The sequence below is a fragment of the Nicotiana tabacum genome, chromosome 22 (assembly GCF_000715075.1).
Source record: "Nicotiana tabacum cultivar K326 chromosome 22, ASM71507v2, whole genome shotgun sequence".
Taxonomy (NCBI): domain Eukaryota; kingdom Viridiplantae; phylum Streptophyta; class Magnoliopsida; order Solanales; family Solanaceae; genus Nicotiana; species Nicotiana tabacum.
In genome coordinates this window covers 136,217,319-136,289,407 of record NC_134101.1, presented here as the reverse complement: position 1 = coordinate 136,289,407, position 72,089 = coordinate 136,217,319, and the positions used below count along the sequence as shown (strand labels likewise).

At 40.3% G+C, this 72,089-nt stretch overlaps 2 protein-coding genes across 2 annotated transcripts; one reads left to right on the top strand and one right to left on the bottom strand.

Annotated features, from left to right (window-relative positions):
- Positions 1-45,782: 45,782 nt before the first annotated feature.
- Positions 45,783-47,066, bottom strand: LOC142176074 (uncharacterized). The gene has a single exon (XM_075243135.1). It carries the CDS (start codon positions 47,064-47,066, stop codon positions 45,783-45,785), a length of 1,284 nt encoding a protein of 427 aa, XP_075099236.1.
- Positions 47,067-58,153: 11,087 nt separating this feature from the next.
- LOC107819937 (uncharacterized) lies at positions 58,154-59,257 on the top strand. Its single transcript, XM_016646128.2, has one exon. The coding sequence runs from the start codon at positions 58,379-58,381 to the stop codon at positions 58,979-58,981; it is 603 nt and encodes a 200-aa protein (XP_016501614.1). The 5' UTR covers positions 58,154-58,378; the 3' UTR covers positions 58,982-59,257.
- The last annotated feature ends 12,832 nt before the right edge of the window (positions 59,258-72,089 follow it).

The window sequence follows — 72,089 nt, the reverse complement described above, 5'->3', positions numbered from 1 at the left end:
TTTTGTGTGGATCAGATATGTCACGACCCCGGTTCGCCCTCTATAAACCATCGTGACGGCATCTAGTCCTCTACGACTAGGTAAGCCTAAATTGTGGAAGATAACCAAAGTGCGGAATAAAAACAAATTAAAAACAGAATGAAGAGTGATAAAAATAGTGTTTAAAAGTGCCGCTCGGCATATACAACACAACGTTCTCAGAATCAAGTACACTATCCCAAAACCCGAAAACTCATGGAACCACAAGCCTTTGGATATCTACAATGTCTAACTCCAGAATATCTAACAAGGGAAAGAAATACAGAAGGGCAATGTTTAAAAGCTAGAATAGAAACGGACTCCTCGGCCTGAGGACGCGGCAGATGTACCTCGAAGTCTCTAGAGCAGTCGCCTCGCCTCACGGGTGATAGGACTGAGTCGTAGTACCTGGATCTGTATATGAAAAACATGCACGGAAGGGGCATGAGTACACCACAACGGTACTCAGTAAGTGCCAAGCCTAACATCAGTCGGGTAGTGACGAGGAAGGTCAGGGCCCTACTGAGGTAAAATAAAATATAAAGATCAACAGTATAGAATAGAACAGTATAAATAAGTACAGTAGTAAAATAACACAGGATGTACTGGACAACAACAACTATACAGAAGCAAGGTAAACACGGAAAGGAAATACAACTCAGCACCAATAATAACAATCGGGGATCTCCCAGGATACCGTCCTGTATTCCCATATGTACATATCCAATGGATCTCCCGGGATCCCGTCCCGTAGTCCAACTCATAGTGCACGGGGATCTATCAGAATCCCGTTCCGTAGTCCCAAATATAAATACCCAGTATTGGGGGAATCTACCGGCTGCATTTCCGTAGTTCCATATAACTATGCAGAGGAATCTACCGGAATCCCACATCCGTAGTCCCAAAATAAATAGACAAGGGGGGAGGAGCTACCGGAATCCCACATCCATAGCCCCAAAATAAATACACAGCAACAACGAAAAAATATACAGAAATGGCAAAATTTCATATTAAGGCAATAAGGGATTCTAGCCTAGCATGTTGCACAGAAGTCAGGTAAGGCAGGTTGATCAAATAAAGCAATTAAGTCACTTAGACATGCTTTCCTGAGCTAACAATAGGCTTAATAGTGCAAGTAATAGAAACAAGAAAGGAAACATACTAGTAATTAATTAAAGAAAATCGGATTTCCAACAATTAGCACAAGTACGCACTCGTCACCTTACGTACAAGGTATTTCAATTACCAAATATACCAATCATAAGGGGAAGGTCCCCCACACAAGGTTAGACAAACCACTTACCTCGAACCGGCTCAAAATCAATCAGAGACCACGTTCTTGCCACGAGTACTCGACTCCAAATGACCCAAATCTATTCAATTCAATTGCATAATGTAAATAACACTTCAAGTAACTGATTCTACAATTAAATTCTAAACTAATACGCGAAATTATGTAAAACAACCAAAATGCCCCTCCGGCCCACGTCTCAGAATCGGGTAAAATTTATATTTCCAGAACCCTTGCACTCTCACGAGTTCAATCATATCAAAAGTACCAAAATCGGACCTCAATTTGTCCCTCAAATCATCACTCAAAGGTCTCTAATTAGACAAGCCCTAACCCCCCAATTACCACTGATTTTACTTTATTTTTCATGCTTAAATTGATAAAAATTATTCCAATAACGAGTTTTGGTACCAAAGACCTTACCCCAATGAACTCCTCTGAAAATCTCTCTTGAAAAGTGCTCCCCAAGCTTCTTCCCGTTTTGAAAAAGATGAAAAATGGCTAAATTTCGCGAAGGCAAGAATTTATATGTTCTATCCAGCGATTTCCACATCTGTGGCCCTGGGACCGCATCTGCGGAGCTAAGGTCACACCTGCGACTTTTCACTTAAAGGTTGACTTCCGCACTTGTGGTCTCCAACTCGCAGATGCGGTACCGCTTTTGCGAAAATTCTCCCGCATCTGCGGAACTGCTGACCTCCCTCAATTCCGCTTCTGCGGTCTCTCCGCCGCTTCTACGGCTCCGCACCTGCAGAACCCAAACCGCAGGTGCGCTTATGACAGAAAACCAGCTGCTGCAGTAAACTTCAAACTCCAAATCCTTCCGTCAACCATTCGAATTCATTCCGAGGCCACCGATACCTCAACCAAACATGCAAACCAATCCTAAAACATCATTAAAACTTGTTCTAACCTTCGGAACGCTCAAAACAATATTAAAACACCTATTTTTCATCGGATTCATGCCTAAGAATTCTAAAAACTTTAAAAATACACTTTCGATCAAAAAGTCTATCAAACCTCGTTCGAATGACCTGGAATTTTGCACACACGTCACATTCAATAATACAAAGCTATTCCAACTTCCGAAATTCCATTCCGACCCTCGGATCAAAATCTCACTATCGAACCGAAAACTTCAAAATTCGACTTTTGTTTCAAGCCTAAATTAGCTACGGACCTCCAAAACACAATTCGAACACGCTCCTAAGCTCGAAATCACCCAGCAGAGTTAACAGAACCATCAGATTTCCATTCCGAGGTCGTCTTCCCACTGTTCTGACTACAGTCAACTCTCCAACACTTAAGCTCTCATTTAGGGACTAAGTGTCCCAAAACTCTCTGAAACTCAAAACCGAACATCCCGGCAAATCAAATTAGCAGAAATAAACTTGGGGAAAGCAGTTAATAGGAGATCGGGGCATTAATTCTTAGGACGACCGGTCGGGTCGTCACATCCTCCTACACTTAAACTTTCGTTCGTCCTCGAACGGGTATAGAGACATACCTGAAGTAGTAAAAAAATGAGGGTAACAGATGCGCATATCTTGCTCGGTCTCCCAGGTCACCTCCTCGACCGGCTGACCCCGCCATTGAACCTTTACCGATGCAATGTTCTTTGACCTTAGCTTTCTAACCTGCCTGGGAGGTAAGGCAAGCTCATAAGCAACCTCCCCAACACGTCTCAATATCTCAAAAGGACCAATAAACCTCGAACTCAACTTCCCTTTCTTCCCAAATCTCATAACGCCCTTCATAAGCGAAACCCAAAGCAAGACCCGCTCACCAACCATATAGGAAACATCACAAACCTTCCAGTTCGCGTAACTCTTCTATCTGGACTGGGTTGTACAGAGTCTATCCTGAATCACCTTAACCTTCTCCATGGCATCCTAAACCAAGTCTGTGCCCAATAATCTAGCCTTACCTGGCTCAAACCAACCCAACGGGGATCTACACCGCCTAGCATACAAGGCCTCATTCGGTGCCATCTGAATGATGGACTGATAACTGTTGTTGTAGGCAAACTCCGCCAGTGGCAAGAACTAATACCAAGAACCTCCAAAATCCATCACACACGCACGGAGCATATCCTCAAAAATCTGAATAGTGCGCTCGGACTGTCCGTCCGTTTGAGAGTGAAATGATGTACTCAACTCTACTCGAGTACCCAACTCATGCTGAATGACCCTCCAGAATCGTGATGTGAACTCAGTACCTCTATCTGAGATGATGGACATTGGAATACGATGCAGACGAACAATCTCCCGGATATAAATCTCCGCCAACCGCTCCAAAGAATAAGTAGTACACACAGGAATGAAATGATCGGACTTGGTCAGCCAATCCACAATCACCCAAATAGCATCGAACTTTCTCAAAGTACGTGGGAGCCCAACTACAAAGTCCATGGTGATCCGCTCCCACTTCCACTCCGAAATCTCTATCTGCTGAAGCAACCCACCCGGTCTCTAGTGCTCATACTTCACTTGCTTACAGTTGAGGCACCGAGCTACAAATCCAACTATATCCTTCTTCATCCGCCTCAACCAGTTGTGCTACCTCAAATCTTGATACATCTTCGCGGCACCCGGATGAATGGAATACCACAAGCTATGTGCCTCCTCTAGAATCAACTCTCAAAACCCATCAACATTGGGTACACAAATCCGACCCTGCATCCTCAATACCCCATCATTACCAATAGTCAAATTTTTGGCATCACCGTGCTGAACCTTGTCCTTGAGGACAAGAAAATAAGGGTTATCATATTGTAGCTCCCTGATACGATCAAATAATGAAGACCGAGAAACCACGCAAGCTAGAACCCGACTGGGCTCTGAAAGATCCAATCTCACAAACTGGCTAGCTAAGACCTGAATATCTATCGCCATAGGCCTCTCCAATGCTGGTAAATAAGCCAAAATCCCCAAACTCTCTGCCCGGCGACTCAAAGCATCGGCCACTGATTGAGGCCAACACTGCACTACTATTGAGTAGCGAGAGAGGGTTGAAGCAACTTTTACCCAATTAAGGTCGGGATCGATTTTCACAAGGAGCTAGAAGTTGGAGTCAGGTGTCTATCTAAAGTGGAGTTGTGCATGTGTTCCAAATTGCACTTTAAACATTTTTGGGTTTTGATTTACTTCTAATTATATAAACTACAATGCTCAATTAAACTAAAGTAAGCTAAGGTTAAATTATTGCAAGTTGTACAAATGGGTAAAAGGCACTAGGGTATTGACTTTCACCTTGGTGGTCAATTGACGGATACTCTTGAGTCTAAGGCATTATTGACACATTTGGGGAGTATGATATAACCGTTGCACGATTCTACCCACTCTATACCTCTCGGTAGTTCGAGTGATTTTTCCCGAATTGACTTTCTCAAAACCAATTGGGTATGCAAATTTGCACAAGCAATCAAGGTTCAAGTCGGGTATTACTATCTCAAGATTTAACCCTTTAATTGGGGCTATCAATCTCTTGAGTACACCCCAATTCCTTGTTGGACCAATTTCAGAGACTTAGGCTCTCATTCTCAAGAAGAGCCAAAGTCAACTAAACACAAACTAGTGTTTGCAACCACTACTTCAGCAATTAAACATGAAATTAGTCCAAATATCAAACATCCATAGACAATCAAGCATCAAAACACAAGACCCATCAATTACCCACACTAGGGTTGAGACACAAGCCTAGTTTATGGGTCTAGCTACTCATAATTAGAGAAGAAAACAAAGAAATAGATGAAGAAAAACTCATATTAATTAATTGCTAAGTTAAACTTGAAGATTTAATGTTGAAATAAAGCTAAAATTAATCAAAATAGCTAAAATATTCGAAGTCACGAGCGTAGCCAGTGTACAAAACTATCTGATAACCTAAAAAATGGGAAAAGAAGTTATTTATACTAAGCTGAAAAATTTGGACAAAAATACCCCTACGGGGCTAGTACGAACCGCACAAAATCACGTACGGCAGCACTAAGGCTCTTAACTTGAATATCTATCTCTCTGAACTGGGGCAATGCGGACCGCACGAAATCGAGTGCGTTCGCGGTTGCTTCTAGTGCGGTCTGCATGAAATAGAGCACAGACCGCATTGAGCTTCAATCTCCAAACTGGCACTTCTCTAATCCTTGGCTCTGTGGACCACAATAAATCGAGTGCAGCTGCAGTGACTCCAATGCTGGCCGCAGTAAATCCCATGCAGCCGCATTGCCTATTTTGTCTGAGTTGCATACTCTCTAAACCTCACTTGTGCGGACCGCACAGAATGGTATGCGGCCGCACTGGCCTTATTTTGCCTAAGCTTTGTCTTGTCTTGATACTTGTGCAAGTTTCACTCCTTTTTGAGCTGATCTTTAACATCTTGTCACCTTGTTGATCAAACCTGCAATCAAGCACAACTTGTGAGCCTTTGGGACTATTTTGTACGCATTTTTAATCAAAACTTAAGCAAGAAGGAGTATAAAATGTATCAAAATCCCTAGTTATCAACTCCTCCAAACTTAAGCTTTTGCTTGTCCTCAAGCAAACAAAATAAGACCCACCCTTTAAGAGAAAATCCAAGAAAATTCAGCTTTCCTAAAGTGACATCATCTAGCATCAATTGGGACTAACAATTGCCCTCAATACAAATAAATCATTACCAACATTTACCCTTTTAACACCATGGATTAAGTGCGACACAAGAGCATCAAGATATCATTGGTAGGCTATGGAAGTGTTCAAGCTATCATTTAGATCAAGGAAAACCTATAATCATGTCTCAAGTCAAAGTTCACTTAGGATTTCGCCTCGACAAACATTCAGGGCAAGTTCTAGACCAATGGCTCGGGACTTGGACTTGCAATGCAATTACTTACCACACAAGCTATGGGATCGCTAAAGACACAGAGTCGGGGGCCCACAATGACCTTAGATAAGATTTGAGCATACAACGGTCCCAAAAAACCACTTGATGATTATCGGTCAACACAAGAGTCTCAAGGTCACAACTTTCACCATCCTAAACACAACAATTTGTTTTTGACCATGAGATCAAAGGCAAATGTGCTAGGCCCAAGTGAAGCTTTGCTTGAGGCACCCTTACCACTAACTACTAAAAGCAAAAAGAGAAATGGACTCAAACCCTTAAGAAGGTTATCATTCCATCTATCATTGGGAAGAGCCACCCGGTTCACACAAACTCCACCTTTGGAAAGAACCGTGGCATTAAGAATACCAAAGGCTTATTGCAAACATTCAAAACAAGAAACTACAAACATAAATAAGAAGTTGCAGAAAAGAAAAATGCGGAAAGTGAAATGAATATTTACAAAAGGGGATTTAATCGAATATACAATAGAGGGGATGAATATATACAATGTAACATAAACTTTATATATAGACCCAAAATGAAAAGTACGAAAAATGTAATGAAGTACTAGAATTATATACATGCAAAAGATGAAAAAAATTAAGAAAGCATAAAAACAGTAAAATATATACAATCATCCAACAAATCAATGTAGGGTCTACCCCCTCAAATGAAAGCTGGCATTGTCATCAATGCCAACTAAACCAAATAAGCACCAAAAATAAAAGGGAAAAGGATATAGAAACTCCCTATGGCCCGCCTGTCTGCATGGGCTCCTGAGTGGTCCCAGGGTCCTCAATATGCTCGGAAACTCCAGACTGGTTCCCTATGGCCTGCTGCTCTACTGCTGGGATCTGGGCCTGGACAGGCTCCTGAGGTGCATCTTGTGGCTGACTAGAGGAGGTCACTGGCGGGTCTGCCAACTGGATCACTGCATCGTCCGCTCGGGGAATCATTCTCTTCCTCTTAGGAGGCCTCTAGGACTGCTCTGGCTGGGGATGGGCTGCAGGCACATGGTCCTGTAGGAATAAATCCAAAGGCAGCTAATCTACCTTCAACCTGTCAACCTCAACCCTCAACTCCTTCATGGACTCCTTGGAAGCCCGCGTCTTCCTCAACTTCTTGTGCTCCTTAGCAAGCTCCTTGAGAGCCTTGCTGTGTGAATCAACAGCATCCATGAGCACTTTCTGGGTGTCAAGGATTTTCTTCTAGTTGGCCAAAATCTCCTTGAGGGCGTCCTCAATAGACTGCGGGACCTGCAGAGGCGGAGATGCCGACTGAGCTTCCACTGTAGTAGTAAGGACAGGCAACTTGGATAAAGCTGACTGCATCCAGTTGTTGATGCTGAGAAGAGCCTGGCTCAGTCGGTGTGTAGTCACTGGGTAGGCTCTGGTAGAGGGTATATCTAGATCTGGTGAAATGGATGGACCAGGGGGAATGTCCGCTGAGGTGGATGAAGGCTGAGTAGGAGCTACTACCACTACTGGATCTTCAGACTGGCCAGTTGCAGCAATGGCTGTTCCCTTGTAGTTCTTTATTTTAGGGTTGTCATCACCCTGCATATTGTACCATGAGAACAGGGCCTTTGCTTTCACTTTTATATCAAATGGATGCTTTTCTACCTTTAGGTTCGTGAAGTATATGGTTAAGAAGCTGGGAAAAAGGGTAGTTTCTGTCACCTTCACTGCCTACTTGTGTAATCACCCGAGACATCACCTTCCCGACATTAATCGGGTACCCTGCCATGATTGATGCTACTAATGCTGCCCGGTGAAGAGGGAGTGAGTTGTCATGAGTAGTGGGATCCAATCTGTTGCACACGAATGTTTCCCACCCCTTGGCCTCAAAATTCAAACTTCTTCTCAAAATTTTCACTCCCACATTCAACCAATCGGGGGTGGTATCTGGGATTGCCAGATACTGTGCCAACCAAGGACAGACCTCCTCACCTAATTCCATCTTCACCAAATATAGTGACTTATCCTCCTCATCAAAGCCCAAGTAGTCATTTATGGTTTTCCCATCGAACAACACTTTCAAATTATGCACCTTGGTCACTTTGGTGCCCTTCTTGATGTGGGCAACATTGGTGTAGAATTCCTTGACCAGGTGCTCGTTTGCATCCTCACAGTTGTTCAAGAAGTACTCCCAGCCCACTCTCTCTCTAAACTGCCTTCTCATATTGGAGTTGTGAGGTAAAAGGTCTCTATCTACAAAACTTCTCTCCGGAATTAATTTCCTCACAGGCCACCATTATCTAAATTTATGGTAGGCCAACTCACTTACAAAGCGGTCTTGCCACATCTCCGGGTTTCTAGTTCGTTCTACCCTACCAACCTAGGGCTCACCCCCTTCTCCTACTACCTCTTCTTCTCCTACTGCACCCTCTCCGGATAATGAAGTTGTGGGAGGGGTGGAGTATTCATCCCCACTACCTTCAGTTGAGCCCTCAAATGACCTAGAAGATACATTTATTGATGCTTGGGCAACGGGGGAAGGTGGAGGAGTGTCTCAGTCTGTTTCTCTCCAGCCAGTCAGGGATGTACTCTGGGATTGAGTTTGAAGATATATCCCGGGAGGGCTCGTATTCACTTCCAGACTGGTCAATGGCCCTATCAGCAGCTTTAATGATCTTCCTCATGTTTTTAATGTTTTGCCGGGCTTGAGGAGTCAGTCTTATCATTTTCTGCTTCCCTCCCTGGGAGGATTCACCTCGACCAGCTTGTTTAGAACCCTTGCCTCTTTGTTTTACCATTGTTTGCAAACAACAGCCAGTAGACTTGTTAATATACGTAGAAGCAATTAAGTTCACAGTTGCAGAAAAGAAAAGGTTGCAGACAGCAGCAGAGGTTGCACAGTGCGGATCACACAAAATGTAGTGCGGCCGCACAGAGGTCAGTGCGGACCGCACAAAATGCCAATGCGGTCCGCGTAGAGGTGGGGTTCAGACTACCCACTCTCTGAACAATTGCTCCGCGGACCGCACAAAATTGTAATGCGGTCCGCATTGAGGCACCGCGGATCGCACAAAATGCAATGCGGTCGCGGTCCTCGAAGATTAGGTTTCAGGAAGTCCTCAATGTAGTCCGCACAGAATGCCATTGCGGACCGCACAAGGGCACCGTGGACCGCACAATTTCCACCGCGGTCCGCACAGGGCACCAAGAGGCAACACCAGCCTAGGGTTCGAAGGAATTTGACTTTAAGTCCAATTTTATACCTAATAAGGATCCCTAAGTGGTTGCGCAACGTTTTTAACTACCTAATCCTATCTTAAACAAGAAATTACCTACCCTAACCTAACAAATTGAAAGAAATACGATAAGAACAGAATAATAGACAAGAAAAACAAAAAGTAAAGGAAAAATAACAAAATTAAAACAATTAAAAAGAAGTTAATGTTACCAGATGTGAGAAGAACTCAATATTAACAATTCCAAGCAGTTAATTACGAGCAAGAGGAAAGATGAATAGTGATTTTATGAGTTCTGAGAGTCAAGAGATCGAAAAGTGTAAAAGGAGGGCCTCAAGTCCTATTTATAGAAAAGGACCTGGGGCCCAACTTACCAACCCAATGCGGACCACACAAAATGGCAATGTGGTCCGCATCAAAGTCATGAGGTACAGACCAAGGCAGCCACTGCGGTCCGTACTAAATGCACTATGGCTGCATTGGACCACCGCGGACCGCATAAAATGCAATGCGGCCGCGGTGGTAAACTTCAGAGAGTTGTTCATTTTATCCATCATCAGTGCGGTCACACTGATTTTTTGTGCCCCCCGCGTTGAGTTCTTTGCGGCCGCACACAATGTAGTGCGGTCCGCATTGAAAACTTCAGAGACTTGACAATTTTTTCACTGTGTCCTGCACTACATCAACACAAACCTATAACATCTCACAACCAGTCAGTCCAAAAATAAATCCTATCCTACAATGAAAAACAAATAAAAACACATGGGTTGCCTCCCAAGAAACGCGTGATTTAATGTCGCGGCACGATGCAGGCTACCATCACATCATTTGAGGTGAAGAAGTGCCACCACGTGGCTATCATAAAACTTTCCAAGATAATGCTTGACCCGGTACCCATTAACTCTGAAGACCTCTCCATTTCTGTTTTTCAAATCAAGAGCACCAAAAGGGGTTACCAACACCACTTCAAACGGTCCACTTCATTTTGACTTAAGCTTTCCCGGAAACAGATGTAACCGAGAGTTGAAGAAGAGAACCAAATCACCTACTTTGAACTCCTTGCTACGGGCATATTTATCATGAAGGTACTTCATCTTGTCCTTGTACAAGGACGAACTGGAGTAGGCATGGAATCGGAACTCATCAAGTTTATTAAGCTGCTCCACACGAAGATTTGCTGCAACATCCCATTCAAGATTTAGCTTCCTCAAAGCCCACATGGCCTTGTGCTCTAATTCAACCGTTAGATGGAAAGCTTTCCCAAACACCAACCGATTTTGAGACATACCAATCAGAGTCTTGTAAGCAGTCCTATAAGCCCATAGAGCATCATCCAACTTCTTTGACCAATCGGTCCTATTTGCATTGACCTTCTTTGACAATATGCTTTTGATTTCCCTGTTGGAGACTTCAACTTGACCACTTGCTTCAGGATGATAGGGAGTAGAAACCTTGTGATTGACACCATACTTTGCAAGCAAAGTGTCAAAAGCTCTATTGCAAACAAAAGACCCCCCCATCACTTATGATTGCACGAGGAGTAGCAAACCTTGTAAAAATGCTCTTCTTGAGAAAAGAAACAACACTCCTGGCCTCATTGTTGGGCAAAGCCACAACTTCAACCCATTTTGAGACATAGTCAACCGCCACAAAAATGTAAGTGTTCCCACAAGAGCTAACAAATGGACCCATGAAATCAACGCCCCATACATCAAAGATATCCACTACAAGAATGGTATTGAGAGGCTATCTCATCTCTCTTTGAAATTCCACCCGCTCTTTGGCATTTGTCGCATCTCTTCACAAAATCACCCGCATCTTTGAACAAAGTTGGCCAATAAAACCCACAACTAAAAACTTTGGAAGCCGTCCTCGCCCCGCCATGATGGCCACCATATGGAGAGAAATGACAGGCCTCCAAGATACTCAATTGCTCTTCCTCCGGGACACACCTTCGGATCACCCCATCCGTGCAAATCTTGAACAAGTACAGCTCATCCCAATAGAAATCCAAACTATCCCGCTTGAGCTTCTTCCTTTGGTTAGAAGAGAGCTCACACAGGATTATACCAGTCACAAAGAAATTAGCAACATCAGCAAACCATGGCATATCATTCATTAACGCCGAGAGGAGTTGTTCGTCAGAAAATGAATCATTGATCTCTAGTCCGTCACGAGGCCTCCCCTCCTCCTCCAAGCGGGATAAGTGGTCCGCCACTTGATTCTCACTACCCTTCCGATCCACAATCTCCAAATCAAACTCTTGAAGTAACATACCCATCACATCAGTCTAGCTTTGGACTCCTTCTTCGTCATCAAGTACCAGAGTGCGACATGGTCGGTATGAATAATAATCTTAGCACCCATGAGATACGTCCGATATTTTCCATTGCAAACACAATAGACAAAAGTTCTTTCTCGGTCACCGTGTAGTTTACTTGAGCATGTTGTCTTGCTCGCATAGTACACCGGATGAAACATTTTGTTCACTCTTTGACCCAAGACCGCCCCAACCACAACATCGCTCGCATCATGCATGAGCTTAAAGGGTAAGCTCCAATTAGGTGTGGTAATGATAGGAGTGGTGGTCAACTTATGCTTGAGAAGTATAAAGGCTTGCATACATTTTTCATCAAACATGAACTTGGCATCTTTTTCTAAAAACTTGCACAAGGGATTTACCACCTTCGAAAAGTCTTTGATAAATCTCCGGTAAAACCCCGCATGCCCAAGAAAACTTCGAACTCCCTTGACAGATGTAGGGGAGGGAGCCTTGAAATCACATCAACTTTTGCTTTGTCTACCTCAATACCATGCTTTGAAATTTTATGCCCAAGAACTATGCCCTCTTCCACCATAAAGTGGCATTTCTCCCAATTGAGAACAAGATTGGTTTCTTCACAACGGGCCAAAATTATATCAAAATTCTTCAAGCATTCATGAAATGAGTCTCCCACAACACTAAAGTTGTCCATGAACACCTCCAAAATATCTTCCACCATATCGGTGAAAATGGCCATCATACACCGCTGAAATGTAGCTAGTGCATTACACAACCCAAAAGGCATCCTAGAGAAAGAAAAGGTGCCATATGGACAAGTGAATGTGGTTTTCTCCTAATCTTCCAGAGCAATCAAGATTTGGTTGTACCCAGAATACTCATCCAAGAAATAGTAGAAGGCACGCCTAGCAAGTCGGTCTAACGTCTGATCAAGGAAAGGTAAAGGAAAGTGATCCTTGCAGGTCACTTTATTTAACTTGCGGTAGTCCATGCATACCCTCCAATCGGTGACAGTTCTGGTAGGAATCAACTCATTTTGTGAATTTGCAACCACGGCCATGCCACCTTTCTTCGATACACATTTCACCGGTGAAGTCCAAGAGCTATCATAGATGGGGTACACAACTCCGACATCCAACCACTTGATCACCTCCTTTTTTACAACTTCTTGAATTGCCTTGTTCAACCTCCTTTGATGCTCCAAGGAGGGCTTTGCATCATCTTCCAGAATAATCTTATGAAAACAGAATGCGGGGCTTATCCCTCGAATGTCATCTAAAGTCCATCCAATTGCCTTTTTCCGCTTTTGAAGTACCGCCAATGTGGCATCAACCTGCATGTTAGTAAGACAAGAGGAAAGAATAACTGGCAAAGTAGAATTTGAGCCTAAGAACTCATACCTGAGGTGTGGAGGCAGTGGTTTCAACTCCAACACCGGAGGTTCCTCAATTGAAGGTTTTGTTGGTGGAGTCTTCCTATTTTCAAGGTCCAAAGATAATTTCCTAGTCTCATAAGAGTAAGAGCCCATTCTATGTAAAACATTCACGCACTCCACTCGGCCCTCAATCATCATTGACATCAAGATTCAATAATACGGCCTCCAAAGGGTCCTTCACATTGATCATTGCACTAGTGTCATCAACTATCACTGTCGTGACAAGGTCCACAAAAGAGCACACCTCCGTACTGTTGGGCTGCTTCATTGATTTGCACACATGAAAGACCACTTTCTCGTCACCCACCCGGAAGGTGAGTTCCCCTGTTTCCACATCAACTAAGGCCTTCCCCGTAGCAAGGTAAGGTCTCCCCAAAATGATAGTAACTTCATAATCCACCTCACAATCCAAGATCACAAAGTTAGTTGGCAAGATAAATTTGTCCACCCGGACAAGCACATCATCAATAATACCCAATGGTCTTTTCATCGTTCTATCTGTCATTTGTAATCTCATGGAAGTCGGCCTCGGCTGCCCAATATCCAAAGTCTTGAAAAAGGAATAGGGCATCAAATTGATACTAGCCCCCAAATCACATAGAGCTTTAGCAAAATCCGCACTCCCAATAGTGCAAGGAATGGTGAAAACACCGGGATATTCAAGCTTCGGGGTCATTAAATGCACTATTGCACTAACTTGGTGAGTCATTTTTATAGTTTCACAATCCATAAACCTCTTCTTTGTTGCCAAGTCTTTCATGAATTTAGCATAGCCCGACATTTGTTCAAGAGCCTCCACAAAGGCACATTGATGGATAAGATCTTCATCATGTCAATGAACTTTTTAAACTGATTCTCATTTTTCTGCTTCACGAGCCTTTGAGGATAAGGTGAAGGTGGCCTTGGCAAAGGATCCTTGGCTTTAGGCACAACCGGCTCTGGCATGTCTATTATGTGTTCCCTAGATGGGTTCACATCATTTTGAGTTTCCACCTCGACATCTTAAATATCAATCCTCACTTCTTCATTCACATTTTCATCAATCACATTTTCAACCACCAAAGGAACTTCATCTTCTTGCAACTCAACATCATCATCCACAATTTGCTTTTATTTGGAGGCATGCACATCATCGCCTCTCCCACTTCTTGTTGTTACCACCATAACATGATTGTTCTCACCCTTCCAGTTCACTATCGTATCACTTGGTAGAGCACCATTAGGGCGAGTATTTAAAAACTGTGAGATTTGGCCTAACTGCACCTCCAACTTTCTGATAGAGGTATTGTGGGAAGCCAACTGAACATCGGAGTCCGCATTCTTCTTCATCATCTGTTCGAACATCATTTCAATTCTACCCATCTCATTGCTAGAAGAACTAGGACCTTGAGATGGAAATGGGGGTGGATTGTTCGGTTGTTGGTACATTGGGGGCCTTTGAAAGCCTGCCCCCGATTTCTTTGGTTTCGATTGTTCATCCAGCTTGATTATTATTGCTACCCCAATTGTTGTTATTACCATTTCAATTTCCTTGGTTGTTTTGATTATTGTTCTGATTGCCCCAGTTGTCATTTTGGTTGTTGTTCCCCCAATTACCATTGCCTTATTGTTGATTGCCCCAGTTGCCTTGGGGTCTCCATTGTTGTTGGTTGGAAGAATTGCCCCTTTGGCCTTGATAATTATTCACATATTGCACCTCCTCATTTCGTTCATCATAACCATCATTTTGGAATCCACTACAATCATTGTCAAATTGCTCTGAATTCCCTTGGTTTTGTTGTCCTCTTTGTCTTCTTTTGTTGACAAGCATATTGACACCCTCCATAGCATTCACTTGGCACAGATTTTGAACCTGTTGCAACTGTGCCTTCGCTAGTTGGTTCATCATAGTTGTCAACTCAGCTATAGTCTACCCATGATCATGTAATTCCTTGTGATAATGAATAACCGTGGGGTCACCTTGGGGAACGTTGGCTCTACTTTGCCAAGCGGAAGAAGTGTTAGCCATCTCGTCAAAAATGTCACAAGCCTCATCATAAGACAACTTCATGAAATTGCCCCCAACAAGTTGGTTCACTATGCATTGGTTTGTGGTGTTAATACCCCGGTAGAAAGTCTGTTGGATCATCGCCTCGGTCATATCATTGTTGGGGCATTCCTTCACCATTGTTCTATTTTGCTCCTAAATCTCGTGCAAAGGTTCCGTGGGCTCTTGCTTGAACGCCAAGATCTCATCTCGCAATGTAGCCATATGCCCCGGTGAGAAAAATTTTGCAATGAACATATCCGCCAACTCATCCCAAGTAGTGATGGAATGGTTGGGAAGTTGCTCAAGCCAATCAAGTGCTTTCCCTCTAAGTGAAAACGGGAAGAGTCTCAACCGAAGTGCATCCTCGGACATATTTGTTTGCTTGCTCCCCTAACATGTATCCATGAACCCCTTCAGATATTTGTAAGCATTCTGATTTGCAGCACATGTGAAATACTCATGCTGCTCTAGCAAAGTCAGCATCACATTGGTTATTTGAAAATTGCCCGCCCGGATTCGGGGTGGCACAATAGCACTTGCATAGCCCTGGTTCGGAAGCACTCTAGGATCCACTCTTGGAGGTGGCGAAGAAGGGTCTGGAATATTGTCATTTGCATTAGCATTGGCTTGGCGGCCTCTATGTTGTCCTTGAGGTACAAGAGGCACCTCATCATCTCCGACATCATCTACCTCCTCCCCCACAATCATATTTCCAAGAGGGTTAGTGGCGTTGTTTGCTGCCATTTAGTACCTGAAGTTGTGACTCACACAAATTAGTAACAAATAAGGAAAGAAGAACAATGCACAAAACTATTTAGATAGATAGCCAAAACTGTTAGCTCCCCGACAACGGTGCCAAAAAGTTGATCGAGGCCAACCCTGCACTACTATTGAGTAGCGAGAGAGGGTCGAAGCATCTTTTACCCAATTAAGGTCAGGATCAATTTCCACAGGGAGCTAGAAGTTGGAGTCGGGTGTCTATCTAAAGTGGAGTTGTGTATGTGTTCCAAATTGCAGTTCTAAACATTTTTGGGTTTTGATTTACTTCTAATTATATAAACTACAATGCTCAATTAAACTAAAGTAAGCTAAGGTTAAACTACTGAATGTTGTACAAATGGGTAAAAGGCACTAGGGTAGTGACTTTCGCTTAGGTGGTCAATTGACGGATACTTGAGTTTAAGACATGATTGACACATTTGGGGAGTATGATATAACTGTTGCACGATTTTATCCACTCTACACCTCTTGGTAGTTCGAGTGATTTTGCCCGAATTGACTTTCTCAAAACCAATTGGGTATGCAAATTTGCACAAGCAATCAAAGTTCAAGTCGGGCATTACTATCTCTAGATTTAACCCTTTAATTGGGGCTATCAATCTCTTGAGTATGCCCCAACTCCTTGTTGGACCAATTTCAGAGACTTAGGCTCTCATTCTTAAGAAGATCCAAAGTCAACTAAACACAAACTAGTATTTGCAACCACTAATTCAGCAATTAAACATGAAATTAGTCCAAATATCAAACAGCCATAGACAATCAAGCATCAAAACACAAGACCCATCAATTACCCACACTAGGGTTGAGCCACAACCCTAGTTTATGGGTCTAGCTAATCATAATTAGAGAAGAAAACAAATAAATAGATGAAGAAAAACTCATATTAATTAATTGCTAAATTAAATTTGAAGATTCAATGTTGAAATGAAGCTAAAATTAGACAAAATAGCTAAAATATTCGAAGTCACGAGCGCAACCAGTGTACAAAACTATCTGATAACCTAAAAAATAGGAAAAGAAGCTATTTATACTAAGCTGAAAAATCTGGACAAAAATACCCTTGCGGGGCTAGTGCGTACCGCACATAATCACGTGCGGCCGCACTAAGGCTCTTAACTTGAATATCTATCTCTCTGAACTGGGGCAATGCGGACCGCACGAAATCGAGTGCGGCCACAATGGCTTCTAGTGCGGTCCAAATGAAATGGAGCGCGGACCGCATTAAGCTTCAATCTCCAAACTGGCACTTCTCTGATCCTTGGCTCTGCAGACCGCACTAAATCAAGTGCGGAAGTAATGACTCCAATGTGGACCGCAGTAAATCCCATGCGGCTGCATTGACTGTTTTGCCTAAGTTGCATACCCTCTAAACCTTACTTGTGCGGACTGCACAGAATAGTGTGCGGCCGCACTGGCCCTGTTTTGCCTGAGCTTTGTCTTGTCTTGATACTTGTGCAAATTTCACTCCTTTTTGAGCTGATCTTTGACATCTTGTCACCTTGTTGATCAAACTTGCAATCAAGCACAACTTGTGAGCCTTTGGGACTATTTTGTATACATTTATAATCAAAACTTAAGCAAGAAGGAGTATAAAATGTATCAAAATCCCTAGTTATCAGCCACCACATTGGCCTTGCCCGGGTGATACAAAATATTGATGTCATAGTCCTTCAGCAACTCTAACCACCTCCTCTGGCACAAATTTAGATCCTTTTGCTTGAAAAGGGGCTGCAAGCTTCGATTGTCAGTATAAATCTCACAAGGCACACTGTATAAGTAATGGCGCCAAATCTTCAGGGCGTGAACAATGGAAGCTAACTCAAGGTCATGAACAGGGTAGTTCTTCTCATGTATATTTAACTGTTTGGACGTGTAGGCAATCACCCTACCGTCCTGCATAAACACCGCTCCGAGGCCAACCCTTGAGACTTCACAATACACCGTATAAGACCTCGAACCTATAGGCAATATCAAAACTGGGGCTGTAGTCAAGGCTGTCTTGAGCTTCTGAAAGCTCGCCTCACACTCCTCCATCCACTGAAATGGAGCACCCTTTTGGGTCAACCTGGTCATAGGGGCTGCAATCGATGAAAATCCCTCCACAAAATGACGGTAGTAACCCGCCAGGCTAAGGAAACTGTGGTTCTCGGTAGCTGAGGATGGTCTGGTCCAACTTTGCACGACTTCTATCTTCTTCGGATCCATTTGAATACCCTCACTCGATACCACGTGGCCTAAGAATACCACTGAATCCAACCAAAACTCACATTTCGAGAACTTAGCATATAACTTCTTCTCTCTCAGAGTCTGAAACACAGTCCTTAGGTGTTGCTCATGATCTTCCCAACTCCGGGAATACACCAGAATATCATCAATAAAGACAATGACGAACGAGTTAAGATACGGGTGGAACACACTGTGCATCAAATGCATAAACGTTGTTGGGGCATTGGTCAGCCCAAATGACATAACAAGGAACTCGTAATGACCATACCGAGTCCTGAAAGTAGTCTTCGGGATATCTGGCTCCTGAATCTTCAACTGATGGTAACCTGAGCGTAAATCAATCTTAGAAAACACCCGTGCACCCTGAAGCTGGTCAAACATATCATCAATACGAGGCAAAGGATAACGGTTCTTCACTGTACAAATACGCATAGAACCATTTTTTTCTTCAAAAAAAAGACAGGAGCACCCCAAGGTGATACACTGGGCCGAATAAAACCCTTGTCAAGCAATTCCTATAACTGATCCTTCAACTCCTTCAACTCAGGAGGAGCCATACGATACGAAGGAATAGAAATGGGCTGAGTGCCTGGCAACAGATCAATGCAAAAATCAATATCTCTATCAGGCGGCATGCCCGGAAGGTCAGCTAGAAACACATCGGGAAAATCCCGTACTACTGGAACTGAATCAACTTAAGGGGTATCAATACTAACATCTCTCACATAAGCTAAATACGCATCACACCCCTTCTCAACCATACGCTGAGCTTTAAGAAAAGAAATAACTCTACTGGGATTGTGATCTAAAGTACCCCTCCACTCAACAAGCGGTATACCTGGCATAGCCAGCGTCATGGTTTTGGCATGATAATCAAGAATGGCATAATGAGGCGACAACTAGTCCATGCCCAAGATAATGTCAAAATCTACTATGCTGAGCAACAATAGATAGGCTCTGGTCTCAAAACCACTAAGAGAAACCAAACACGACCGATAAACGCGATCCACAACAAGAGAATCTCCTACAGGAGTAGAAACATAAGTAGGGGAACTCAAAGAATTCCGAGATATACCCAAATGCGGAGCAAAATATGAAGACATATAAGAATAAGTAGATCCTGGATCGAATAGAACCGATGCATCTCTATGACAAACCAGTATAATACCTGTGATGATAGAATCGGAGGCAACAACCTTGGTACGGGCAGGAAGGGCATAGTATCTATCCTGGCCTCCCCCTCTAGGGTGACTTATACCTCCCCGACCTCCACCTCTAGCTGGCTGAGCAGGTGGGGTAGCAACTGGATGTGTAACCATAGCCTGAGAACTCTGCGGGGCACGCTGTGGCTGAGAATTCTATGAAGGTGCACCCCTCCCAAGCCTGGGGCAATCCCTCACCATATGACGTATGTCACCACACTCAAAACAAGCTCTAGGAGGACGTGGTGATTGTGACTGGCTCGGGCCAGGTCTGCTGGACTGACCTTTGAAAGCACCCCGCGCAGGTGGCACGCTAGATACCTGTGGTGCATAATAAGGCTCCTGAGGTATAGGAGGAGTTGGAATACCACTGGCTACTGGAAGAGCTGAATGAATAGGACGACTCATATAACCCCTACCATGACGACCTACTGTTGGGGCACAGGCACTAGAGAAATGGCCCGACTCTCGAGACCTCTTGGCCTCCCTCTCCTCTCTCTCCCTAGCATGCATACCCTCAATCCTTCTAGCAATGCTCACCACCTGCTGATAAGAAATATCCATCTCCAACTCACGAGCCATGCTAGACTTGATGTTGGGAATAAGGCCCTCAATAAATCGGCGAACCCTCTCACGAACAGTAGAAACCAAGGCTGGTGAATGCCTAGCCAAACTGGTGTAACAGACAACATACTCTGAGACAGTCATAACACCCAAGAGAAATGCTCAAACTCTGCGCACCATGCATCCCTGAGGCTCTGTGGAACATACTCTCTCAAGAACAAATCTGAAAACTAAGTCAAAGTCAGCGAAGCAGCCTCATCCGGACTGTCTAACTCATAGGTGTGCCACCACTCATAGGCGGCTCCTCGAAGCTGGAAGGTAGTAAAGGAAACCCCGCTCGATCCTGATATACCCATGGTACGGAGAATGCGGTAACTCTCATCTAAAAATCCTAAAGCATCCTCCGATGCTAGACCGCTGAATAAAGGAGGCTTGTACCTCTTGAACCTCTCAAGCCTTAGCTGCTCCTCCTCGGAAGCCGCTACCTTATCCTCGGGCTGAATTAGCACTGCAGGTAGTACAAGAATAATCTCAGGGACCTGCTCAACATGCACTCGCTGCTTAAGAGTGCGGGCGGTGGGAGTCTGTACTCCTCCCCCGGCCCGAGATGTAGCTGCAGTAAGGGAAAGCAACCCTGCCTGAGCCAGAGTGGTGTACATGCTCATGAACTGTGCCAAAGTTTCTTGAAGAGCTGGAGTAGTGGTAGTAGTAGGCGTGTCAGGTGCCTGGACTCCGGTTGGAACTGCTCCACATGCGCGTCCTCGGCCTTTACCCCGGCCTCTGATGGCTGTAGTAGGCACCGCAAGTTCTTGATCAGCTTGGATAACACATGTCCTCACCATCTGTGAGAGAATAGAAAACAGAAGTTTAGAATTGTGATGTCAAAATATCGTACGACAAGGAAATTAAATAAAGTGGAATTTCCTAATAGTTACATAGCCTCTAGTAGATAAGTACAAACGTCTTCATACCGATCAGCGAGACTCTAATAAACCCGCTTGTGATCCATGACTCTTATGAACCTAGAGCTCTGATACCAACTTGTCATGACCCCAGTTCGCCATCCATGAACAATCGTGATGGCACCTAGTCCTTTACAACTGGGTAAGCCTAAATTGCGGAAGATAACCAAAATACGGAATAAAAAAAATTATAAACAGAATGAAGAGTGATAAAAACAGTGTTTAAAATTGTCGCTCAGCATATACAACACAACGTTCTTAGAATCAAGTACACTATCCCAAAACCCGAAAACTTATGGAACCACAAGCCTTTGGATATCTACAATGTCTAACTCCAGAATATCTAACAAGGGAAAGAAATACAGAAGGACAATGTCTAAAAGCTAGAATAGAAAGGGACTCCTCGGTCTGTGGACGCGTCAGATGTACCTCGAAGTGTCTAGAGTAGTCGCCTCGCCTCACGGGTGATAGGACTGAGTCGTAGCACCTGGATCTGCACATGAAAAATATGCGCAGAAGGGGCATGAGTACACCACAACGGTACTTAGTAAGTGCCAAGCCTAACCTCGGTCGGGTACTGACGAGGAAGGTCAGGGCCCTACTGAGGTTAAATTAAATATAAAGATCAACAATATAGAACAAGACAGTATAAATATGTACAACAGTAAAATAACACAGGATGTACAGGACAACAACAACTATACAAAAGCAAGGTAAACACGGAAAGGAAATACAGCTCAGCACCAATAATAACAATCGTGGATCTCCCAGGATACCGTCCTGTAGTCCCATATATACATATCCAATGGATCTCCCGAGATCCCATCCCGTAGTCCAACTCATAGTGCGGGGGGATCTACCGGAATCCCGTTTCGTAGTCCCAAATATAAATACCCGGTACTGGGGGAATCTATCGGGTGCATTCCCGTAGTTCCATATAACTGTGCAGGGGAGTCTACCGGAATCCCACATCCGTAGTCCCAAAATAAGCAGACAAGGGGGGGGGAAAGCTACTGGAATCCCACATCCGTAGTCCCAAAATAAATCCACAGCAGCAATGGGAAAATATACAGAAATGGCAAAATTTCATATTAAGGCAACAAGGGATTCTAGCCTAGCATGCTGCACAAAAGTCAGGTAAGGTAGGTTGAGCAAATAAATCAATTAAGTCACTCAGACATGCTTTCCTAAGCTAACAGCAGGTTTAATAGTGCAAGTAATAGAAATAAGAAAGGAAAAATACTAGTAATTACTTAAAGAAAATCGGATTTCAACAATTAGCACAAGTACGCACTCGTCACCTCATGTACAAGGCATTTAAATTACCAAAGATACCAATCCTAAGGGGAAGGTCCCCCACACAAGATTAGACAATCCACTTACCTCGAACCGGCTCAAAATCAACCGAGACCACGTTCTTGCCATGAGTACTCAACTCCAAATGGCCCAAATCTATTCAATTCAATTGCATAATATAAATAATACTTCAAGTAACCAATTATACAATTAAATTCTAAACTAATAAGCGAAATTATGTAAAATGACCAAAATGCCCTCGGGCCCACGTCTCGAAATCGGGTAAAATATATATTTCCATAACCCCTGCACTCTTACAAGTTCAGTCATATCAAAAGTACCAAAATCGGACCTCAATTTGTCCCTCAAATCATCACTCAAAGGTCTCCAATTAGACAAGCCCTAACCCCCCAATTACCACTAATTTTCTTTAATTGTTCATGCTTAAATTGATAAAAATCATTCCAATAACGAGTTTTGGGATCAAAGACCTTACCCTGATGAACTCCTCTGAAAATCTCTCTTAAAAAGTGCTCCCCAACCTTCTTCCCATTTTGAAAAAGATGAAAAATGGCTAAATTTCGCGAAGGCAAGAATTTATATGTTCTGCCCAGCAATTTCCGCATCTGCGGCCCTGGGACAGCATTTGCGGTCCCGCTTCTGCGGAGCCAAGGTCGCACCTGCGACTTTTCACTTAAAGGTCGACTTTCGCACCTGCGGTCTCCAACTCGTAGATGCGGTACCGTTTCTGCGAAAATTCTCCCGCATCTGCGAAATTGCTGACCTCCCTCAATTTTGCTTCTACATTCTCTCCGCCTCTTCTGCGGCTCCACACCTGCGGAAGCCAAACCGCAGGTGCGGTTATGACAGAAAACCAGCTGCTGCAGCAAACGTCAAACTCCAAATCCTTCCGTCAACCATCCAAATTCATCCTGAGGCCCCCGATACCTCAACCAAATATTCCAACCAATCCTAAAACATCATTCAAACTTGTTTCAACCTTCGGAACGCTCAAAACAATATCAAAACACCTAGTTTTCATCGGATTCAAGCCTAAGAATTCCAAAAACTCTACAAATACTCTTTCGATCAAAAAGTCTATCAAACCTCGTCCGAATGACTTGAAATTCACATCATATTCAACACTCGGATCAAAATCTCACTATCGAACCGGAAACTTCAAAATTCGACTTTTCAGCATTTCAAGCCTAAATTAGCTACAGACCTCCAAAACACAATCTGAACACGCCCCTAAGCCCGAAATCACCCAACGGAGCTAACAGAACCATTGGATTTCCATTCCAAGGCCGTCTTCCTACTATTTTGACTACGGTCAACTCTCTAACACTTAAGCTCTCATTTAGGGACTAAGTGTCCCAAAACTCTTCGAAATTCAAAACCGAACATCCCGGCAAATCAAATTAGCAGAAATAACTGTTACTACTTTATTTCTATTTTAAATTGTTTTACTTCTGCAAATTTTGGTTTTTCTTCTGCAAATTAGGCTTACCTAGTCATAGAGACTAGGTGTCGTCACGATGGTTCACGGAGGGCAAACTAGGGTCGTGACACCTCGGTCGGGTAGTGACGAGGAAGGTCAGGGCCCTACTAAGGTTAAATAAAATATAAAGTTTGACAGTGTAGAACAGAACAATATAAGTAAATACAACGGTAAAAGTAACACATGATATAAAAAGGGCAGCAACAACTATTACAGAGACAAGGCAAAACAAGGAAAGAAATGCGACTTAGCACCAAAGTAACAACTGGGGATCTCCCAAGATACCGTCATGTATTCCCATAAGTACATATCCAATGGATCTCCCAAGATCTCGTCCCGTAGTCCAACTCATAGTGCGCGGGGATCTACCGGAATCCCGTTCCGTAGTCATAAATGTAAATACCCAGTACTGGGGGAATCTACCGGGTGCATTCCCGTAGTTCCATATAACTGTGTAGGGGGATCTACCGGAATCCCACATCCGTAGTCCCAAAATAAACAGGCACGGGGGGAGCTACCGGAATCCTACATCCGTAGTCCCAATGTAAATACGTAGCAGCAATAGGAAAATATTCAGAAATGACAATTTCATATTAAGGCGAACAAGTAATTCTAGCCTAGCATGCCGCACAGAATTCAGGTAAAGCAGTTTGAGCAAATAAGACAGTTAAGTCACTTAGACATGCTTTCCTAAACTAACAACGGGCTTAATAGTGCAAGTAATAAAAATAGGAAAGGAAACATACTAGTAATTACTTAAAGAAAACCAGATTTCCAATAATTAGCACAAGTACGCACTCGTCACCTCACGTACAAGGAATTTCAATTACCAAATATACCAAATCCTAAGGGGAAGGTCCCCCGCACAAGGTTAGACAAGCCACTTACCTCGAACTGGCTCAATAATCAACCCGAGATCATGTTCTTGCCACGAGTACTCGACTCCAAATGGCCCAAATCTATTCAATTCAATTGCATAATGTAAATAACACTTCAAGTAATTGATTCTACAAGGAAATTCTAAGCTAATGCACGAAATTAGGTAAAATAACCAAAATGCGCCTCGGACTCACGTCTCGGAATCGGGTAAAATTTATATTTTCAGAATCTTCATACTCTCATGAGTTCATGCATAAGTAAATAATAGGGGATCAGGGCATTAATTCTTAGGATGACTGATAAGGTCATCACAAGATAAATATCATGCATCTGAATAACTAATTAATGCTAACTTGGACTCATTTGAATAAAATAAACCCATATTAATGGTCCTTCAGAGGTATCTGAATAGATGCTTAATACCTTTCCAATGTCTTTGGGGAGGAACTAAATCTTGCTAATAAGCTTACTGAGAAAGCTATATCTGGTCGAGAGTTATGACAAGATACATTAATGCCCCAATTTCACTAAGATGTGATATTTTGACACCAAGAAAAAAGCTCTTCATTATTTTCATGAGGTAGGAGTGTATCTTTACTTATATCAAGTGATCTCACAACTATCGAGGTATTCAATGGATGTGTTTTATCCATATAGAATCACTTTAAAATCTTTTCAGTGTATGCTGATTGATGGACAAAAATTCTATCTTTCATATGCTCAATTTGTAGAACAAGACAAAATTTTATCTTTCCAAGATCTTTCATTTCAAATTCTTTTTTTAAATAGTCTACTGCTTTAGGAAACTCCCCAGGAGTTCCAATGATATTTAAATCATCAACATACACTTCGATTATAACAAATTTAGATCTAGATCTTTCTATAAAGACACAAGGACAAATTGAATCATTCTTGTACCATTCTTTCAATAGGTACTCCCTCGGGCGATTATACCATATGTGCCCTGATTGTTTCAATCCATATAAGGATTTTTGAAGCTTTATTTAATAAATTTTTTGGAAACCTTAACATGCTTCAGAACAATTTACATCCTTCAATAATTTTCATTATATGCATATCAAGTCTTTCATGTATTGCCAGATTAAAACCTGAAATGATTGCATCCACCACAGGAGAACATGTCTCTATATAATCAATGCCAGAATATTTACAAATCTTCTTGTGCCACAAGTCATCTTTATGTCTATTGACTTGATCTTTTTCACACAAGGACACATTTATACCTCCACTAGCTTTATACTTTCAGGTGTTGGGACTATCGGTCCAACTTCACATTTTTCAGGTGAAGTCATTTTTCATTGCGTATTTTTCATTTGGCCAATCATTTATCTGTCCAAATTTCATGACAGATTTGAGCTCAAGATCCTCGTCAATATTAATAATATTGAGCGCTACATTATATTAACAATATCGTCGACAATCATTTTATATCGGTTATATTATTACCCAATAAAGACATAACTTATTGAGATCTCTTTATCTCATTATTTTCAGGTATCTGAGCCTCTCCGATGAGGTCTTATGAAGTGTAATGTCGTAGTGATCTTCTAGAGCACTTGCCTCCTTATTATGACCATCTTGAATATTTGCTCATTTCCTTTTTCAAGGAGTTTTACTTTGGAACCGATTTGTCTATTATGCTTCATGCATGTCATAGACTCTTTTCATTATGAACTTTATTTTATTTGGAGCATTAGCAGCTGAAATATGACATTTAGATTTGGGTCAGCAAATGCACCTGGCAATATAAATGCATTATCACTTGAATTTTAAGTATACATTTTCTTGTACGAGGATCCAGGTATACTCATAATAATTCATTCCATGTATTACTTTTTCAACTACTCATTTTCTCCCTTAATGTTGGGATCACCAACACATATTCCTAACCTTCTTTGGAGACCCATCTTTGTGCATTGCGGTGGAACAAGTAATCTACATAGCACATTCATATTTCTAGATGAAAATTATTTGGTTCCTGACCTTGAACCAAACCAATTGTGATGGGGAGAACTTATTATAATTTGGATAGATGCGTACACGTGCTGTTGTATATTAAATAATACATCACATACCAAATTTTATTTTGGCAATTTTGTTCTCATAACCAATGGTTTAGCTATAATTGGAGGCATACAATTTCTGCTAAACCAACTTGGATTTAAACCAGTATTATCAAGATAAATCATCATAATTTATATTTTGGAACTGTTCTCTAATAATTTGAGCAAACAATCTTGCAAAAGTCAAACTGCAAGTTGATAACAAATGTACATGTGACCATAAAATAGATGCATCTATTAAAATCATATAATAGTAAATGGTCCACATGGTAGGTGACTGGGCCCATATATTTATCACCTTTTATTCGTTCCATAAATCAAGGGATTCAATCCTAGCCTTAACTGGTATATCATGAGAATAAGCAGCATATGATAATTCTTGAAGAATCTTCTATTACTTCAATATATGCTAATATAATTCTCAATTGATTTTTCGCATCATAATTGAACTAGGATGGTGTGACGACTCAACCAGTCGTCTTATGAGTTACCGCTCCGTTTTCCCCTATTTTAGCTTCTTTACGCTTCGTTATCCGTATTTATGTGATCGGGCTGATTAGTTCGGGTTCAGAGAGGATTTGGTAAGAAATGAGACACTTATTCTCTTTTAAGAAGGCTTAAGTTGGAAAAGTCAACCGTATGTTGACTTATGTGTTAGAAGGCTCGGAAGTGAGTTCCGATGGTTCGGTTAGCTTTGGGAGGTGATTTGTGACTTAGGAGCGCGATCGGAATGAGTTTTGGAGTTGTAGAGAAGATTTAGGCTTAAATTGGCGAAGTTGATATTTTGGCGGTTCCGGTTGATAGGAGAGATTTTGATATAGGGGTCGGAATGGAATTTCGAGAGTGTTAGTAGCTTCGTTGTGTCATTTGGGATGTGTGTGCAAGATTTTAGGTCATTCGGACGAGATTTGAGAGACTTTTTGATCGAAAGCATAATTTAAGAGTTCTTGGAGTTCTTAGGCCTGAATCCTATATTAAATTGGTGATTGATGTTGTTCTGAGCGTTCCGAAGTTTTGAACAAGTTTAAATGATGTCATGGGATGTGTTGGTACAATTGGTTTGAAGTTCTAGGAGTTCCGGGTAGGTTTCGAGATGTTTTAGGCCGAAAATCATAGCTGTAGCAGGTCCAGAAGGGTTGCAGGCCTCGGAACTCACCTGCGCAGTCCGCACAAAAAGAAGTGCGGCCACGGTATGTGCTGTGCGGACCGCACAAAATGAAGTGCAGCCTCATTAGGTGTCGAGCGGACCACACAATATGGTGTGCGGCCGCGGTGAAGAATATTCTGTTGGTCCTACTTCGGAAGCTCATATCGTTTGATCTACAAGAAATTTTGAGATGACTCAAAAACAAAATTTATAGCTCTTCGTGTCTAGTTTCTAGAAAGGTAAAGATATTGTAATTTGGACATTTGTAGCGAAGGTTATGGACAAAATACTAAAGACTATCACTGCAAAGGAAAACTTGTGCGGCCGCGGTCGTTTTTGTATGGACCGCGGTCGATTTTGTTCGGCCCGCGGAGGTGGAAATCTGTAGGGTACTCTATAAATATGAGGTTTTGGGTTTTATTTGATATTTCGAACTAGAGAGCTCGGATTTTGGCGATTGTTTGAAGGTTTTTCAAGAAATTCATCGGGGTAAGTGATTCTAACTCAGATTTGGCTAGAGTACATGAATCTATCATTTAATTCGTGATTTGGGATGGAATTTGGGAATAAAATTATGAAATCTTTCAAAAATGTAAAATGATGATTTGAAGGACCAAATGGTATCGGAATTGGATAATTTTTGTATGGATAGACTCGTGAGAGTATAAGGATTCTAGTTTGTGAATTTTGTCAAATTCCGAGATGTGGGCCCGAGGGTCGGGTTTGATCAACTTCTGAAATTTTGTGGTAATTCGATTGTTTTCTCTTGGGCTTTGTTCCCTTAGCATATTGTGACATATACATTTTGATTTTGGATAGATTCGACGCGCGTGGAGGCCAATTCGAGGGGCAAAGGCATTGCGAGCTAGAGAATTAGCCGGTTCGAGGTGAGTAATGGTTGTAAATGATGTCCTGAGGGTTTGAAACCCCGGATTGCACATCGTAGTGCTGTATTGAGGTGCGACACGTGCTGGGTGATGAGCGTGGGGTCTTTTACTACTAGGGATTGTGACTTGGTTCGTCCCGATTGATGATTTTACCGCGTATTTGACTGAAACTTATTTGTTATCGTGATGATTTGGGCTGATTGCCATATTTGGGCTTCGTGCCAACTATTTGAACCCTCCGGGGATTTTTATTACTAATTCCTCACTGTTTGACTTATTACTTGAACTCAGTCCTGTTGATATTTACTGTTTTACAAACTCAGCCACTTTTATTCGTATTTGAACTTAAATGATATTTCTAAATGATGTTTTGGGCTGAGAACTACTGTTTTACTAATGCCCGAGGGGCTTGTGATGATTTTCGGACTAAGTGAGGCTGAGGGCCATATGTGAGGATATGCTGAGTGATATGAGGCCGAGGGCTTGAGATACTTTTTATTGCCACGAGATGGCTTGATATTGCGCTTGGGCCGTAAGGGGCCCCTACAGTGAGCGCGTGTACCCATCATGATTTGAGAGTGAGCCCGAGGGGCTGATATTGTACTGAGAGTGAGCCCGAGGGGCTGATATCGTACCGAGAGTGAGCCCGAGGGGCTGATACTGTTCTGAGTGATTGTTACTGTGCCCAAGGGGCGGATTTCTACTTGTTATTCACTTCCTAAATTACTTGTTTTACTTGGTTTAAAGGAACTTCATTTGATTTCTTCATGGATTTACTGCCTTAAGTGATTTTACTGCTTGATATAGAATTGCTTTGTGACTTTACGTATTTTCTTGCTTTTAACCATTATTTATAATTATTACTCACTAAGTCGGAGTACTCACATTACTCCATGCACCGTGTGTGCAGATTCAGGCGTCGCAGAGTCCGTTCCTGAGTGTTGATCCTCCCAGTCCAGGCAGTGTTTTCGGAGACTACAAGGTAGCTGTTGGCATCTGCAAACCCCATGCCTCCCTTATCTTACTATTTTCATGTTCTTGAACTTCTGTAACGGATTTCGTATCTAGTAGACTGGTATCCGGAACTATTAGTTGCTCATGACTTGTGACACCCCGGTTTGGGCTGTGTCGGGATGGTTTCTACTGTTGTTATCATTAATTTCGTAGATTATGGTTATTATATCACATTTTAGAACTAGCAAATGATTTATTAAGAATGAAAATGGGTTGTGGTTTGATAGTTGGTCTGTCTTGCCTAGTAATGTGATAGGCACCATCACGACTGGTATTTGGGGTCATGACAAGTTGGTATCATAGCCTAGGTTACATAAGTCTCGCGAGTCATGAGCCGGTTTAGTAGAGTCTCGCGGATCAGTACGGAGACGTCTGTATTTATCCTCGAGAGGTTGCAGAACCTTTAGGAAAAACTTCATATTCTTGAAACTCTTGTCATGCGAACTTGTTGTTCCAAGTACTAAACTTCTGTTATTCCATCTCTCACAGATGGTGAGGACACGAGCTATCGGATGAGGTAGACGACCACTAATGCCACCAACTGAGACCATCAGAGGTCGTGGACACGGTCGTAGTCGCGACAGAGGCAGAGCAGCGAGGGCAGCACTTGTAGATCCACCAGCTGCCCTAGATCGGATCAGGCTCCAGCTATAGATACTCCAACAGCACCAGTTCAGGCACCAGCTGTGCCCATCGTGATTCTGGGTCTTCAGGTGGCCTTGGCACAGATCTTATCAGTTTGCACTGGCCTGGCTTAGGTAGTTTCAGCCACTACAACAGCATCTACTTCAAAGGCCAGGGAAGGCAATCAGACCCCCACTGCTCGCACACCTGAGCAGGTAGTGCAGGGACTTCAGACGCTAGGGACACCTCCTGCCCAGCCGGTTGTACCAGCTCAGGAGTTTGTTGTGCCAGTTATGCCGGATGATGAGCAGCGTCGTCTTGAGAGGTTTGGTAGACTCCAGCCTCTAACATTTAGTGGAGCAGAGGGCGAGAATGCCCAGGGTTTCTTGGATAAGTGCCAACGGATGCTCCGTACAACATGGATTCTTGAGTCTAGTGGTGTGGCATTTACTAACTTTCAATTTTCTGGGGCTGCCTTCACTTGGTGGGAGGTGTATGAGAGACGTAGGCCGGTTGGAGCAGCACCCCTTACTTGGCATGAGTTCTCCGTTCTCTTCTTAGAGAAGTATGTGCCGCAGTCTCGTAGAGAGGAGTTGCGTACACAGTTTGAGTAATTGAGACAGAGGGATATGACTGTGTCACAGTATAAGTCGAGGTTTCTAAGTTGGCTCGTCATGCCATTTGGATGGTTCCGACAGATCGTGAGAGGATCAGGAGATTTGTTGATGGCCTTAACTACTATCTCTGTATTCTAATGACTAGAGAGAGAGTTTTGGGTGCTACGTTCGAGGAGGTGGTTGATATCGCTCGCGAGATTGAGACGGTTTGCTGTAAGGATCAGGAGGAGAGGGAGGCCAAGAGGCCTCGAGGATCTGGCAGTTACAGTGGTGCTCCTTCGAGGGGCCAGTTCCAGCATGGTAAAGGTCGTTCTTTCAGGCCTGCTCAGTCAGCCCACCCAGGTTATCGTGGGGCATCTTCGGTTCATGGTTATTATGGTACTCAATAGGGCCAATCATCACTTAGTGCCCTCCCAGCTCAGAGTTCATCTTGTGCCCCATTATCTCAGGGTTCTTCTATACCGAGTGCGTCAGCTAGTAACTCCGGTGCGAGGGGTTCCCTTCAGTCCCCTTCTCCAGCACCTGGGAGTTGTTTTGAGTGTGGAGAGTTTGGGCATGTGTGGAGGTAGTGTCCTCGTTGTGTTGCTAGTTTATCGCAGCAAAGGGGTCAGCCCTCAGCTTCTTCTCCAGTTACTTTACCACTTGCCCACCCAGCTAGGGGTGGAGGTCAGGAAGCCAAGGGTCGCCCCAGAGGGGGAGGTCGATCAAGGGCGGTCAGGCCCGTTTCTATGCACTTCCAGGCAGGCGAGACGTCATTGCTTCAGACGCTGTCATTACAGGTATTGTTTTAGTCTGCCACAGAGATGCCTACGTATTATTTGATCTCGGTTCCACCTTTTCTTATGTGTCATCATATTTTGTTTGTTATTTGGGTATGCCCCGTGAGTTTCTTGCTTTACCTGTTCATGTATCTACCTCGGTGGGCGATACTGTTGTTGTAGACCGTGTGTACCAATCATGTGTGGTGACTATTGGGGGTCTGGAGACCTGAGTGGATCTATTACTATTGAGCATAGTGGATTTTGATGTCATTTTGGGCATGGATTGGCTATCTCTGTGTTGTGCTATTCTAGACTGTCATGCTAAGACCGTCACTTTGGCTATGCTGGGTGTACCGCAAATCGAGTGGCATGGTGTGACTGATTATGTTCCTAGTAGAGTGATCTCTTTCTTGAAGGCCCAGCGTATGGTTGGGAGAGGTCTTTCATATCTAGAGTTTGTGAGGGATGTTGGAGCTGAGACTCCTAGTATTGATTTTGTCCCAGTTGTGAGGGATTTTCCCGATGTTTTTCCTGCAGACCTGCTGGGCATGCCACCGGACAGGGATATTGATTTTGGTATTGACCTGGTGCTGGGTACTCAGCCCATTTCTATTCCTCCGTATCGTATGGCACCAGCGGAGTTGAAAGAATTATAGGAACAACTTTAGGAACTCCTAGATAAGGGGTTTATTCGTCCTAGTGTGTCACCTTGGGGTGCGCCGGTTTTGTTTGTGAAGAAGAAGGATGGCACAATGAGAATGTGCATCGATTATAGGCAATTGAACAAGGTAACAATTAAGAACAAGTATCTCTTGCCTCGCATTGATGATTTATTTGACCAGCTTCAGGGAGCGAGAGTGTTCTCCAAGATTGATCTCCGTTCGGGCTATCACCAGTTGAAGATCAGGGAGTCAGATATTCTTAAGACTGCTTTCAGGACCAGATATGGTCATTATGATTTCCTTGTGATGTCTTTCGGGCTACCCAATGCCCCAGTAGCGTTCATGCATTTGATGAACATCATGTTCTGGCCTTATCTTGATTCGTTCGTTATAGTATTCATTGATGATGTCCTGGTGTATTCGCGTAGTCAGGAGGAGCACGAGGAGCATTTGCGAGTTGTATTGCAGATATTGAGGGAGGATAAGCTTTATGCAAAATTCTCCAAGTGTGAGTTTTGGCTCAGTTCAGTGGCTTTCTTGGGGCACGTGGTGTCCAGCGAGGGTATTCAGGTTGATCCAAAGAAGATTGAGGCGGTTCAGAGTTGGCCTAGACCGTCCTCAGCCACAAAGATTCATAACTTTCTTGGGTTGGCAGGCTATTATCACCGATTTGTTCAGGGCTTCTCATCTATCGCATCGCCCTTGACCAAATTAACTCAGAAGGGTGTTTCATTTGTGTGGTCGGACGAGTGTGAGAATAGCTTTCAGAAGCTCAAGAGGGCTTTGGCCACAACTCCAGTATTGGTCTTGCTATCAGCTTTAGGTTCATATACCGTATATTGTGATGCTTCGAGAGTTGGGATTGGTTGTGTGTTGATTCTGTATGGTAGAGTTATTGCTTATGCTTCTCGGCATTTGAAGCCCCATGAGAGGAACTACCCCGTTCATGATTTGGAGTTGGCTGCCATAGTTCACGTATTGAAGATTTGGAGGCATTACTTGTATGGCGTATCTTGTGAGGTGTTCACTGATCATCGCAGTCTTCAGCATTTGTTGAAGCAAAAGGATCTTAATTTGAGGTAGCGGAGGTGGTTGGAGTTGCTTAAGGATTATGATATCACTATATTGTACCATCTGGGAAAGGTCAATGTGGTGGCTGATGCTTTGAGCCGAAAGGCAGTGAGTATGGGGAGTTTGGCATATATTCCAGTTGTAATTGATGTTCAGGCCTTGGCCAGTAGGTTCGTAAGGTTGGATATTTCGAAGCTCAAAGAGCGCCAGTATGATGACCCGCATTTGTTTGTCCTTAAGGACAGAGTTCAGCATGATGATGCTAAAGATGTGAACATCGGTGATGATGGGGTGTTGAGGATGCAGGGCCGGATTTGTGTGCCCAATGTGGATGGGCTGAGAGAGTTGATTCTGGAGGAGGCCTATAGCTCGCGGTATTCTATTCATTTGGGTGCCGCGAAGATGTACTAGGATTTGAGGCAGCACTATTGGTGGAGAAGAATGAATAAAGATATTTTGGGATTTGTAGTTCGGTGTCTCAATTGTCAGCAGGTGAAATATGAGCATCAGAGACCGGGTGGCTTACTTCAGCAGATGGTTATTCCTGAGTGGAAGTGGGAGAGGATCACTATGGACTTTGTTGTTGGACTTCCATGGACTTTGAAGAAGTTCGATGCTATTTGGGTGATTGTGGATTGGCTGACCAAGTCTGCGCACTTCATTCCTATCCATACTACCTATTCTTCAGAGCGGTTAGCAGAGTTATATATCCGAGAGATTGTTCGGCTGCATGGTGTTCCAGTTTCTATCATTTCAGATCAGGGTACTCAGTTTACTTTCTAGTTATGGAAGTCTGTTCAGCGAGAGTTGGGTACTCAGGTGGAGTTGAGCACAACTTTTCACCCTCAGATGATGGGTTGCCCGAGCGTACTATTCAGATATTGGAGGACATGTTGCGTGCTTGTGTTATTGATTTCGGAGGTTCATGGGATAAGTTTCTACTACTTGCAGAGTTTGCTTACTACAACAACTACCAACCGAGTATTCAGATGGCTCCATATGAGGCTTTGTACGGGAAGCGGTGTAGATCTCTAGTTGGTTGGTTCGAGCCCGGCGAGGCTAGGCTATTGGGCACAGATTTGGTTCAAGATGCCTTAGATAAGGTAAAGGTGATTCAGGAGAGGCTTCGTACAGCGCAGTCACGACAGAAGAGTTATGCAGACCGGAAGGATCGAAATGTGTCCTACATGGTTGGTGAGAAGGTCATGCTGAAGGTTTCGCCCATGAAGGGTGTTATGAGATTTGGGAAGAAAGGAAAGTTGAGTCCGCGGTTCATTGGGCCTTTTGAGGTGCTTCGGAGGATTGGGGAGGTGGCTTATGAGCTTGCTTTGCCACCCAGCCTGTCGAGTATGCATCCAGTATTTCATGTTTCTATGCTCCGGAAGTATATTGGGGATCCTTCTCATGTTTTGGACTTCAGCACGGTTCAGTTGGATGATGATTTGACCTATGATGTGGAGCCAGTAGCAATTTTGGGTCATCAGGTTCGAAAGTTGATGTCAAAGGATATAGCTTCAGTGAAAGTGCAGTGGAGAGGTCGGCTCGTGGAGGAGGCTACCTGGGAGACCGAGCGGGAGATGCGTAGCAGATATCCTCACCTGTTTGAGGCTTCAGGTATGTTTCTTGACTTGTTCGAGGACGAACGTTTGTTTAAGTTGGGGAGGATGTGACGACCCGACCAGTCGTCTCATGAGTTACCGCTCCGTTTTCCCAATTTCTACTTTTTATTGCTTTTTCTATTGGTTCTATATGCGATCGGGTTGGTTGGTTCGAGTTCAGAAAGGATTTGGTAAGGTTTGAGATATTTAATCTCTTTTAAGAAGGCTTAAGTTGGAAAAGTCAACTGGATGTTGACTTATGTGTTAGAAGGCTCGGAAGTGAGTTCTGATGGTTCAGTTAGCTTCGGGAGGTAATTTGTGACTTAGGAGCGCGATCAGAATGAGTTTTGGAGTTGTAGAGAAGATTTAGGCTTAAATTGGCGAAGTTGATATTTTGGCGATTCCAGTTGATAGGCGAGATTTTGACATAGGGGTCAGAATGGAATTCCGAGAGTGTTAGTAGCTTCATTGTGTAATTTGGGATGTGTGTGCAAAATCTTAGGCCATTCAGATGAGATTAGGTAGACTTTTTGATCGAAAGCATAACTTAAGAGTTCTTGGAGTTCTTAGGCTTGAATCCTATGTTAAATTGGTGATTGATGTTGTTGTGAGCGTTCCGAAGTTTTGAACAAGTTTGAACGATGTCATGGGATGTGTTGGTACAATTGGTTTGAAGTTCTGGGAGTTCCGGGTAGGTTCCGGGATGTTTTAGGCCGAAAATCATAGCTGTAGCAGGTCCAGAAGAGTTGCAGACCTCGGAACTCACCGGCACGGTTCGCACAAAAAGAAGTGCAGCCGCGGTATGTTCTGTGCGGACCGCACAAAATGAAGTGCGGCCGCGGTAGGTGTCGTGCGGACCGCACAAAATGGTGTGCGGCCGCGGTGAAGAACATTCCGCTGGCCCTACTTTGGAAGCTCATATCTTTCGATCTACAAGGAATTTTGAGATGATTCAAAAACTAAAATTGTATCTCTTCGTGGTTAGTTTTGAGAAAGGTAAAAATATTGCAATTTGGATAACTATAGAGAAATGTATGGCCAAAATACTAAAGCCTGTCACTGCAGAAGAAAGCTTGTGCGGCCGTGGTCGTTTTTGTGTGGACCGCGGTCGATTTTGTGCGGCCTGTGGAGGTGTAAATCTGTGGGGTACTCTATAAATACGAGGTTTTATGTTTTATTTGATATTTTGACCTAGAGACCTCAGATTTTTGCGAGTTTTCGAAGGTTTTTCAAGAAATTCATCGGGGTAAGTGATTCTAACTCAGATTTGTCTACAGTACATGAATCTATCATTGAATGCATCATTTAATTCGTGATTTGGGATGGAATTTGGGAAGAAAATTGTGAAATCTTTTTAAAATATAAAATGATGATTTGAAGGACCAAATGATATCGGAATTGAATAATTTTCATATGGATAGACTCGTGAGAGTATAAAGATTCTAGTTTGTGAATTTTGTCAAATTCCGAGATGTGAGCCCAGGGTCCGGGTTTGACTAACTTCTAGAATTTTGTTGTAATTCGATTATTTTTGCTTGGGCTTTATTCCCTTAGCATATTGTGACGTATTCATTCTAATTTTGGATAGATTCGACGCGCGTGGAGACCAATTCGAGGGGCAAAGGCATCGCGAGCTAGAGAATTAGCCGGTTTGAGGTGAGTAATGGTTGTAAATGATGTCCTGAGGGTTTGAAACCCTAGATTGCTCATCGTAGTGATGTATTGAGGTGCGACACGCGCTGGGTGATGAGAGTGGGGTCTTTTACTACTGGTGATTGTGACTTGGTTCGTCCCGATTGATGATTTTATTGCGTATTTGACTGAAACTTATTTGTTATCGTGATGATTTGGTCTGATTGCCATATTTGGGCTTCGTGCCAATATTTGAACCCTCCGATGATTTTTATCACTAATTCCTCACTGTTTGGCTTATTACTTGAACTCAGTCCTGTTGATATTTACCTTTTTACAAACTCAGCCACTTTTATTCGTATTTGAACTTAAATGATATTTCTAAATGATGTTTTGGGCTGAGAACTACTGTTTTACTAATGCCTGAGGGGCTTGTGATGATTTTCGGACTGAGTGAGGCCGAGGGCCATATGTGAGGATATGCTGAGTGATATGAGGCTGAGGGCCTGAGATACTTTTTATTGCCACGAGATGGCTTGATATTGCGCTTGGGCCGTAATGGGCCCCTCTAGAGTCTGTACCCCCACAGTGAGCGCGGGTACCCATCATGATTTAAGAATGAGCCTGAGGGGCTAATACTGTACTGAGAGTGAGCCCGAGGGGCTGATATCGTACCGAGAGTGAGCCCGAGGGGATGATACTGTTCCGAGTGATTGTTACTGTGCCCAAGGGGCGGATTTCTACTTGTTATTCACCTGCTAAATTACCTGTTTTACTTGGTTTAAAGGAACTTCATTTGATTTCTTCATAGATTTACTGCCTTAAGTGATTTTACTGCTTGATATAGAATTGCTTTGTGCCTTTACGTGTTTTCTTGCTTTCAACCATTATTTATAATTATTACTCATTGAGTCAGAGTACTCACATTACTCCCTGCACCGCGTGTGCAGATTCAGGTGTCGCAGAGTCCGCCCCTAAGTGTTGATCCTTCCAGTCCAGGTAGTGTTTTCGGAGACTACGAGGTAGCTGTTGGAGTCCGCAGCCCCCGTGCCTCCCTTATCTTACTATTTTCATGTTCTGGAACTTCTGTAATGGATTTCTATCTAGTAGACTAGTATCCGGAACTATTAGTTGCTCATGACTTGTGACACCCCAGTTTGGGCTGTGTCGGGATGGTTTCTACTATTGTTATTGTTAATTTCGCAAATTATGGTTATTATATCACGTTTTAGAACTACTAATGGTATTTAACTGTTTAAAAGAGGCGGTCTGTTTTGGTCTAGATGGCCTTGTCTTCATGAGAGGCGCTATCACGACCGGGTTTAGGGAATTGGGTCGTGACAGATGGCCAACTGGGCATGCCAACTAATATTTGTTTCAGTAAACCTCTAGTTTACTTATGGCATATGTTTCCAGCATCATTCTTATATTTGTGTAGTATAAATAAAAAGAAAATCGGGTAACCTTTCATATTTATCCGGTATGATTATAGAAATATGAGGCTATTCAATCTTTCTTTCATTTATAGTCTCAATATGCCAACCACTTTGACTTATACATTTGAAACTCAAAAAGTTTCTTTTGAGACTTTACAATATCAATGTCATGAATAATTTTATTCATCCGGGTAATAACAAATTAGTTTTTCGGAGCTCTTAATAATTTTTGTACTACAAAATCTTTTATTATACCATTCATATGGTAAATGTCTCCTTCACGGAAAAAAATTGTATCATAATAAATTGTCATTGTCAAAATCGTCATAAGCAAAATCATTTCTTGCTTTAATTTTTCGTTTAATAACTTTTTATAAGGCATAACAAAATATATTTTTTTTGGTATACCACATGTACGCAACCAATGATATATTCATGTAACTACACAATAATATTTATTCTCTTTATTTCACTCAAACCTCCCTTAGAGGTGAGTTGTGTGGCATTCGTCCAATTATGCATTTCATGTCTTTATTTATTACTTTTATCACATATTGCCACATTTACCTTTAGGAATAGGTCTGTATTCTCAATGCTTATTAGAAGTCACATTCTCTTCGAGGAATGGATCATAATCAGCAGCTTGCTTTATTATTTTCATATCAATTTAATGGTAAACATTGCCTTCACATTTTGAAGAACTATTCTGAGAACCCTTATTGTTCTCCTTTTTACATTTATCATAATGATGACTATTATTATTTTAGTCTTTGGCACACCCACGTTCATTGGTCAACAACTTGTCTTCATTTAGACTTATTATGCACCGCTATCACATTCACATCAAGAATGAATCAAATCAAGTGGGACAAGTGTGACGACCCGGCCAGTCGTCTCATGAGTTACCGCCCCATTTCCCCCATTTCAGCTTCTTTACGCTTCGTTATCCGTGTTTTATGTGATCGAGTTTATTAGTTCGAGTTCGGAGAGGATTTGGTAAGAAACGAGACACTTAGTCTCTTTTAAGAAGGCGTAAGTTGGAAAAGTCAACCAGATGTTGACTTATGTGTTAGAAGGCTCGGAAGTGAGTTCCGATGGTTCAGTTAGCTTTGGGAGGTGATTTGTAACTTAGAAGCGCGATCGGAATGGGTTTTGGAGTTGTGAGAAGATTTAGGCTTGAATTGATGAAATTGATATTTTGGCAAATTCTGGTTGATAGGCGAGATTTTGATATAGGGGTCAGAATAGAATTCCGAGAGTTGCAGTAGCTTCATTGTGTCATTTGGGATGTGTGTGCAAAATTTCAGGTCATTCGGACGAGATTTGATAGACCTTTTGAGCAAAAGCATAATTTAAGAGTTCTTGGAGTTCTTAGGCCTAAATCCTATGTTAAATTGGTGATTTGATGTTGTTGTGAGCGTTCCGAAGTTTTGATCAAGTTTGAACGATGTCATGAGATGTGTTGGTACAATTGGTTTGAAGTTCCGGGTAGGTTCCGGGATGTTTTAGTGCAAAAATCATAGCTGTAGCAGGTCTACAGGGGTTGCAGGCCCCAGAACTCACCCATGCGGTCCGCACAAAAATAGGTGCGCCCACGTGGAGTGCAGTGCGGACCGCACAAAAGCGGCCGCGGCCGCGATAGGTGTCATGCGGACCGCACAAAATGGTGTGCGGCCGCGGTGGGGAACGATTCGCTTGTCCTACTTCGAAAGCTCATATCTTTTAATCTACAAGGAATTTTGAGGTGATTAAAAAACAAAAGTTGTAGCCTTTCGTGTCTAGTTTCCAGAAAGATAAAGATATTGCAATCTGGACATCTGTAGCAAAAGTTATGGCCAAAATACTGTCACTGCAGAGGGAGGCCTGTGCGGCCGCATGTTGCCTTTGTGCGGACCGCACTGGCTTGCGCGGACCGCGTGAGTTTTGGTGAGGCGCACAGTAGCTGATACCTGAGGAGTACCTATAGATACGAGGTTTTGGATTTTATTTAATATTTTAACCTAGAGAGCTCGAATTTTGGCGATTTTTCGAAGGTTTTTCATGAAATTCATCGGGGTAAGTGATTTTAACTCAGATTTTACTAGAATACATGAATCTATCACTGAATTCATCATTTAATTCGTGATTTGAGATGGAATTTGGGAAGAAAATTGTGAAACCTTTCAAAAATGTAAAATGATGATTTGAAGGACCAAATGGTATCAGAATTGGATAATTTTGGTATGGTTAGACTCGTGAGGGTATGAGGATTTTGAAAATGTAAATTTTACCTGATTTCGAGATGTGGGCCCGGGGCTCGAGTTTTGCTAATTTCGAGATTTTTGATATTTTTCGAATGTTTTCGCTTGAGCTTTGTTCCCTTAGCATATTGTGACAATTCGTTCTGATTTTGGATAGATTCGACGCGTGTGGAGGCCAATTCGAGGGGCAAAGGCGTCGCGAGCTAGAGAATTAGCTAGTTCGAGGTGAGTAATGGTTCTAAATGATGTCCTGAGGGTTTGAAACCCCGGATTGCACATTGTAGTGCTATATTGAGGCAAGATACGCGCTGGATGATAAGCGTGGGGTCTTTCACTACTGGGGATTGTGACTTGGTCCATCCCGATTGATGACTTTACTGAATATTTGACTGAAATTCATTTGTTATCATCATGATTTGGGCTGCTTGCCATATTTGGGCTTCGTGCCAACTATTTGAACCCTCCGAGGATTTTTATCACTATTTCCTTACTGCTTGACTTATTATTTGAACTCAGTCATGTTGATATCTACTGTTTTACAAACTCAGCCACTTTTACTCAGATTTGAAACTTAAATGATATTTCTATATCATGTTTTGGGCTGAGAACTACTGTTTTACTAATGCCCAAGGGGCTTATGATGATTTCTAAACTGAGTGAGGCCGAGGGCCATATATGAGGATATGCTGAGTGATATGAGGCTGAGGGCCTGAGATACTATTTATGTCATGTGGTGACTTGAGTGATATGAGGATATGCTGAGTGATGATGCCACGAGGTGGCTTGATATAGCGCTTGGGCCGTAAGGGGCCCCTCCGGAGTTTGCATACCCATAGTAAGCGCGGGTACCCATGTGATTTGAAACAGTGGTAACAATGACACTGTATGATGCAATTTGGTCAGGTAACAATGGCTGACCATTATGCTGAGTGATTGTGAGGTAGCCCGAGGGGTTGATACTGTACTGAGAGTGAGCCCGAGGGGTTGATACTGTACTGAGAGTGAGACCGAGGGGCTGATACTGTGCTGAGCGATTGATACTGTGTCTGAGGGGCGGATTTCTACTTGTTAATTACCTGTTAAATTACTTGTTTTACTTGTTTTAAAAAGGAATATCATTTGATTTCTTCACTGATTTACTGTTTTAAGTGATTTTACTGCTTGATATGGATTTTTTTTTTGGCAATCCACTAGGCAAGTGCCTAGGGCTAATTATATATATATATATATAAAATACTAAAATCAAAACATAGTTTGTCCGGAGGTCTTACAAAATGAAAGTAATGAAATTTGAGAATTACATAGCGCCTATTACCATTATTGAGTAGAATACTCAACATTGGTATCACATGAAGAAGACTATCACAATTCCTTAAGATGTAATTACTAAAACTAGTGCATTTATTAAAAATTATCAAAACTCTTTCGATCATGATATGCTCTTCTTCTCCTTGATGGTATAAAACTCCTAATATTTCTTCATTGTTGTTCCAGTTGCTCATGAATTCCTTAAACCAAAAGCTCCAAAATCTCCAGTATAAGAGTTTCATAGTTTCTGCACCTAGTTGCCCGCCCGCCTCGTTTTTGTTCTCTTTTTTGATTATCTTCCTCTTCACTTTTGTTGATTCCTTCCCTTGAGTGTGTTTCTGATATGTTATTGTGTATTGAGTTGCTGAGATCCCATCCCCATATGCTGTAGTTTTGTCCGCAAATTTTGACCACAAATTGCCTGTGGATTGCCATGTCGATATCAACTCTAAGGTGCCACATTTGAGCTCCATTTCCATATTATTCACTATCTTTTGGGCCTGTTTCTTTATGTGTTTTGATCCTTGTGGTGCTGATAAGTGAATCTGCATTTGACCTTCTTGCCATAGTACAACATTCCTGCCCATAGATCGTGTCCAAAACTTGATGTGCGCATGACAATGTATACCAGTCTGGGCCATCGACTTGTCCCTTCCTATAGATGTTGCTATACTTATGCTCATCCTTGGTCCCCTTACACTGGATTGAGTACATTGTACTACCACCAGTAGCAGTTTTCCCAGAAAATGATGCATAGCCTCAGTAATATATCCATCCACATATGTACATATCGTGACTATATGTTGGTCGTGGCTTTTGTTCAGCATCTATTCGTGTGCTCTTTCTTTTGTTTCAGTTTTGCATTCTTGCTCCTTTCTTGTGATTGGATCATATTTCAAAAAACAAGAGTGTCTGCATTTATTTTGCATTGCATTAGGACTGACAACATAGGTGAAAGCTTCCCAGTCACATGTTGTTGCATAGTTCACTGTACCCAAGGACCATTTGTTGAGGCTCACAGATATCACGCTTGCATTGTTTTGTTTGGTGCCTAGCATCCACGCTTGTAACCTTTTTGTTTTGATCGAGGGTTCTTCAGCAGATGTATTCCTTTGCATATATTTAAATCCTTTCCATTGGAATGAATGCATTGCATTAATACCACCAATTGAAAATTCATTAAATAGTATGCTTAGAATACTGTGACTATTCCAGTTGTGCTTTTCTTTCTTTGCCTTTGGCATTGTCCATAATTCAGTAGTGTGGTCCTGCATTTTAGTCTCTGAGGGCTGGTTCAATCCCTTTCTTGTTTCCGCCATTCGCTCACCTAAAGAGTAGGACAAATATAGATCACCTGCAAAAAAGGTAGCTATGTTATGAAAATTGGATCCCATCTTATTTTCCTCCATATCCATCAGCTTTCCATTTAGTTCCAGGCAGCCTTGACCCTTAGATAAGGACATTGTGATTTATCCGAGTTCACAATCCTCCTACCATTTGAATCAAGTTGTGCAAATCCTTGAGCTTCAAAATCTCCATTATCCAGTGCACAATTGGCTATGTAATCTGCTAGGCTGTTGCCCTCCCTTAGTATATGAGAAGCTCGAACGTTGCATTCCTCCATCAACATTTTGATCTCCACAACATCTTCATTATCTAAGGAGCTTCCCATTTTCCTTCCAAGATATTCCTCAAGAGCATGGAATCTGTTTGAAGCTGTACGTTTGATAGTCGATTGTCCAAACAGTACCTTAATGATTCCAAAATCGCAACAGCTTCTGCCTTATTATTTGTGCAGTGAGGAATTTCCTTGCCTAGTGCATACATTACATTTCATTCGTCATCTCTGATTACGTACCCTATTGAGCTCCTTCCAGTGTCTCCCCTACTCGCACCATCAGTATTGATCTTGATCCATCTTGCATTAGGTTTTTCCCAGATCACTTTTGTCACCTTCAGTTGTGGAGTATACTGCTCCATTTTTTGAATCAAGTCTGGCCATTTGTGAGGCACATTTTGCATGCCAGGTTTCCTTGTTTTAACTAGCATTTGTAATGTGGTAGACACTTGGTATATAACTCAATTTATTGTCACCATCTCTCCATACTTCTGGCTATTTCTTCTTTTCCATAGCTCCCACACGATGATAGCTGGTAATGCTTGTAGAATAGGCTGTAGACGATGTATAACTTTTGCTGTCCAGCATTTGATGATTGCTTGATGCAATGTCAAACCCGCCATGCTAAATCCTGAATTTGTTAGGAAATAGGTACAAACTCTTGTGGCTGCAAATGATGTAAAAAAAGGTGCATTAGTGTTTCCTGTTCCTGTGCGCAACACCAACATTTTGATGGCATAAAATAGCCCAATCGCCTCATCCAATCATCTAATGGCAGCTTTGCTTTCCAAACCTTCCACAAGAAGAAAGATATTTTAAATGGCAATCCTTGTACCCACATTTTACTGTACGCCATCGCATGATCCTTTCTTCTTCTCAAAAAGTCCCAAGCAGACTTCACACTAAAATTTCCTCTTGTTTCCAACATCTAGAATGGTTTATCCACAATATCAGATGCGACCGGAGGCCTTATATTGTCTACAATGTGCTCTACAAACTCCTCTGGTATTAATTCCACTAGTTTGTCAACATCCCATGTATCTTGTTTTACCACCTCGTGCACATTATTAACAGATTCATCAATGACCAATTCTGGAGGAGTAATAAAATATAAAGCGCCAAGTCCCGTCCAGTTTTCATACCAAAAGAGAGAAGATCCCATTCGTGTATGCCAACCAATTTGATGCTCAACAATATCCCCGCATTCTAACATCCTTCTCCAGATATGAGATCCACCGCGCCATGGGACAATAATAGGATTGAGTTTCTTGCAGTATTTTTAGCTCACAAACGAACTCCACAGGCTAGGTTTCGTTCTAAAATTCCACCACAGTTTGCAGAATAGTGCTTTGGAGACATCATGAAGAGATCTAAAACCTATTCCTCCCTCATCAAATGGGAGACACAAGTTAGTCCAAGATGACCAATGTCGACTTGTCCCTCCCACCGTACTACTCCAGAAGAATTGTGCAAACATCTTATGCAACTTGTTTATAACATATGTAGGGGGATTCACAACAGATAGTAGATGAATTGGAATGCTTTGTAGGACGTGTGTAATCAAAATATACCTTCCTCCGACTGAGAGTAGTTTGCCTTTCCATACCTGTAACTTGTTCATGACTTTGGTGATTAAACCATGGTAATGATTCATCTTTCTTTTTGCATAAAAAATGGGGCACCCAAGGTATGTAAAAGGAAAATCCTGCATGTCAATCCCAGATATCCTTACTACTTTATTTACCACATTTACATGAGCATTATGGTGCAAATATACAACAGATTTCGCCTTGTTAATGAGTTGTCCAAATGCAGCTTCATAATCTGATAGGACTGCCATTATTAATTGCAACGAAGTTTCATCCGAAGAGGAGAAAATAATAGAGTCATCGGCATATGCAAGATGGTTTATCTTAGGACACCATTTAGGCATTCCAAATCCACAGAAATCCAAATTCAAATGTAATGCATTCAAACCTCTTGATAGTGCCTCAACTGCCATAATAAACAGGGTAGGGGATAGCAGATCTCCTTGTTTCACTCCCCTTGTTGACTTGAAGAAACCATAGGGCTGCCCATTTAACATTACATAATACCAATTGTTTGAAATGATACCAAACACCAAGCCTATGAATCTTTCTCCGAACCCCATCTTTCTCAAAACCTTTGTCAAGTAAAGCCAAGATAGGCGATCATAGGCTTTAGCCATGTCTAACTTTATCACCACATTCGGACCTGCTTTCGTCCTTAGCCTAATATCTGTAATTATTTCTTGAGTAAGCAGTACATTCTCAACGATGCTTCTCCCTTTAACAAAACCTGCCTGTTCATCTGATATTATATTAGGGAGCAATCTAGCAAGCCTCTCATGAATAACCCTCGAGAAAACTTTATTTATAAAGTTGCTAAGGCTAATAGGGCGCATATCAGAAAAATTCAAGATCTCTTTCTTCTTAGGTAATAGCACCAGATTTGTGTGAGTCACAAACTTTGGTAGACTATGTCCACTGAAGAAAGCTCTAACCATGTCATAGATATCATCTCCGACTATATCCCAACATGCTTAAAAGAAACAACCAGTGAATCCGTCAGGTCCACCGGCACTGTCCCCATTTAACCCAAACACTGCCTCTTTCACTTCATCTTTGTTAGGCTGCCTCAAGAGCATATCATTCTGGTCGTTATTCACCATGCGCTGCACATGATCCAATATGACAAAATTATCAGGGACATTATTTTCATGAAATTGATCAGTGAAAAATTTTACAGCTTCTTCTGCCATAGTCGTTGAATCTTCAATCCAATTGCCCTCGCTACTTTGGATTCTCTTCAATTCCAACCTTTTTCTTCTCCCCATGACTTGCGCATGAAAAAATTTTGTGTTCCTATCTCCATCTTTGAACCATGATATTCCAGATTTTTGCTTCCAAAATTCCTCCTCTAGCATTAAATATTTTATGAACTCAGCTTGAACTTTCATAAGCCTTTCTCTATTCTGAAAGGACGGGTTTAACTCGAATTGTGCTTCATGAACTAGGACAACCTCTTCCAAACTAGCAATCTTTTGAAAAATGTTTCCAAATATAGCCTTGCTCCATATTGAAAGAGCTTTCTTCACTTTTTTGAGCTTGGAATTGAATAAAGTGAAAGGGTTCGCCAGAGAGTCTGTTTTCCAGTTTTCTGCTACAGTACTTCTGAAAGTTTCATTTTTTGTCCAAAAGTTCAAAAATTTGAAGGACTCTTGATTGGGATTGCAGAGGCCTGGATGCTCAACATCATCGGGCAGTGTGCCTGACCCAGTTTTGGAAAGATGATTTACCTCTAAACCTGTAAACATCTGTTGGAATTGTGCATTGGCTAATATTCTATCGAGTTGCTTGAAAATACAGTCCTCTTCACCTCGACCATTCCACCAAGTGTAAATACTTCCTTTGAATCCAAGATCGAAAAGGTTACAATTATTTACACAGTGCCTAAAATCAAGGACCTTATTCATGTGGACTGGCAGTCCTCCAAATTTTTCTTCTTCATCCCAAATTACATTGAAATCTCCTCCGACTAGCCACGGGCGATCCATGTCCCTCGCAAATGCATATAAGCTATCCCATAATTCAATTCGTTCTGTTGCATCACAACTTGCATACACCAATGTAAGGATGAATTCCTTGTTGTCTCCAGTGTTGTACAGATGCAGTGTCATTTGTTGCTCCAGATCATACATAATGTTAACCTCATAGATCTCGTCAATGAATGCCCATATTTTATTCGAAACATTCCCAAAAGCTTGAGCAAACCCAATCTTCCTTCTATAATTTTCCAACTTTCTAGCATGTTGCTTGGGCTCCATTAGTCCTATAAATTGAAAGTGATGTTGTGTATGCATTGTGATGGTCCTTTCAAAGGCCTTTTTCGTGTTAACTGATCTAATATTCCAAATAAGTGCATTCATGGCAACATGTTGGATTTAGAAATGGTTCCTCTCGTCTATACCCCAGCTTGGATATTGAGGTGATCCTTCTGTTGTTTCTTTCTTCCCTTGCTTGTGGATTTCTTTTTCTCGATCTCCCTTGGCGACACAGCACCTTCTCTAGTTACATTATAGAAATTCTGTGTGGTAGATTCTTGGTCTAAATCTTTTCCTGTTGCGCCCAATTTTACTTCCTCTCCATCATGTTGTATTTGTGGGGCAATCTGATTTTTTATTGGTCGTGGCATCACTGCTTGCATGCTGTTCTCATTTCCAGTTGGTGCAAACATAATCGTAGCATTATCACTACTATCACCAGTTGGTTGCACCACTAAAAATGCCTTGTGCCTTTACGTGTTTTCATATTTTCAGCCGTTATTTGTAATTATTAGTCACTGAGTCGGAGTACTCACATTACTCCCTGCACCGTGTGTGCAGATTCAGGTATAGCAGAGTCCGCACCTGAGCGTTGATTCCTTCCAGGCCACGCAGTGATTTGGAGTTACGAGGTAGTTGTTGACGTCCGCATCCCCTTGTCTCTCTTATCCTCTATCATTTATGTTTTCTTCAGACTGTTGTATCGGATTTCGTACTTTGTAGACCTATAGCAGATTCTGTAGTAGCTCATGACTTGTGACACCCCGGTTTGGGCTGTGTCGGGATGGCTCCTGCTGTTATTATCGTTAAATTCTGCAATTTATGAGTATTATATTATATGTTATTACTGTTATGATGATTAACTATTTAAAAGAGGTATTCCATTTTGGTTTGGCTGGCCTTGTCTTCACGAGAGGCGCTATCACGACCGGGTTCGGAGATTGGGTCGTGACAAGTTGGTATCAGAGCCTAGGTTACTTAGGTCTCACGAGTCATGAGTAGGTTTAGTAAAGTCTCGCGGATCGGTACGGAGACATCTGTATTTATCCTCGAGAGGCTACAAAACCTTTAAGAAAGAACTTCACATTCTTGAATTCTTATCGTGCATCCTTGATTCAGCTTGAAAAGTAACTCTTGAAATTCCTTCCACGTGTTCGTATACGCGTATGAGCGCTCAGTATCAGATGTGCATCAACGGCTTGTGATTCCCCGATCGAGGGGAGAGATGTGATCTCTATGAGTTGATGTTGGGCCGGTCTGGAGGACTTGAGGTCGGATCTTTGCCTATGGCTTGAGCACCGAGGTGTTGATTGTGTGAGCAAGTGTTTTGAACTTATATGTTTGGTATTGCCCCTATTGGTTTGAATGATGGATGGATAGCTAACGTGATGAGTATGTTAGTACTGCGAGATGTATCTATATGACTCAGAAATGGCGAGGAAGGTCTGCTGGACGATAGATGAACCATTAAGTGTTTGATTTCCATTGTAATTGGATGTGTAGCCCCGAGTTATAGGCACGTGAATAATCTTTTCATGTCTCCTATTTGGAGTGAAGTAAATTTCATGTTACGGTATGAGTTTAAACTCAGGAAGATTAAGTGACTGTGTAATGTGTATGACAGTGGAAGGTATACAAAAATGTTAATTGGAGGCAAAACAGGTGGGTTATCTCCTGCGGAGTGTTCTAAGGTGGTGTGATCCTTATGTTGTCTATTAGAAGATCTCATTTACAAGTGAAGAATATGCATTTAAATCTAAATTGTGCTGCCTAGAGAGTGGGCTTAACTATTGTGTGTGAATGCAAGAATTGCAGAAGAGTTAAAATTCTAGATGATTTGTGTTTCCACAAGCTTATGAAGGAGTGAGTTCAATCTCACTATGGTATTACAGCAACAATAGAGTATGTGCGTTATGATTTATTGAGTGCGTTTTGTTATATGGCTTTGATCCAAGTTGGGGAGTTTGCTATTAATTAAGTTGATTGCACGGTTAAGAGCTATATTGTTCCAGTCTGCCACAGAGATGCCTCGGTATTATTTGATCCCGATTCCACCTTTTCTTATGTGTCATCATACTTTTCTCGTTATTTGTGTACGCCCCGTGAGTTTCTTGCTTTACCTGTTCATGTATCTACCCCAGTGGGCGATATTGTTGTTGTAGACCGTGTATACCGGTCATGTGTGGTGACTATTGGGGGTCTGGAGACCCAAGTGGATCTATTGCTATTGATCATGGTGGATTTTGATGTCATTTTGGGCATGGATTGGATATCTCTGTGTCGTGCTATTCTAGACTGTCATGCTAAGACAGTCACTTTGGCTATGCCGGGCGTACCGTGGATCGAGTGGCGTGGTGTGACTGATTATATCCCTAGTAGAGTGATGTCTTTCTTGAAGGCCCAGTGTATGGTTGGGAAGGATTGCATTTCATATCTAGCATTTGTGAGAGATGTTGGAGCTGAGACTCCTAGTATTGATTTTGTCCCAGTTGTGAGGGATTTTCCCGATGTTTTTCCTGCAGACTTGCCGAACATGCCACTGTACAGGGATATTGATTTTGGTATTGACCTGGTGCCGGGCACTCAGCCCATTTCTATTCTGCCATATTGTATGGCACCAGCAGAGTTGAAGGAATTGAAAAAACAGCTTCAGGAACTCCTAGATAAGGGGTTCATTCGGCCTAGTGTGTCCCCTTGGGGTGCACTGGTTTTGTTTGTGAAGAAGAAGAATGGCACGATGAGAATGTGCATTGATTATAGGCAATTGAACAAAGTAACAATCAAGAACAAGTATCATTTGCCTCGCATTGATGATTTATTTGATCAGCTTCAAGGAGCGAGGGTGTTCTCCAAGATTGATCTCCGTTTGGGTTATCACCAGTTGAAGATCAGGGATTTAGATATTCTTAAGACTGCTTTCAGGACCAGATATGGTCATTATGAGTTTCTTGTTATGTCCTTCGGGCTAACCAATACCCCAACAACATTCATGCATTTGATGAACAGTGTATTTCGGCCTTATCTGGATTCGTTCATTATTGTATTCAATGATGATATTCTGGTGTATTCACATAGTCAGGAGGAACACGCGGAGCATTTGAGAGTTGTTTGTAGATATTAAGGGAGGAGAAACCTTATGCAAAATTCTCCAAGTGTGAGTTTTGGCTCAGATCAGTGGCTTTCTTGGGGCACGTGGTGTCCAGCAAGGGTATACAGGTTGATCCGAAGAAGATAGAGGCGGTTCAGAGTTGGCCTAGACCGTCCTCAGCCACAAAGATTCGTAGCTTTCTTGGGTTAGCAAACTATTATCGCTGGTTTATTCAAGGATTTTCATCCATTGCATCGCCCTTGACCAAGTTGACTCATAAGGGTGCTCCATTCGTATGGTCGGACGAGTATGAGGAGAGCTTTCAGAAGCTCAAGACAGCCTTGACCACAACTCTAGTGTTGGTTTTGCCATCAACTTCGGGTTCATATACCGTGTATTGTGATGCTTCAAGAGTTTGGATTGGTTGTGTGTTGATGCTGGAGGGTAGAGTTATTGCTTATGCTTCTCGGCATTTGAAGTCCCATGAGAAGAACTACCTTGTTCATGATTTGGAGTTGGCTGCCATAGTTCACGCATTGAAGATTTGGAGGCATTACTTGTATGGCGTATCTTGTGAGGTGTTCATTGATCATCGCAGTCTTCAGCATTTGTTGAAGCAAAAGGATCTTAATTTGAGGTAGCGGAGGTGGTTGGAGTTGCTTAAGGATTATGATATCACTATATTGTACCATACGGGAAAGGCCAATGTGGTGGCTGATGCTTTGAGCCGAAAGGCAGTGAGTATGGGGAGTTTGGCATATATTCCAGTTGGGGAGAGACCCCTTGCAGTTGATGTTCAGACCTTGGCCAATCGGTTCGTGAGGTTGGATAGTTCGGAGCCCAATCGAGTGTTGGCTTGTGTGGTTTCTCGATCTTCTTTATATGATCGCATCAGAGAGCGCCAGTATGATGATACGCATTTGCTCGTCCTTAGGGACAGAGTCCAGCATGATGATGCCAGAGATGTGACCGTCGGTGATGATGGTGTGTTGAGGATGCAGGGCCGGATTTGTGTGCCCAATGTAGATGGGCTTAGAGAGCTAATTCTGGAGGAGGCCCATAGCTCGCGGTATTCCATTCATCCGGGTGCCGCGAAGATGTATCAGGATTTGAGGCAGCACTATTGGTGGAGAAGAATGAAGAAAGATATTGTGGGATTTGTAGCTCGGTGTCTCAACTGTCAGCAGGGGAAGTATGAGCATCAGATACCGGGTGGCTTGTTTCAGCAGATGGTTATTCCCGAGTGGAAGTGGGAGAGAATCACTATGGACTTTGTGGCTGGACTTCCTCGGACTTTGAAGAAGTTCGATGCTATTTGGGTGATTGTGGATCGGCTGCCCAAGTCTGCGCACTTCATTCCTGTGTGTACTACCTATTCTTCAGAGCGGTTGACAGGGATTTATATCCGGGAGATTGTTCGGTTGCATGGCATTCCTGTTTCCATCATCTCAGATAGAGGTACTCAGTTTACTTCGCAGTTTTGGAGAGCCGTGCAGAGAGAGTTGGGTACTCAGGTAGAGTTGAGCACAGCGTTTCATCCTCAAACGGACGGGCAGTCCAAGCGTACTATTCAAATATTGGAGGACATGTTGCGTGCTTGTGTTATTGACTTTGAAGGTTCATGGGATAAGTTTCTACCACTTGCAGAGTTTGCTTACAACAACAGCTACCAGTCGAGTATTCAGATGGCTCCATATGAGGCTTTGTAGGGGAGGCGGTGTAGATCTCCGGTTGGTTGGTTCGAGCCCGGCGAGGCTAGACTATTGGGGACAGATTTGGTTCAGGATGCCTTAGAGAAGGTGAAGGTGATTCAGGAGAGGCTTCGTACAACGCAGTCACGTCAGAAGAGTTATGCGGACCAGAAGGTTCGAGATGTGTCCTACATGGTCGGTGAGAAGGTCTTGCTGAAGGTTTCGCCCATGAAGGGTGTTATGAGATTTGGGAAGCAAGGAAAGTTTAGTCCTCGGTTCATTGGGCCTTTTGAGATGCTTCGGAGGATTGGGGAGGTGGCTTATGAGCTTGCTTTGCCACCCATCATGTCGAGTGTGCATCCGGTATTTCATGTTTCTATGCTCCGGAAGTATAGTGGGGATCCGTCTCATGTTTTGGACTACAACATGATTCGGTTGGATGATGATTTGACCTTTGATGTGGAGCCAGTAGTTATTTTGGGTCACCAGGTTCGGAAGTTGAGGTCAAAGGATATAGCTTCAGTGAAGGTGCAGTGGAGAGGTCGGCCCGTGGAGGAGGCTACCTAGGAGACCGAGCGGGAGATACGTAGCAGATATCCTCATCTGTTTGAGGCTTCAGGTATGTTTCTTGACTCGTTCGAGGACGAACGTTTGTTTAAGTTGGGGAGGATGTGACGACCCGGCCAATCGTCTCATGAGTTACCGCCCCATTTTCCCCATTTCAGCTTCTTTACGCTTCGTTATCCGTGTTTTATGTGATCGAGTTTATTAGTTCGAGTTCGGAGAGGATTTGGTAAGAAATGAGACACTTAGTCTCTTTTAAGAAGGCTTAAGTTGGAAAGTCAACCGGATGTTGACTTATCTGTTAGAAGGCTCGGAAGTGAGTTCTGATGGTTTGGTTAGCTTCGGGAGGTGATTTGTGACTTAGGAGCGCGATCGGAATGAGTTTTGGAGTTGTAGAGAAGATTTAGGCTTGAATTGGCGAAATTGATATTTTGGCAAATTCCGGTTGATAGGAGAGATTTTGATATAGGCGTCGGAATGGAATTCCGAGAGTTGCAGTAGCTTCATTGTGTCATTTGGGATGTATGTGCAAGATTTCAGGTCATTCGGACGAGATTTGATAGACCTTTTGAGCGAAAGCATAATTTAAGAGTTCTTGGAGTTCTTAGGCCTGAATCCTATGTTAAATTTGTGATTTGATGTTGTTGTGAGCGTTTCGAAGTTTTGAGCAAGTTTGAACGATGTCATGAGATGTGTTGGTACAATTGGTTTGAAGTTCCGGGTAGTTCCGGGATGTTTTAGTGCAAAAATCATAGCTGTAGCAGGCCCCAGAACTCACTCATACGGTCCGCACAAAAATAGGTACGCCTGCGTGGAGTGCTGTGCGGACCGCACAAAAGCGGACGCGGCCACGGTAGTGTCATGCGGACCGCACAAAATGGTGTGCGGCAGTGGTGGGGAACGATCCGTTGGTCCTACTTCGGAAGCTCATATCTTTTAATCTACAAGGAATTTTAAGGTTATTAAAAAACAAAAGTTGTATCCCTTCGTGTGTAGTTTCCAGAAAGGTAATGATATTGCAATTTGGAGATCTGTAGCGAAAGTTATGGCCAAAATACTAAAGCCTGTCACTGCAGAGGGAGGCCTGTGCGGCCGCATGTTGCCTTTGTGCGGACCGCACTGGCTTGCGCGGACCGCATGAGTTTTGGTGCGGCCCGCAGTAGCTGATACCTGAGGAGTACCTATAAATACGAGGTTTGGGATTTTATTTAATATTTTGACCTAGAGAGCTCGGATTTTGGCGATTTTTCGAAGGTTTTTCAAGAACTTCATCGGGGTAAGTGATTTTAACTCAGATTTGACTAGAATACATGAATCTATCACTGAATTCATCATTTAATTCGTGATTTGAGATGGAATTTGGGAAGAAAATTGTGAAACCTTTCAAAAATGTAAAATGATGATTTGAAGGACCAAATGATATCGGAATTGGATAATCTTGGTATGGTTAGACTCATGAGGGTGTGAGGATTCTGAAAATGTAAATTTTACCCGATTTCGAGACATGGGTCCGGGGCTCGAGTTTTGCTAATTTCGAGATTTTTGATATTTTCGAATGTTTTCGCTTGGGCTTTGTTCCCTTAGTATATTGTGACGTATTCGTTCTGATTTTGGATAGATTCGACTCACGTGGAGGCTAATTCGAGGGGCAAAGGCGTCGCGAGCTAGAGAATTAGCCAGTTCGAGGTGAGTAATAGTTGTAAATGATGTCTTGAGGGTTTGAAACCCCGGATTGCACATCGTAGTGCTATATTGACGCAAGATACGCGCTGGATGATGAGCGTGGGGTCTTTCACTACTGGGGATTGTGACTTGGTCCATCCCGATTGATGACTTTACTGAATATTTGACTGAAATTCATTTGTTATCATCATGATTTGGGCTGATTGCCATATTTGGCCTTCGTGCCAACTATTTGAACCCTCCGAGGATTTTTATCACTATTTCCTTACTGCTTGACTTATTATTTGAACTCAGTCCTGTTGATATCTACTGTTTTACAAACTCAGCCACTTTTACTCAGATTTGAAACTTAAATGATATTTCTACATCATGTTTTGGGCTGAGAACTACTGTTTTACTAATGCCCAAGGGGCTTATGATGATTTCTAAACTGAGTGAGTCCGAGGGACATATGTGAGGATATGCTGAGTGATATGAGGCCGAGGGCCTGAGATACTATTTATGCCATGCGGTGACTTGAGTGATGTGAGGATATGTTGAGTGATGATGCCACGAGGTGGCTTGATATAGCGCTTGGGCCGTAAGGGGTCCCTCCGGAGTCTGCACACCCACAGTGAGCACGGGTACCCATGTGATTTGAAACAGTGGTAACAATGACACTGTATGATGCAATTTGGTCAGGTAACAATGGCTGACCTTTATGCTGAGTGATTGTGAGGTAGCCCGAGGGGTTGATACTGTACTGAGAGTGAGCCCGAAGGGCTGATACTATGCTGAGCGATTGATACTGTGCCTGAGGGGCAGATTTCTACTTGTTAATTACCTGTTTTACTTGTTTTAAAAAGGAATATCATTTGATTTCTTCACTGATTTACTGCTTTACGTGATTTTACTGCTTGATATAGAATTACCTTGTGCCTTTACGTGTTTTCATACTTTCAGCCATTATTTGTAATTATTACTCATTGAGTCGGAGTACTCACATTACTCCCTGCACCGTTTGTGCAGATTCGGGTATAGTAGAGTCCGCACCTGAGCGCTGATTCCTTCTAGGCTAGGCAGTGATTTGGAGTTACGAGGTAGTTGTTGACGTCCGCATCCCCTTGTCTCTCTTATCCTCTATCATTTATGTTTTCTTCAGACTGTTGTATCGGATTTCGTACTTTGTAGACCTATAGCAGATTCTGTAGTAGCTCATGACTTGTGACACCCTGGTTTGGGCTGTGTCGGGATGGCTCCTGCTGTTATTATCATAAAATTCGCAATTTATGAGTATTATATTATATGTTATTACTGTTATGATGATTAACTATCTAAAAAAGGTATTTCGTTTTGGTTTGGCTGGCCTTGTCTTCACGAGAGGCGCCATCACGACCGGGTTTGGGGATTGGGTCGTGACAACAAGCTTCATGCCTTTTCACGAAAAATACATTATTTTTCTTTAGTCATCATTATATCATCAATATGGTGCATAGGATACAAACCTAATGTCTTACTTATATAATGGCATGTTAGGTTAGATATGTTGAGATTCGAGCCCAATTCTTATCATTATGGTGCACCAGGACTCAAACATGATGCCTTACCCTCATGGTGCATTGGGACTTGAACCTATTGTCTTACCCTCAACCAATGCCATAATAAATCAAAATATACGTAGATGCACCCTCAAGCCTTTAAAAATATTATCATTTTATGACTACTCATAAAAGAAGTGATATCATTTTGTGAAATACTCATAAAACCAAGTGATATTACTAGAGTCATCTGATGTAAAATGTTCACGTCTAAATTTTTCAAACAAAATTAATATAACAGGCATGTGCAGATCAAGTATAGTTTAGTATTTTGAATAAAATGTGAAGTGAGATTAACTTACTTTCTTTATCTAAATTAGATCTCTTGATCTGATGCAAACCTATTTCCATTAAAAATGAAATGCTGATAAATGCAACCAAAACCAAATGTTATCTTCATTTTGTGGCTATTAGCTGACTCGAAGATTTCAGGTTTTGTCCATATTTCTTCACAAGCAGTAAAAAGATTAGTCCACGTGAATAAATAACATAATTGGAAGATAAAAATATATATGCAAGAAGAAGGAAGTATATAACAAATTGCATTCAAATCAAGAAGTCAAGTAATTTTATCTTGACTAAAATATTAGAACAGTTGAAGAAAATCTCTAACTGTTAATTTTAAACAATTCACAAAGTGAATTTCATTCAACACTAATCATCACACTGTGTTACGTCAACTAAACATGATAGAATGCTTGGTAATTGGAGTTAACTCTTATCAGTTAACTTGTCCTTCTAAGTTCTATATTAACAAAATCCTTGAAGTGATGAGTTTTACAATGCAATAGAGTGTTGAAGTTCTAGTTTACGGTTCTGAGGTGCTACTAATGTAAATGGGAGGTCTGGAAAGACTTAGATATTGCAAGTGTGCAAACTTTATGTCTATATTTTTCATTAAACTTTATGATCAGTTTAACTAATTAAGACAAGGAAATATTAGTAGATGAAGAAGCAAATGATGAATGACAAAGATTATGAGAAAGATCTTTAGTTGCTTTACAGTATGCTAAAGAATACCACTCCTCTGGCTAGCTACTCTTTGATTTACCTTTCTCCACATGCTTAAATCTTTTTAAAGTGCTCAAGAGAGAGTATCGTGCTGATAACGTGTTATGAAATAAAAGCAATATATCAAAATCTGAACGAGAAAGAGATAGAAAGAAGGAGCTTATTTCTTCTTCAATTATATCAATTAAACAAACATTTACAAGGCCTATTTATAGGCATAGATGATATATGTTTTGTGGTGGAAATTGAGTAGACAGAGAGATGGGCATCCACAGTGTAAGGATGAGATATATTGATCCATACACTACAACATAGAGTAGTATATACTGAGTTTATCAGTGGCGGATCCACATGCAGATAAATATTGGGTGAGCACCCATAACTAAACTCTATTTTCCTCTTCTTTCCGAATTTTCATCAGTGAACACCCATGACTTTAAAATCCTAGATCCACCACTAGAGTTTATACCTAACATGTACTCTAGGAGAGCAGTGAATTCGCTTGTCACCAGAACCAAAAAATTTATAGTGATCTGTACAACTTGGTTGAGGGTACTAGTAGGAATTCTTTTAGAGTAATAAATAAGGAGTAGTACAAATGACTGCATATTTGTGCTGATATAAGAAATGCATCATATCAAAATTTAGAGGCCAAATATGTCAGCCAACAACTGTCAATAGGCAGTAATTGGGGCTACCTGATTTTGATACAGAATGCATTCTTATTCAAGTACCTTGCATTAGACAAAGATTTAGCTGGCACCACTTGGCTTTTAAACTTTCCAACCTCAATTTGAAAATCCCATCTAATAGAAACACAAACAGCCGCGGCTCTGCATGTCTTAATTTTTTTTTCGTTTTCGAGAATATTTACATAGTCATTTTTACCTTGACCTGCAAAGCTATTTCAACTCTAGAGACATAAATCATGAGTGAGAGATTCATTTTCACTTGTTTTTATAATAACATAATATTGAAAATAAAAATAAAAAAGTAGAAGTTATTTTTGAATTAGTTCTTATTTCTTTTCCATCACACCCTCTGCGCTAATCTGGAAGGATTAATATACCGTACTGGTTCGTCACTTACTTTTAATGAGTATTAGTTCTCTACACTTGCGGTGAAAAAAATTACACAATTAAATCATTTAAAAGATAAATGCAGATAACTTTATTGTATTGTATAATATTGACTGGTAACCTAAAATAATGATAAATTAAATAACATGTTATAAAAATTTAATTATACTATAAGTATATATAACTTAAATTCATATTTAATCAAGGTACAAATTTTAATTACTCATAATATATGATTAAAGAAGTAGAAATGAATTGGAAGCGAAATGCTGGGGCAGGAGCCAGGTTGACTCCTGCTGGGTACAGGCGTGTCTTCCACGAGTTCACACCGCCCCCTGTACAAACAACTAACACTAAGCCCTTGGCGTTTTATTTAGGACAACATGTGTCCAGCTTATTCGCTTAAACCGCTAAACTCTCATTTCCCAAATTGTAACTTGTACTGCTTCCCTCTTTATGTATAGCTTTCCCTCTCCCTCTACCAAACATAACCCATTCTAAAAGCACTTTAATCATAAAGACCATAAGAACAAAAAGCGAAGCTCTTTCTCTTTTTTTGGCTCCCACTGCCATCTTCTTTCATTTCAATTGTTGCTATCTACTTACTACTTTTACACTAACCATGCAAGAAAAAACAAGAATGCAGAAGAAGAGATCTGTGGTTGGTCGTAGAGCTTGGAACATTCTTCGCGTGGCCTTGTTATGGGCAAGAAAAGGTGGCATTTTCAAGAACAGACACCTTATGGCCGATCTCCGTTTGCTGCCCAAATATATTAAAAGTCTCCGACATAGCAACGACTATGGGTACGGTAGTGCATTACATTATGGGGAGCGTGAGTTTTCCTTTGATGACACCCCTATCATTCATGTTAAGATGCATCGCCCTACTTCCTTGCGTTTCAAGATGCCTAACATACCCTGCATCAAACCTCAAGTCGATTTTGACTTTGACTTTGACTTTGAAAATGATCGTGATCGTGAAGAACATGAAATGTTCAATGGTAATGATGATGATGTTCCTAGGAAATGTTTCTTGAAATGTGTGGACGATGATAATGAAGAGGACTCATATGCAAGCTGCGAGGTATCTGAGGAGATTAGTTGTCCCGGTGATGAAGCTATTGATGTGAAGGCTGAGGAATTTATTGCAAAGTTCTATGAACAAATAAAGTTGCAAAGACAAATATCATATTTACAATACCATGAGACGACGCTCGCTAACTAAAGGTGCAAATTGACAGAGATCAACTTGCAGGCGCTTTCCACTCTTCAGCACTCACCAATTTTCTTTCATTCTTTTTTATGTCATATTCTTGTTTCAATTTCATACTAGTAGTGTTCTTTCGGTATAGGATGCATTGCGGATTATTTGTATATAGAAGAGGTATTCAGTATTCTACTCCTTACTGCAAAATGAGAGCTCAAAATCTTTTTTGTCCAAAATAATTTTGCATCAAATTGTCCATCTCTTGAACCGGTAAAACAAATGTTGACGAGAAATAAAGGAATGAGTTTAGATTTTTCTTATAAGAATATAAGTTTCATCAGAAATAAATTTGGCTACTTAGAACTAAATTACAATCCAGGCACCCGCCAATCTCGATCCATGACCAATTTAACTCGATGGTCTTGTTTCAGTGGATATTTTTCGTACTCCTAGTAGTTTATTATTTCAGTAGTAAATTCATGCGTGAATGAACTTTGTACTTTGAAAGTTCAAACTTTTTGCTTCTGTTCAATAAAACGGAGATGAGTTCCAGATTCAGGGAATAACCTGGCTGTAATTTGTTAGAAGAAACACCTAAAGAGGGATTTTTTTTTGCCTTACTAGGGCTTCAATTTTATCCTTCAGAAGAAATGTATATGTTTCACATTATGTTAATCTGCAGGCAGTAGTGCAATTTATCTACATGATGTATCCCTGGGATCATATTCAAAAGAAAAATATTTCTACCTTTTTATGGAACATATTAGGTTTACATTTCGACTCTAAAATAGAAATAAATTAAATTCACACACTTGTAAAAATCTCTACGCTCAATATGTGCCAATTTTTGGTTATGCATTTAATTATTTCTAGACTAGTATGGGTATAAGGTTTTAGATGAATCCAAGATGGCTAAGCTGACAAAATGAGGAAACAATTCAAGAACCAGCTGCTGCAAGCTACCCAATGGGCGCCTACAATTCAAATTAAGGAATGGATTTTTACGTACCTACACACTATTGAAAACTTTATTACCCTCCCTACCCAAGTTTTAATTTAATTACCTTTTATATACAAATTTATCAATTATATACACTTTAGGAATTAAATGAGTATCCCTTTATATTAGGAATTAATTATTTCTTATCCTTATTTTCTCTCTCTCTCTCTCTCTCTCTCTCTCCCCTACGCACGCGCTCTCTCTCTCTCTCTCTCTCTACGTTCCTCTCTATCTCTCAATCCATAATCTCAGTAATGTAGAGCAAAGGAAAAGAGAACAACAATTCCATCATTGACAGCCATTAAAAAGCTTTGAAGCTTTGAATTCGAATTTGAGTTTTCAAAAAATATTATTTGTTTAAATTGGGTGTTGTTGCAAACAATTGGGAATTCTCTCTACGTATCTCTCTATCTCTTAATCCCTAATTCCCGTAATGTAAAGCAAAGAAAAAGAGAGCAGCAATTCTACCATTGACATACATTAAAAATCTTTGAAGCTTTGAATTCGAATTTGGGTTTTCAAAAACTATTATTTGTTTGGATTGGGTGTTGTTGCAAACAATTGGGAATATAGTTTGGAGTTTATATCTCAATTTTGAGGGTGTTTTGGTGAAGATTAGACTTGCTTTTTGGCTGAGTTTTCAGATTGAAACTCGAATAAGAAGAAGACATGACATACATTATACTGTAGAAATTGTAGTAAAGTTGTAGTAAAATTGTATTCTGTTGTTTACATATATTTTTTTATTTAAATATTGTATGAAAGTTGAACAATATTATATAAAAATTATATTTAAGTTGTATGATATTGTAGTTGTATATAACTGGGTAGAAATAATGTATGAAAATTGTAGATAAGTTGTATAATATATAATTAGTTGTATGAAATTTGTTTTTACTATGTATAAATCAGATACAAAATATATAAAAGATATATTGTATAAAAATTGTATTTAAGTTGTATGATATTGTAGTTGAGCTTAACTATGTAAAAATAATGTATGAGAGTTGTCGATAAGTTGTAGTTAAGTTGTATAATATATAATTAGTTGTATGAAATTTATTTTTTCTATGTATAAATCAACTACAAAATATACAAAAGACATATTTAAGTTGTATTTAACTCAATGTTGCAATTTGACAAATGCCAATAATGTTTTAAAAGATTGAATTTCAAAATTCCATCAAACTTCTTTTTTGGATGGAGTAATAAGTTGCATTTCTAAGCATCCACGGCATGGAATTCATTTCATCCATCACACTTCAAACATGGTCCAGAGCAGGCAGGTGTCACCACCATCTATTATAAAACGAATGCATTTGGCCAATAAAAAAAAATATTCAGGCATACGCACGTGAAAGGGCCGAATGCGTACAACAAAGAAAAAAATAAAAAAAAGGTTTGAGGCTTAAGGAAAAGTAGACTATTGTTATAAATATATTATATTATGGATGTTCATTTAGTACTCCATTGTAAATAATTTTTCTGAAGAAACTTATCCATATGGGACTCCACCATAAATATGTTTATCTATTTAGTACTTTATTGGAAATAAGCTTCCTGAAGAAGCTTATAACTTCGGTACCTGGTTATGGATAAATATTACCCTAAGTAGAAGATTATCCATATCGGGTATAATAAGCTTATCCATTCAGTACTCCGTTATGGATAAACATTGCTCTCAGTAGAAGATTATCCATATTTGGTATAGTAGCAGCTAACACAACAGCTTGCAGTAGCAGCTTACACCACAACTTGCCGTAGCAGCTTACACAGCAACTTGCGTAGCAGCTTACACAGCAGCTTCTAATAGCAGCTTACACAGCAGCTTGCGTAGTAGCTTACACAGCAGCTTCCTTTCTTCTATTAATAGAAGAGATTTCAGTTTATTATGTACATCAGTTTAAATTCGAATAATATATCAGTTTCTCTCTATACTTGTCTTTACTTTATAGTCTTTATTTTATAACACGTTATCAACACGAGACTCTGTCATCTCGAGCAAATATTTTGAAAGTATCTGAGGTAAGAGCTTTCTTTTCCTAAATAATGTCAAATCTTTCTAAACTTGAATTTGTAGCCCTGAATATATCGGGCAAAAGCTACATGTCTTGGGTGCTTGATGCTGAAATTCATCTTGATGCGATGGGTCTGGAAGACACCATCAAAGACAAAAATCAGGCATCAAATCAAGACCGTGCCAAAGCAATGATATTCCTACGCCATCACCTTGATGAGGGCTTGAAAATGGAATATCTTACTGTTAAAGATCCAGTCATACTGTGGAATAATTTGAAAGATAGATATGACCACCTGAAGATGGTCGTTCTTCCACAGGCACGATATGATTGGACTCATCTAAGGCTACAAGATTTTAAATCTATCAGTGAGTATAATTCTGCTATGTTCAGAATTATTTCCCAATTGAAGTTATGTGGTGATAATATTACTGATCATGATATGTTGGAGAAAACTTTCACCACTTTTCATGCCTCGAATATGCTCCTGCAGCAGCAATATCGAGAGATGAGATTTAAAAAGTATTCTGAACTTATCTCACATCTTCTTATAGCCGAGCAACATAATGGGCTATTAATGAAAAATCATGAAAGCCAACATACTGGTTCTTGTCCATTCCCTGAAGTGAATGAGACGAACTTCCACCAAGCTAAACGTGGAAAAGGTCGTGGCCCCAGTCGTGGTCGGGAAAGAAACTCTAATCATGGTAATAATAATGCACCAAAGAACACTCCTCACCACCAACAGTGGAAAAGGAAGGAACAAAAGCATGAAGCAGTGCAAGCACCAAATGCAGAAAATGCATGCTATAGATGTGGAGAAAAAGGGCACTGGTCACGTACCTGTCGTAAGCCAAAGCACCTGGTTGAGCTTTATCAAACCTCCCTAAAGAAGACAGACAAAAATGTTGAAGCAAATTTTATTTCTGAAGATAATTTAGACTTTATGCATTTGGATGTAAATTGATTGCCTTGCACTCCCAGAATGAGAAACAAGTCATGTAATCGGTGGTGAATCTGTAGAAATGTAAATATTTTAATTTTTGTTATTTGTAATAGATAGTATGGTTATGTAATTGTTGTACATAAAGAAAAATTATAATTTGATAATGATTTTTACTATAATATATCTTGTTTATGTCATTTTGAAGAATATGGATAACATTATTAGATCAACTTAAACTCTAGCAGAGTTTGCAAGAAATATACAACCACAAGAAGTGGTTATATTTCGTATATCTCATTGTAACTATATTTTGCTAACCACTAGAAGTGGTATATGTCTATGATCACCAGAAGTGATAATTTAAGCTTTCTATGGTTACAATTGAAGATAAGCTACATAAATATTCTCTATATTAAATGCACGCCTCGATTTGCTCCTAAAGTAGTAAATATTTTAAAATAGATTGAGGCATCACAATTTGATGTGATTAATGCGCATTCAGATAATTATGTTCGATTTCCTGAAGGATGAGAACTTTGGATAATATTAATCCATTCCCTGAAGTGAATGTGACAATATTAATAAATCGGGTAAATATGAACGCACTCTTGATGTGAATATATCACAATTCACCTTCAGAAGAGGTAATATAATTGAGAGAATATATACTCAATATTTCGTATTTTAAATTTGCTCCTGAAGAAGTAACACAATTGAAATTGCCTCCTGAAGTAGGAAAATATTATGAAGAAGAGTTTTCTTGTGCTTAAACAATTGTTTTACATTATTTATTTGATTGTGATTTTCTCTCATGATACCAGAAGTGTATGAGAAATATTTGATAGTACAAAATGTATCAACAACTCCTGAAGAGCTAACTGTTTGCCTAAAGGATACATGACACCAGTAGTGCCCGATAAATATTAGATTGTGGATAATAAATGAAGGCTCTCGAAGAGCTTATATACAAATATGTCATTCATATTATATGATTATGGTCAAAACATATGTTGTAGTAAACCTGAAGTTTACTAATACAAATGGCTATCATATTGAGACTACAAATGATTGGAAGATTGATAATCTTCATGTTTCCACAATCATAGGGGGTAAAATAATATGTAAGTGAGAAGTTACCCGTCTTATTCTTTAATTTGTACTATATCATGTATCACAGTAAACCAGAAGTTTACTAAAGCAAAAGTTTATGCCATAGTAAACCAGAAGTTTACTAAGAGATAGCGCATGACATGATTAAACTTGAAGTTTTCATTTGCCATTTTTAAATGAGCTATTTGAGAATTCAGATAAGCATATACTAAAGAACTATAAGATTCTTCAGGAATTCTCATGTGTTGCTTGCTCTCATAATGAATTGATTATACCAGCTAAAGTTGGGACTAAGACCCCTGATTCTGAAATATATAAAAGGTGAATATGGGCCCGTTCACCTATCATGTGAACCACTTATAGGTGCATATATGAGATGGTTACATGTGTAATTATTGTCAACCTGCAGTTTGGCATTTGGAATTGTTTTTCTCGATTAAGAGCATAATTTTCAGATTATGAAATCAAGACAGTTCATCTTGATAATGCTGGTTTATATCCAAGCTGGTTTAGCATTGAATACCTCATATTAATGGCTAAACCATTGCTTATGAGAACAAAGTTTCATGTGTAAGATTTTCTAAATTGCATATAGCAGCACTTGTATGCATCAGATCAACAATATATGATAAGTCCTCCCTTCACAATTGGTTTAGGATCAGAAACCAAATATTTTTACTATCTTTTGTTGTGTGGTATATGATTAATTTCTCTACCATAATACACAAAGATATGTTTCCCAAAGATGATTGGGGATATATGTTAGTTTTTCTAACATTTGGGGGATGGAATAAACAGTTGAAAAATATGCTATATGAATCGAATTATCATGATCCTCACTTAGAAGATAATTCAAGTCGAATGCCAGAAGCATTTGCTGATCCAAAATTAAATATCATATATCAGCTGCAAATGCTCATATTAAAATTAAAGTCACTGAAGGATAGAGTCTACTGTACGCATGAAGCGTGGTAGACCAATCGGTTCCAAAGGTAACAATCCTTGAAAAATAGTAGGAGCTAATGATCAAAATGAGGAGGAAATAAGCTCTAGAAGAGCCCACGACATAACATTTCATGAAACTCATGAAAAAGTTCAGGTACCTGAAAATAAAGAAAGTGATGAGATCTCCACAAATTATGTCGCTTCGGAACTGACATAAAATGATCGTTGACGATATATTTAATACAATATAGTGCACAATATTGTAAAAGATTGTGAGGATCGGACTAGCAGTCCAGTCACTTGAAGATGTCATACCATTTAGATACAAGTCTTAACCTATATGACTTATTTGGCTAAATCTATATGAAGATCCTTGAAGGATTGAAAATGCTCGAAGCATATAATTCAAAGTCTTGAGAAATGTACTCGATCAAATTATAAAGTTCTTTGTACGGTTTAAAGCAATTTGTGCGCGTGTGGTATAATCGCCTCAGTAAATATTTGCTGAAAGAAAGTTACATAAATTATGTTATTTGTCCATGTATTTTTATAAAGAAAATGTCATCAAAATTTGTTACACTTGTTGTTTATGTTGGTGACATAAATCTTATTGGAACTCCGGAAGAGCTCCAAGAGGGTCTTAAAAATACTTTTACATGGACAAAGTGTACCCATTAAGTACACCAATGAATATTCAATCACTTGAAGTGAATAAGGATTCGTTCCAACCTCTAGAAGAGGATGAGGAGCTCCTTGGTCCTGAAATACTCTATCTCGGTGTAGATGGTGCACTTATTTATCTTGCTAATGCTAACAAAAGTGGTGCATATCGTATTGGTAATGCAGATGCAGGTTATTTATCTGATACCCATAAAGCTCGATTTCAAACTGGCAAGCAGTGAGTGCATATGATTGAGATCAGTGATTCATTCGAGAAACATGTGGGTTGGAATGTGATAAAAGACCTACAATATTATACGGAGACAATGTTTCATGCATAGCACTATTAAAGGGAGGATTTATAAAAGGAGATAGAACGAAGAACATTTCACCAGAATTATTCTACACACACGATCTTCAGAAAAGTGGTGACATTGATGTGCAACAAATCCGTTCAAGTGATAATCCAACAGATTTATTCACTAAATCTTTGCCAACTTCAACTTTTGAGAAGATGGTATACAAGATTGGAATGCGGAGACTCAAATATTTGAAACAAGGTTTTCATCAGGGGGAGTAAAATACCCGATGCACTCTTTTTCCCTTATTAAGGTTTTTTCCCATGGGGTTTTCCTTATAAGGTTTTTAATTAGGCACCTAGCAATGCGTATTACTAAATATATGTACTCTTTTTCCTTCACTAGGATTTTTTCCCACGTAGTTTTTCCTAGTAAGGTTTTAATGAGACACATTATCTTTTAATGAACATCCAAGGGGGATTGTTATAAATATATTATATTATGGATGTTCATTTAGTACTCCGTTGTAAATAATCTTCCTGAAGAAGCTTATCCATATGGGACTCCACCGTAAATATGTTTATCTATTTAGTACTCTATTGGAAATAAGCTTCCTGAAGAAGCTTATAACTTCGGTACCCGGTTATGGATAAACATTACCCTAGGTAGAAGATTATCCATACCGGGTATAATAAGCTTATCCATTCAGTACTCCGTTATGGATAAACATTGCTCTCAGTAGAAGATTATCCATATCTGGTATAGTAGCAACTAACACAACAACTTGCAGTAGCAGCTTACAAAGCAACTTGCAGTAGCAGCTTACACAGCAGCTTGCGTAGCAGCTTACACAACAACTTGTAATAGCAGCTTACACAGCAGCTTCCTTTCTTCTATTAATAGAAAAGATTTCAGTTCATTATGTATATCAGTTTGAATTCGAATAATATATCAGTTTCTCACTTGTCTTTACTTTATAGTCATTATTTTATAACAACTATCATAATATTACATGCTTGTGATTCTTATTTAAAATAGGGAAAAACATATACATAAGAGTAGCATGAGTTCTACTCTCAAGCATTTAAGCAAATCTTATGCCTAAAATATCACATTATAATCCTTTGATGGCCATTAATGGTTTCGTCTGATTCTTGATTCTATTTTACAGATCAAGAAATAATTTGGCTTATTCTGTGGGGATTTGTGAACAACAAGATCATCGCAAAACGTAAGAAAAACTCAGAGGAAGTAATTTACATTGAAAATTCAAAAAGAAAAGATCTTAGATATTAGGGTTAGGAGTGTACAAAGGAAACCGACAAACCGCACCAAACCGATAATCCGAGTCAAACCGAGAAAAAAACCCCGACTATAATTTGGTTTGATTTGGTTTGGTGTTGGGAAAAAAATCCGACCATAACTGGTTTGGTTTGGTTTTAATTAAAAAAAGTCAAACCGAAACTAAACCAACCCGCGATATTACATGTCTAGAAGTTTTAAATATATTTAATACATAAAAATATTTATTATAGTGTAGTTTATAAATATTTCTTAAACTTCTTCATAATTTTATATTTAACGTATTATTTCAAGCTTGAACTTATAATTTTTGAATGCTTTAATGAGTTTTAGAGTCCGTAAATGTTAGTAACTCAAATAAATCCCAAATCAATATTAATACTAACAAAAGATATTCAATACAATTGTACTAGGAATGACAATAGTGTTGGATATTTATTTTTTTAGTTTTTCCATGGTTTAGATAAAGCGCTTAACATTTTTTTTGTTGTGTTTAGTCATGTAAATAATAGTACTTATTAGTCGTACTTATTTTAGCAACTTAGTAATTTTAAATTATGTTTATTTTTATTGTGTCTTATTCATAATATTTATTTTATGTGATTTTATTGTCTTTATTGTTAAATTTTAGTACAATGTCATTGCTCATGTCATATTTAAATGTTATTTTCTTGAAAAACACCTTATATAGTTATGTCTTACTAGGATTAAAGAAATATAGAGCACAAAAGAATGATAAGCTATCAAAGCAGCAAAGTAATATGATAAGCAATTCTGGGGGGAAAAAACATATGAAGGAATATACACAATCAAACAAATTAAAAAGAGAAAGTGATTACGAGAATGGCTTGCAAGCTATACGCACCTAAAGCAAAGAAGAAGGTGAAGATTGCAGAGAAGAGACTGCCGATGATTGCAAAAAAATAAGGAAAGAGAAGAGAAAAAAAAAGGAAAAGGGTATAACTAAATCTCTTGATTGAAGGCACTAATAATGGATTGGGAGCCTTCTAAGGTGGAATGTATATATTTTGTGAACAAAACTTTTATAGGTCAGGTAAATAACAAAACATGGACAATTTTGGTAATAAAGTTTCCAATAATGTGTATGTATGTAAAAATCCCATATTTTATCGTCCACAGAAAGTGTGTATGGGGTATTTGGGTCATAGGTCAGGTGCCAACTTATGTATTTTGCCTAACTTTTTGTATAGCTTTTTTATAATAATGTGAGTTGCTGATTATTAAAAGTTTCCAAGTGCTACTCGTGAATTATGTTAGTATATAGTGTGTTCGTTTTTGTTTTATGTTGGTACTCTGTACTTCTGGGAAGCTTCACTCTATCCCTAAGATTCTTTATATAAACACCTCTCATTTTCTGATCAATCAATAGCCGCGAAGCATTCCTAATCCTACTACACGACAAGAATACCAGCATGTATTTGAACAGTAGGCAAACCAAATACTTAGAAAAGTTTAGAAAATATTTGAGCTCCCGTTTGGACATAATTTTTTTATTTTTTTAAAAAAATATTAAAAATATTATTTGTTCATGGAAGTTGATTAGTTTTTAAATGTATTTTGAAGAAAATATTTTAAGTTCCAAAGACTGGTGTGGGCTCGTTTATGGGGTGAAATATTTTTTTTCGACTCACAAAACTTTAACTTTCTTTCACGTAAAATGCATTTTCAAACTTCTTAAATTTATTTTACAACACAATTTTTTTTCAAGTTTTAATTAAATCTATGTCCAAAAGCTAGCTAAGCAGTGCATTCTCTAAAATATCTCCTCTCGAAGGATTCATAACATTATATGCACTAACATTGTAAATATTTTTACTTTATCAATGAGTTTTAACATGTGATAATAGGTTAGTTACTATTTTTATTAGATAATCAACTAATGTTTATTATTTAGCAATATGATTGTATAAAATATTTTTATTAGTACATAATCTTAAACTCATTTTCAAAATAAAACACATTGTTGTGTCGGACAATAATTAGTAATGGTACTGTTTCTTGGAGGAGAGAACTTTACTGGGCTATCTTGCTGTTTAAAGAACAAAATGTCTATGGTGAACGAAAAGTTTCAACTAAATCAAACCTAACAAATGCTTTAAAAGTCATATGATCATCAATCCTGGGTCACTAAGTTAATCACTTCGTTTGATCTACAATGCCCAAAATGACCTCTCCAGAAGTAGTTTAATGTATCTGTTTACAATTTGAATAAAAGAAATGACCTTACAAAGATTTCTTCTGTTTTATTTTCATTTTATTGATTTCTTAAAACTTTAAAAACAAATTATGATGGACCACAAAGCCAATTCACGCGATTTGAGTAAAAATTGTGTGGGGTAGCCATTTTTTAAAGTAGTATTTACTTTTTATCCTGCATTTTCAATGCTTAGCAATAATAACTACTAGTCTATTAAAATTAATATGAAAAGACTGTGTTACCCCTTCTTCTATCTCTTTCGGGAGAAGAACTGTGCAACTAGACTCTTTCCCATCTGTTAGATTGACGGACACATCAGAGTTCCTCCTCGAATCATCAAGGGTTAAGCTCCTTTTTTGCAATGGAAAGACTTGACTACAACGATCTTATTTGTTTCTGCCATATTTCTTCCATGGGTTTCATTTTCAACTCCTACTCTGACCAACGATTCTCATAAATTGCAATTATTATTATTATTATTATTATTATTATTATTATTTTGTGAAAAGATACAACTAACGTTTAGTTTTCTGCTACGTTATGGATCCTAAACTTACAGTTACAAGTTCAAAAGTTAAGGACACTTGGTCCTGAACTTCAAGTTCCAAGTTCAAAAGTTAAGGACACTTGGTCCTCAACTTAGAATTATAAGTTCAAAAGTTAAGGACACATGGTCCTGAACTTAGACTAACAAGCTCAAAAGTTAAGGACAATAGGTCCTGAACTTACAGTTACAAGTTCAAAAGTTAAGGACAATAGGTCCTAAAGTCATGAACTTAGACTAACAAGCTCAAAAGTTAAGGACAATAGATCCTAAACTTAAGCTAAGAAGCCCAAAAGTTAAGGACAATAGGTCCTGAACTTACAGTTACAAGTTCAAAAGTTAAGGACAATAAGTTCTGAAGTCCTGAACTTAGACTAACAAGCTCAAAAGTTAAGGACAATAGGTCCTTAACTTAGGCTAAGAAGCCCAAAAGTTAAGGACAATAGGTCCTGAACTTAGACTAACAAGCTCAAAAGTTAAGGACACTTGGTCCTAAACTTACAGTTACAAGTTCAAAAGTTAAGGACATGTAGTCCTAAAGTTTTGAAGTTAAGTTCAAAAGTTAAGGACATGTAGTCCTGAAGTCCTGAAGTTAAGTTCAAAAGTTAAGGACATGTAGTCCTGAAGTACTGAAGTTAAGTTCAAAAGTTAAGGACATGAGCAGAAGGGTATTTTCGTCCGAAAAATTAAAGTTTATTAAAGCAGTGGCTAAAGACTAAAGACATTTTAAACAGTGGCTTAAAAGTAAATACATGTGTTATTAGTGGCTAACCGTGCACTTCCCCCGTGATTTGATGCGGTTCTTTTTCTTTTTTTAATGGGCATTCATTATTTGCAATGTTGAAATTAAGAAAGTGTCATTTTCAGATCTCTTATGTATAAAATATAAATCTCTTATGTGTAAAAATAAATCTTACATGTCTAAAAATAATACAGGACCATAAAACTAAATACAAGTTTGTAAAGACCCACACAGCTATTTGACTCGAATAAATATATGTTTGCCCATTCGATTGCTTAATAAATGTACGTAATTAGTAGGCGTTTGGACATAAAAAATCTAATTTTAAAAAAAATATATAGGATTTGGAGTTAAGTTGAAAAATGGTACATAGAATTTGAAATTATATTTGGACGTGCATTTCACCTGAAAAAATGTTGCAATTTTGTAAGTGGAGAATTTCGAAAAAACTCATTTTCGAAAAAAAAAATTAGAAAAAGAATTTATTTTATTTTATTTTATTTTTTATGGAAAAACGGGGGCCTTAGTGTACAAAGAGCGGATATACTATTATGGAAACAAGGGCCATTTTTTTGAAGTGGCATAAAAAGTTCTCTAATTTTATGTCGGAAATTCATTTTCTTCCCCACTTGCACTTTTGAAAATCCAAAACCTCTATATGTGGGAATCGTTGCAGTGTTTTAAAAGGTGAAAACGTGAGGCGGGCATTTTATGTGATACAGGACGAAGCAAAAGCCTCGAGACATGGGGCGTAAGCCCCACAAATCATTATTTTTTTGAAATTTAAGAATGAAGTTAGGATGGGTGTACCGAGAGATAGAATTAAGAATGAAGCTATTGGGGACAGAGTGAGAGTATCCCCCGTGGAGGATAAGATGCGGGAGTCGAGGCTGAGATGGTTCGGACATGTTAAGAGGAGAAGCATTGATGCTCCTATTAGGAGGTGTGAGAGATTGGCCATAGAGAGTTTGAGAAGAGGTCGAGGTAGGCATAAGAAATACTGGGGAGAGGTGATTAAACAGGACATGGCGCTGCTTCAGCTCACTGAGGACATAACCCTTGAGAGGAGGGTGTGGAAGTCGAGGATTAAGGTAGAAGGTTAGTGGGTAGTTTTTAGTTGTTCACCAATTGTCTTAGTAGCATGCATGTCCTTCATATTCTTAGATTTTTACGTTATGTGGTTTTGTTCGTCTTAGGTATTGTATTCTCTGTTGCTATTATTTGGTACTACTTATCATTTATCTCTCCCTTTTTCTTTTTGCTTCCTTCTTTCTTCTTTACTTGCTTTCCTCTTCTTCTTACCCTTCCTGAGCCGAGGGTCTACTGGAAACAGCCTCTCTAC

Bases quoted from the DNA above. Each gene is read 5' to 3' on its own strand.
- LOC107819937 (XM_016646128.2), top strand. From the start codon at position 58,379: ATGCAAGAAAAAACAAGAATGCAGAAGAAGAGATCTGTGGTTGGTCGT.
- LOC142176074 (XM_075243135.1), bottom strand. From the start codon at position 47,066: ATGGAGCCCAAGCAACATGCTAGAAAGTTGGAAAATTATAGAAGGAAG.